Here is a 72,089-nt window from a genome sequence, read left to right as displayed (position 1 = left end):
GTAGTGTCTCATGTGATGTGCTCAATTGTTGGGAAGGCTTTAACCATTATGTACTGGGTTGAATTCAATACCTTTTGTAGGATTTTCCATTCAAAGACATTGGTGTTCTAATATAAGGCCATAATGCAACCAATCAATAAACTTCCCACTACACAGACACAAAAGTATTACACAAGTGTGCTGAAAGAATTCAAGCGTGGTTGATGTCCCAAAACCAAAGTATGTGTCACAGTTGTGGTCCTTTTCAGGATTTGTCAGTTATTATAACAGTTTCCTGTCAAACTTAGCCACTGTGTTCCAACCCTTGAACTCATTACTACAAATCAAGAAGAAATGGTAATGGACAAAGCAGTGTGATATGGCTTTCGAAATGGTGAAGTAAATAATGATGGCAGTCACTGTCCTCACTCATTATGATATCCACATCATTCAGTGAAGCTTGCCTTATGGTATAGGTGAAATTATGTCAAATGTTATGATTGATGGAAGTGAATGCCTCATTGTATTTGCATCACCTTCCCTCACGGATGCAGAGAAAATCATGCACACATTAAAGGCTGATTTATACTTGTGCGTCAACTCGTCGCTGTAACCCACACAAGTGGCCTACGCACGTTGTGAGCATTTATACTTGTCCGTTGGTGTGTCTGTGTCACCGTGCAATTTGGGCACATCGCGCATGCACACACACTTGCCCGTGCAAGGCTTCATGGTCACGGTAGTCTTTCTGGGGTAAACAAGTTTAAAGTGAGCGTCTTCTTCCGTAAAAGTGAAATGTGTCCTCCATAATTTCAGAGGTCTGTGAAACTTTATGGAAAGCATTGCAGCCAGAGTTCCTTCCCTGTCCTTCAGTCGGCCAATGGGAAGCTATTGCAGTTTAGGGGGAAATGCGATGCTACCAAGCGGACCAATCACAGTTGTCGCGGTCTGTGTTGCGGTGAGGTGCAGTTACATTTTGGGAGAGGTGCGCGTCAGGCTACGGCATAGGGATCCGCATAGGGTCTGCATAGGGTTCGTGGCGACGCCGTACCTACGGCGTCGATTTGATGCACAATTATAAATCAGCATTAACAGAGAGGCCTTGAGTCTGGTTTGGGGTATAAAACATTTCAACCAGTACTTGTATGGAAGAGAGTTTATCCTCATTACTAATCATAACATACATACTCATTACATACTAAACAACTCCTTCATTTCTTCCACCAAAGTGCATGGCCATACACAGCCCAACACTACATTTCACCTGTTATTTCTTTGGCCATTCTCCAAATCTGTCTAAGTCCTTCTGTAGCTTCCCTACTTCCTCAACACTATCCACCCCTCCACCTATCTTAGTATGGTCTGCAAACTTTCCAACAAAGCCATGAATTCCAACATGCAAATCATTATCACATAATGTAAAAAGTATCGGTTCCAACACAGACCTTAGTCACTGGAACACCTCTAGTCACTGGAAGCCAACAAGAAAAGGCTCCCTTTATTCCCACTCTTTGCCTCCTGCCATACAACCACTGCTTTATCCATGCTAGAATCTTTCCTGTAATACTATGGGTTCATAGCTTGTTAAGCAGCCTTTAAGAGTGGCAACTTGTCAAAGGTCTTCTGAAATTCCAAGTACTTGACATCAACCGATTGTCCTTTGTCTATCCTGCTGGTTATTTCTTCAAAGATTTCCAACAGATTTGTCAGGCAAGGATTTCCCTCGAGGAAACTATGCTGACCACGGCCTATTTTAGCACATGCCTCCAAGTACCCTGGGACCTCATCCATAATAATCGAATCCAACATCTTCCCAACTACTGAGGTCAGACTAACTGGTCTATAGTTTCCTTTATCCTGCCTCTCTCTCTTCTTGAAGAGTGGAGTGACATTTGCAATTTTCCAGTCTTCCAGAACCATTTCAGAATATAGTGATTCTTGAAAGATCATTACTAATGCCTCTATGATCTCTTCAGCCACCTCTTTCAGAACCCTGAGTGTTCATCAGTTGGTCCAAGTGACTTATCTACCTTCTGACTTTCAGTTTCCCAAGAACCTTTGCTCTAGTTAAGGTAACTTCACACACTTCATGACTCCCAACACCTGGAACTTCCACCATACTGCTGGTGTCTTCCAAAGTGAAGACTGATGCAAAGTACTTTTTCAGTTCCCCTTGTCCCCCATACTATCTCTCCAGCATCATTTTCCAGTGGTCCGATTTCCACTCTTGCCTCTCTATTACACTTTATGTATCTGTACAAACTTCTGGTATCTTCTTTAATATTATTGGCTAGCTTACTTTCATATTCCTTCTTTACCCTCTTAATGACTTTTTTAGTTGCCTTTTGTTGGTTTTTAATACCTTCCCAATCCTTTAAGCTCCCACTACTTTTTCCTCTATTATATGTCCTCCCTTTGGCTTTTATGCTGGCTTTGACTTCTCTTGTTAGCCATGGTTGTGACATCTTTCATTTAGAATACTTCTTCCCCTCGGAGATGTATAGATCCTGAACCATCTAAATTGCTTCCAGAAAATCCAGCCATTGTTGCTCTGTCATCATCCCTGCCAGTGTTCTTTTCCAAATAATTCTGGCCAATTCCTGTCTCATGCCCCTGTAATTCCCTTTACTCTACTGTAATACTGATAGATCTGACTTTAGCATCGCCTTCTCAAATTTCAGGGTGAATACCATCTTAATCTTATTTTGATCTCTCTCTCCTAGAGGTTATTTTACCTTAAGCTTTCTATTCAGTTCTGGTTCATTGCACAACAGCGATCGAGAATAGATGATCCCCTAGTGGGCTCCACCACAAGCTTCTCTAAAAAGCCATGTTGTAGGCACTATAGAAATTCCCCTGCTAGGCCTGAATGGGACAATGTAAAATTTAACAATCACTATTCTGTAGATATATGAATATGTATTTGTGTGTGTGTGTGTGTGTGTGTGTGTGTGTGTGTGTGTGTGTGTGTGTCTGTGTGTGTTTGTTTGTCTGAGTCTCTATATAGTTGAGATGCATTCTACATTGAGTTGAAGTTTATAGCTAAGCAGATAGGAGTATTGTGTCAAGCAATACACATAAAAGTTGCTGGTGAACGCAGCAGGCCAGGCAGCACCTCTAGGAAGATGTGCAGTCGATGTTTCAGGCTGAGACACTTCGTCAGGACTAACTGACTCACTCTTCCTTCAGTTAGTCCTGACGAAGGGTCTCGGCCTGAAACGTCGACTGCACCTCTTCCTAGAGATGCTGCCTGGCCTGCTGCGTTCACCAGCAACTCTTATGTGTATTGCTTGAATTTCCAGCATCTGCAGAATTCATGTTGTTTCGGAGTGTTGTGTATTTAATATGCCAGTTGTTATTAGATTAAGCATTCTTTTGTTGCTCACATATTTTGTTATGGGTTATTTGTAAAAGTATGTGAATGGCATACATCATTATGCCACCACATCATGTGTGCACGCCTCACTAATGTAGAAATAAAACTAAGAAACACATATCCCCAGCTTCACCTCCACCTGCTATTACTAATCGTCAATATAGACTAGCTTACTAATGAATGAATAAACAAAGCACAAAATAATGTGCCAATCACCTTGATGAAAGTGCAAAGTGATATCAGCATAGAGAAGAAAGCAGGGTGCCTTGAAACTAACTGAACACATTCATCAGCTGGGTATTGTCTCTGCAAAGACACTGAGAGACGACAACAACACATTTAAAGTATTTATAAGTTGGGATTTTAAAATGACTGAGACAAATTGAATATTTGTAACATTGTTGCATTATTGAGAAGGCAAACTGTGTGGTTTTCCTCTCTAATCAGGATCACAGGATGAACATACAAACAGTTGCAGAGAGATCTGAAAGTCCATGGTTAAAAGACACTAAAGTGTTTCCTTTGATTACTTAATACTGCAGCAGGATAGACATAAATTATATATGTAGACATTTAATTAGCAACAATCATAAAATAATATAAATAATTATAATCAGAATCAGGTTGAATATCACTGGTATATGGCATGAAATTTGTTGTTATGCAGCAGCAGTAGAGGAAAATACATAAAATAATAAAATAGATGAGAAATTACATTAAATATACATAGAAAACCCTAAATTAAATAAGTAATGCGAAAAGGGAGGAAAATCGTAGTGTTCATGTATTCATTGTCCATTCAGAAATCACCTTTTGAATGTGTCCTCATTGCTGGGCAGGCTAGTGTCCATGACAGAGTCTCCTCAAACTCCGAATGAAATATAACCGCTGTTGTACTTTCTTTGCAATTGCATCAATATGTTAGGCCCTGGGGTAGATCTTCCCAGATTTTGACAGCCAGGAACTTGAAACAGTTCACCTTTTCCACTGCTTATCCCTCAGTAAAGACTGGTGTGTGTTTCTCTGTCTTCCCATTCCTGAATTCCACAATCAATTCCTTGGTCTGATTGATATTAAGTGTAAGGTTGTCGTTGCGACACTACTCACTCAGCTGATCTATCTCACTCCTGCATGCCTCCTTGTCACCATCTAAAATTCTGCCAACTATAGCAGTATTGTCGGCAAATTTTTAGTTGGTGTTTGAGTTGTGCCTCACCACACAATCATGAGCATAGACAGAATTGAGCTGCGAGCTAAGCACGTATCCTTGAGGTGCACCAGTGTTGATTCTCATTGAGGAGGAGATGTTAATTCTGATCCATACAGACTGTGATCACCTGGTGAGGATGTCATGGATTGAATTGCAGAGGGAGTTACAGAGACCTAGGATTTGGAGTTTGTAGATTCGAACTGAGGGTATGATTTTGTTGACTGCCAAGCTGTAATCAATAAACAGTAGCCTGACTAAGGTATTATTACAGTCCAGGTGAACCGACTCTGAGTGAGGAGCCAATGAGTTTGCATCCACTTTTGACCTATTGTGGCGATAGGTAAATTGTGGTGCATCTAAGCCCTTACTTAGGCAGGAGTTGATGCTGGCCTTGATCATCAGAGCTGCACGCAAAGTGTTGCCACTTATTGGCGTCATCTTGCAAGTTAAAAAGATCTAGTCATCCTTTGGCGCTTCTTTTCCTATAACTGCAATAAAAATTCATGTGTTTAACAACTTTTGGAAACCACTATCCAAGGAAGGACAATAAACAAAATCATTTGAAATTGTTTTCTTACGTAAGTGACTACTTGTGTATGTTCAGAGCAATGGTGGGGGCAGAGGATGCTAAAATTCTTTATTTCGCAATAGTAACATTTCCTCTCAATAGAACCATATCATGCGCTCATATGAAAACTGACTGCAATGTCTGCTGAAATCTTTCAGTTCATTAACTGTATGCTGATGGAATTCTGCTCCTCCTTTCAATGGAGTCTCTTCAACTTTCCTCTGCAAGTTCAGATGCCATTACCGGAATATTCTCATTCACCACAAGTAGCACAAAAATGCCATTTTGATTTTTAACTTTAGAGATCTCATTAAAACCTTGACAGAGCATCTGTAATGTCATACTTTGATGACTTATTGTATTTAATTGTGCTGGCATATTTTCATGGAAGGATTGCCCTCTTCGCATCTTTGATGATAAATTAATCAATATCTTTGATAAGAGAAGTAATACTGAAACAGAAAAATCACATGACTCTCCTGTTTATTCTGAGTTGACATACAAACACCACATGGATATACAGTTCCTTGTTCAAAATTTAATTTGTAAAAGCATTTAATAACTGATGGATAAATACAAAACTTACCAACAAGGAAGGTAAAGTCAGCATTCTGGGATTAGGTTCTTCCCTGGCTCTAGCTCATCTCGATAGACTTCCACTTATCTGATACAAAATAAGTTTCAAAACTTGTTTCCTATCTATTTTAGGAAAGTAAGTAGAAAGCAGATATCATTTGAGGTGCTTTTCTTCTTTTCGTAAATCAATAGTTCTTAGATTTAATTGTACATTAGTGAACTTATCACAGGATACAATCTGTAATTGTAAGAAGTGATATGTTATAAAAATAAAGCTGCTAGCCACTATTAGCACAAACTTACTTGGATCAATCACACTGGGATCTAATAAATTAGATTTCAATAACTTCAGTTACACTATTGATTTTGAGTTCATGTTTTTGAAGGGAGGAGGCATTTCAAATTAGGATCTTTTAAAGAGTATTTGCAAAACTATGTTCGTTAGGAGCAGTTTTATAAATCTATACTGATGATACTAAATCTATACTGCTGAAAGTGAAGCAATGTGAGCTCATAAAGCAACATCCTCTGTGCATTTTTGATTGATGGATTAAACAGAGTGAAGAGCAAAAGTGCAAGTCTGTGCACCTGATTTGAAATGCTCCGAAGTCTGGCAATAAAAATGAATTACCAGAAAACCACTGGTTCTGGTGTTACATTGGATTTAACTTTTTATCCATTTTTTATCTGCATACCAGCTGGATGTAGTTTCCCTCTGCAAGTAGTACCATTGGACAATAAAGATTTTACTTTCTGACAACACACATCAAAGCTGCTGGTGAACACAGCAGGCCAGGCAGCATCTGTAGTAAGAGGTGCAGTCGACGTTTCAGGCCAAGACCCTTCGTCAGGACTAACTGAAGGAATACTTTCTGAGTATTTTTGGGTGTGTCTTATGAATTTTGGGCTGCTGATTATAAAAATCATCATGAAATTTCCCCATCATGCACCATTTGTTTAAATCCCCATATATTTGATACTTCAACTCATAACTCAAATTAGAATAACTGATGCCAAGATTTAAAAAAAAAGGATTTTTGTTGGTCCACAAATCAAGCAGGTCATCAATGATAGGCAATTCGAAGAACTTCTACTGGGACTGGAGAAAATCACACTGAAGGCATTCAGGTTGTTGTTGAAAATTTGCTTGGCAACTACAGAGCACCAAACTACATGCAGCTGGTTAACAACATGTTTCAAGCATATGAAACCATGAAGTGTAACAAGTCAGTAAAGATCCATTTTCTGCATTCCCATTTAGACTTCTTCCCTGCAAATCTTGGCACTGTCAAGTAACGAGCATGGTGAAAGGTTTCACCAGGACATTGTGGTCATGGAGAAACAGTATCAGGGCAACTGGAATCCATCATTGCTGACTGAAGCTTCAGATACTGAGTACAAATGAAAATCAATAACAAAACTTTTTTTTAGCTTAGTTGAACTGTTGCAAAGTGTCAGCATCATTATGCAATTAAATGCATCATATTAAATTAGTTAATTTCTTGTTTCTCCAAATTCCTATGTAATAAAACTAGTCTGAAATTGTAGTTTTGTTCCACTTCAAGTGGTCTAATATGAACAAAAAAACATTTTTGAGGAAGTAGCACTTCTGAGAAAAATTGTTGTCCAAGGTAATTAGTTCATGATAAGAATTGGAATTCATTTCTAAAAGATCAGTTTTCTGGAAGTTCTTATTCACTCAAGCTTCTTTGAGCTTTGAATGCATGTCTGAAGCACATTTAGCAGAGTGATACCATTGCTTTCTATTCAGATTGGACAGAATAAAAAGGGATAAGTGAAAGAAATAGTTAAGATGTTGGAAATTCAAAAACACCAAATTTTCAAGATCACTTTTTCCAAAGTCAGCCCATGGAAGAAAATGTATATCATTCTCATGTCTCATCTGCCTTTGGCTAGTTTGATTGCTCTTCTGCAGTGTAACTCTTGACACCATATTTCACTGGATATTTCAGTCAATGCACTACGCAAAATTTCTATCTTGTCAACATTAGTGCTTCATGTGACACTATACATCTCACCGCTTGCATCTCAACAAGAGGGGTGAGACCTGAAAACATAAATAGATTTCAATGTACTCCATCAGCCTGACAATGATGCAGCTTGCTGCTAATATCAGGCTTTCAAATCTGCCTTCCTGCTGGACTTCTGCTTTTACTAAGTTTGAAAAATGCATGACTGACCTGAATTGTAAGAACTAGGGCAAATATACCAATTCTATCAACTCACTACATTATTAATAATTAGACATAAAATCATAACTGACAGCTTTACTATTTTCAGTTTTCTAATAATGCTTGATATTTTAAAATATCTGACATTTACTCATTCAGTACTGATCCTTCATTTCCTCCTTTCCTTTGTTTGTTTCCATTGTCATAAAATCGTACATTCTCATTAACACTTCATCAGCCAGCAGACATAAACTACTGCTCTGAGCTTATGAATGACTATATTTTTTTTCCTTCAATATTTTCTTATTCTACATTTTTATCTTCAATATTTTATCCTTCAAGGTCTGCAGAGCCTCCAACTACTTAAACAAATGTTCACAAGTAGAAATGCTGAGTGTGACATGAAATAAACAACTCTGATTATTTAGTTAAGTAACAGGACTAAACATATTTATATGGAATTGCATTATTTCCTAAACAAATGAACAGGGCTAAATTGATTTGCTCTTTTGATCATATTTGAAATGTATTTATGCCAATTAAGAATATGTTTGCTTCTTTGAGGAGTAGATGTTGAAGTGCTCAGTCATGATATCATCATTTTTGGCATACAGATACATAAAAGTGGAACACATGCAGGGCTTCTGCTGCTCATTCAGCATAACAACAGTGGAATAGTCTCAAAAACCCAGGAGAAAGGATATGAATAGATCATCTTAACATTTTCCATCATCCTCTGGTGGAGCTGCACCAGATGGTCAGAAGAACACCTGTGGAATCTCAGCCATGGTGTGCAAGTAAACATAAGCAATTTGGACAACACAAAGCAGATTAGTGCATTAGTTTATTGAAATGAACCACTTGCTCACATATTGGTGTAAAAGTGTAAACTTTAATACTTATAGTGCTGCTTTAATATTCTCAGGACATTTAAAATTGCATTGCATTCTAACATAAGAATTTGAATCAAGAGAAGTCCATTCAGCCCGTCTAATGTCTGGATCACCATTTCATAAATAATAGTTGATCTTCTAGCTCGGTATCATTATCCTGCATTGACTTCATATCTTTGGCATTTCAGTCTCTTAAAACCTATCAATATATCTCTTGAATATACATTCTTGAATACTGATGATAAAGTGTGTTGTTGTTGTTCAGTCATTTAGTCAAGTCCAACCCTTTGTGACCCCATGGACGATAGGGTCTTCATGGCAAGACACGGAAGTAGATTGCCAGGCCTTTCTTCTGCACAGATTTTGCTGCTGCCAGGTTGGACCCAGCTGGGTTTGAAGTCCAGTGCTGATGCCACTACACCACTGGCCTAATCTTGAAGTGGCTGATTTTCTTAAATGATGAATCTGTATGCATATGAGGATTTGACACATCGAAGGAATGGCACACATTTTAACCCCAGACAGTCTGTTTTAGCATAAAATAGAACATATCAGCTGGAGGTGAAACTTCCTATTTTTTCAGAGTAAATGTGTTAGTTGTTATCTTATAGAGTATTCTCTGTTAAATTTGTTAGAATTGTTTTACATAATTCTCCTACAGCACTTCCACGAATTGTCTGAAATAAAAAAAAATAATAGTGTAATTGTGCTAAGATACTGAAAATTTAGATTGCTACCTAATAGCTTTAAAGGCTACTGTACTTCCTAAGTTCAAAGTTCAAAGTACATTTATTATTAAAGTATTATACAACTTTGAGATTTGTCTCCTCAAGGGCAACCACAAAACAAGGAAACTCCAAAAACAGCCGATTTAAAAAAAGACCATCCAACACCCAATATGCAGAAAGATAAAAATAACAATTTGTGCAAACAATAAAAGTAAGCAAATAGCATTCAGAACTGAAGTTTTATGAAGCCAGGCATCACTGCAGCTGGAGCAGATCACAGCTTCAGCTCATCACAGAGCCATACACTCACCAGAATAAAAGGCGTACAGATCTATAAGGTTCTAAAGGAAAAACTATAATCTTTAAGCTGTGTCTATTATACAAATGTTTCGTTAATTTTCTGTTCCTTGGCTATCAGATATATTTAATGCTAGCAATTTTGCATTTGAGTTGCAACAATGTGAACTTAAACCATATTTCACTGACAGTGCAATATTTTAGTCTGACAGTTACTGATGTACTATTGGCGCTAGTCTCAACACAATCATCATTAGTCACAAAGTTACTAATGGTGTCGAGGTCTTCATGGATGACGATGAACAAACCTATTGGAGATATCATCTTTCAGACAAGATGGCAACTTCTCTCAGATTGATGTAAGGATTTTGTTACCTTAATTTTGTGAGGAACTGAGACTTCTCGCCAGTATATCTCGCAGTGAAAATAACCAATAGCAAAATGCTTAATGATTAAGTTGTTGTCATTTATCAGACCTTGCTGTGTACAAATTGTCTGCTACACTTCTTACTGGACAAAAGTGATTACAAAGCAAATGTATTTCACTGGCTGGGAAGCATTTTAAGATGTGCTCATGCTATAAATTTCTGTTCATTCATTCTGTTTTCTCTCAGTTAATGGGAATTTTGGCACAGCAGTGATGTTACTTGATTCATGATCCCAGAGGTTTGGACAAGTGATCTGGAGATATTAGTTCAAATTTACTACAGTGGTTCAGTTAATTAAAGCAATTGGGAATAACATCATTAATGGTATCTACTCACTTAACATACTGTAACAAAATATTTTAATTTTCAAAGATGTCCTTCATGGAAGGAGACCTGTTATCCCCATTTAGTTTGGCTTATATGCAACTTCAAAAAGGAGGCAATGAGTTTGACTCTTAATGAAACCTTTCATTCCTCTTAATTGCACAAATTAAAGACCAAACCACAGTAAAGTAAAATAATAATTTTAAAAAATCACCAAAGAACTGACTTGACATACCTTAGGCATTGGATTGTAGATTGTAAATAGTAAATAAATTTATTTGCTATTTATTTATTTACTATTTAATATTCACGTGTGCTGAGTTGCAGTGAAAAACATTAATTTGCATATCATCTCTCAAAGCATTGCATCACATTCATGCATTGAGGTCGTGAAAAACTGAGGTCGCTAGAAGCGTTGGAGACCATCTGAGTGAGCTAGTTTCTCTGAGCAAAGGTATCTGGAAAACATCACATGCAGATGATGTTATTGAATAGAAAATAGTACAGGTATTGGAAAGGCAGTGGAATGATAACCAGAATCACAGAATGATGGGTTTATAGAAAGAAGAACTAGAATTGATTTCTCAACCTTCAATTTTTTTGTGATGGATGACTCATTTTTCTGCAACTCGTTGTTATGTTCTTCTAGATTGTAAGAATTGTACCCCTGTTTGGAAATTCTTTGTTGTTTGCAAATCTTTCATAAATTAGAAATCCTCTGAGAGTGTTAAATGTAGAGAGAAGGTTACACCACTCAGGCAGTAGCTATTGGCAGCTAAACCTCACTGCAGAGGCTTGATAGGGAAGTAATCCAGTCCTTGAAGAGCAGGTGGATACAGTAGAACCTCCCTATAGTAAGAGTACCAGTAGATACCTATATCAGATAGGGCTTAAATTCTCCTTTTGAGCTGAGAGAATTATGGATAGGGAACACAATACTGTTACAGATTCAAATGTTTATTTAGGTAATCAGTGTATTACTGTAACTGGCTATAAAATTCAAAATTGTAATGTTGTTCCACTAATGCATTTGGTAATGGCCTACGAAACGAGATACACAAAATCTTACTTTTCAGACATCATCCTCTGTTAGTATGTCCAGTCTCATTAATAGGGCAAATGATATTGTTCAGTTAACAGTGTTGTATAAGAGGGAGTGTGTGGCCCCCTAAGATTCTCAACATCAGAATTGAATCTTATTATCTCCCAGATCAAACTTAGATGAGTAAAACTACATCACTCAAAACTGCATTCACTCAGCTGACTCATATCCCTCACATCTCCTTATTGACCCATTATGTGAGACTGATTTTGCTCTGAGATGGGTGATGAGGGGTCAATTGATGAGATTTAAGTGCATCAACAGGATTGTCTTAGAAGGACGACAACAAGTAGGGTTCATTAAACTTTAAATTCTTACCTTCCATACCGGGATTGTAGAAGGCAATGACAGAACCAGCAAAAGGGAAAAATTTACTTGACTGTCCCATCACCAAGTTACTTCTTGTAGATACGTCCATTAGTATGTTGGTTGGTAAGATTGATAGCATCACAGTGCTTGAGCAAATTATTTTTGCTGAGGGAGCAGGCCAAGTGAGACAGATTAAAATCAGCTTTACACCGATGGTCTAAGTGATATGAAGAGAGGATAATTGAATGGTAAAGAGGATGCACAGCTTTTCTGGATCTACACTCACCAATGCTCGGCTGATATTGAGATACATCCAAGGATGTGCTGGGTCACATCTCCAGTGAAGTAACGTGGGGTCATCAGGTGCTTTGGGTCTTTCAACATCAGACACTCTCACCCACTTGACTGGAACTGTTCAAACACATTGTATATAAGCACATTATAAAAGCTGAGAGAGATTGCTTTCACATAGCAGTTCAGACTGGAATCACATCCAGGCCAAACCAGTGTAAGATCACTGAACTTAACCACTCACATAATATAATAAAGAGGATTTATTAATTAGAAAAAATGCATAATGGCTGGCTTTCCAATCAAAATTCATATCTATTTGTCCTGATTCCAAATTTAAGTATTAAAACCAATTGTTTCTTTGCATTTCTGTTCCCTGTGCACCTGCTGTCTCAGTGTGGCTAACAATTACAGAGAGAAAACATGAATCAGTACTTCAGTACAATATGTGTCATCTAAATTAAGCAGTGATTGAAAGGATCTATCAAAAGCCGGTTTTTAATTTTAATACACAGCAAGACCATGCATTACATATTTAATTAGGATGTCTAACAGAAATCCTGTCAATAGATTTTGATGTTATAAATGAAATCTACAAAGACTGGAACTACAGTATGTAAGTGCAATGAGAGCAGGTATTGATGTAGAAAAATTAGCTTATTAATACTGTGCACAAGAGCACAGTATCTGACATATTGCTGAATCACATTCCAAAGTTACATGACTTGGTTATCATCCAACTTTGTGTGCAGAAATGGTTGATTCAAGGCAAACTTTTGTCTCAGGGTAATGCCAGAATTCTGTTGTCCCACTTTCTGGTGATGACATTACCAGTTCATAAAAATATAAGCTGACCTATAAAACTCTAAAGTACCAGAAAAAAAGCTTCAAAATCTGGAACAAGACCATGAGAACTGACAACTTAAGAACACTGAGTGATATCATAAAACTGCCCTCAGTAAAGGTCCATCACCAAGGTTACTATTTCAAGGTGACCAAGTAGAGTTCGGGAAGACATTGTAAGTCTCCTTCTTTCCTGTGAACAATCGGATCTAATAACTAACATTGTATATAACACATGAATATAGGATGTATGCATCTAAGAGGAAGTCCATGACCTACTCTTGTGTCAAAATGAGGCCACCTTTAGGGTGGAGGAGGAACGACTTATATCTTGTCTGGGTAGCCTCCAACCTGATGGCATGAATATTGATGTCTCCTTCTGGTAACAAAGAGAAATTCCCTCCCCCTCCCTTCTTCATCTATTCCCCAACCTGAGCTTGTCACCTGCCTATTAATTCCCCCTGGATCCCCTCCTCCTTTCCCTTCTCCTATGGTTCACTCTCCTTTCCTATCAGATTCCTTCTTCTCCAGCCCTTTACTTTTCACAGCCACCTGGCTTCCCCATTACCTTACAGCTAACCTGCTTCCAATCCCTCCATCTTTCTATTCTGCATCTTCCCCCTTCCCTTTCAGTCTTGAAGAAGGACCTCGGCCTGAAACGTCAACTGTTTATTAATTTTCATGGATGCTTCCTGACCAGCCGAGTCCCTCCAGCATTGTGTATGTGTTGCTTTGGATTTCCAGCATCTGCAGACATTTTTGTGTTTATATATTGCACGTAGATTTAAATGCATGCAATTATCTGAACTTATCTGGACCAAAGTTACATCATAAATTTTTGAGGGTAACTTCTGAGTTTTTGTAACTTTTCCCCAAGGCATCAAAAGCCAATATCAGAGGACTTCTATTGAAGATGAGTGGAGACAATTTAGGGCAGATATCAGAGTTTTTTTTCACACGGAGACTGGTAAGTGCCTGGAATACACTTCCAGGGGTGTAGGTAGAGGCTAATACAATAGAGAATTTTAAGAAACATTTAAATAGGCACATAGGTATAACAAAATTAAAGATTATGAATTGTGTAAGAGGGAAGGGTTAGATTGATCATTGAGTAGGTTTATACATATATGTCAGTACAACATTGTGGTTGAAAGGACCTGAATTATGTTGTACTGCTCTATACTGTACTTTATGATGTTCTAAAACTCCTCTGGCTAATCACACACCAACAGTATCACTGTCCTTATCTAAGTATGCATTAGGAGTTTTGATGTGACACAGTAACATAGCGATTAGCGTAACACTTTACAATGACAGCAACTGGGATCCAATTCCTGATCCTGTCTGTAATAAGTTTGTACATTCTCCAGTGACCATATGGGTTTCCTCTGGGTGCTCCGGATTCCTCTCCCATTCCAAAGAAGTAATGTTATTAGGGAGAACAGAGGAGATCTTGCAGCACTTTGGCTAGACCTAACCAACGCTAGTGAATCCATCCCACACAAGCTCGTTGAAATAGCACTGACAAGACACCGTGTTCCAGAGATGATCCGAAACCTCATTTTGGGCTATTACTGCAACTTCAGGTTGAGAGTCTCCTCAGGGTCACTAACATCTGCCTGGCATCAGCTGGAGAAGGGCATAATCACTGGCTGCACATCTCAGGTCACTCTTCTCGTTGACCATGAACATGATTGTCAAGTCAGCGGAGGTGGAATGTAGAGGCCCCATATCTAGATCTGGTACTTGGCAGCCCCCCATAAGAGCATTCATGGACGACCTGAGGGTGATGGCAACATTCGTCCCTGTGTGCAGATGGCTCCTTCAAGGGCTGGAGTGGCTCATCCCATGGACAAGGATGAGCTTTAAACCAGCCAAGTCCAGGTCTCTGGTCCTGAAGAAGGGGGGAGTGGCTGACCGGTTCCGTTTTACCCTGGGAGGGATCCAGTTTCCAATGGTGACAGAAAAACCAGTCAAGAGCCTGGGCAAGATCTTTGACAGTTCACAGAAGGACACAGCCGCACTTCAACAAACCAGGAGCGACTTGATAACCACGACAAACCGGGGCTTCCAGGAAAATTCAAAGCCTGGATGTACCAACACAGAGTCCTGCCAAGGCTACTCTTGCCCCTCCTGGTCTATGAGGTGCCAATGCCAACAGTGGAGGCTCTCGAGAAGACCATCAGTCAGTTTCTCCGGAGGTGGTGGGGTCTCCCCTTCCCCAGACCTTAAGCAGCATTGCCCTGTATGAGCATTCCGCCAAGCTGCAGCTCCCCATCAGCGGCCTATCAGAGGAATTCAAAGTCATTCGAGCCAGGGAGGTTATGACGTACCGAGACTCCTCTGATGTTAAAGTCCTTTCGGCAGGAATCCGCATAAAGACTGGAAGGAAGTGGCAGGCACAGGAAGCTGTCGACAGAGCGGAGGCACGGCTATGGCACAACGTTTTGGTGGGCACTGTGGCGGTGGAGCGGGCAGGACTGGGCTGTTTTCCCAAACCACGCTACGACAAAACTCATGGAAGGGGAAGCGTCAACTAGTTCAGAACGAGATATGAGCAGAAGTGGAGGAAAAACGATACAGTGAGATGGTCGGCATGTACAAGCAAGGCGTCTGGCCTAGATGGAGCATGCGGAACCTTACAAGTTCACCTCGACAGGGATCTGGAGTCCGAACCATTGCGCATCAAGTTTCTCATCCAATCAGTCTATGACATTCTCCCAAGACCGAGCAACCTGCACAGGTGGGGCATGGCAAACACTCCAGCATGCCAACTGTGCCAGAAGAGGGGCACCTTGGAGAATATCCTAAGTTGCTGCCCGAAGGCGTTGGGGGAAGGGCGATACCGCTGGCACCATGACCAAGTCCTAAGGTCTATGGCTGACACAATCTGCACAGTAATTCAAGACAGCAAAAATCGGCACACTCTCAAACAATCCATCACCGTTATTAGAGAGGGGGAAGAAGGCTCAAGATCACCCTAGCTTCTCAGGAGTGCTTCTTGCCACTGCACGAGACTGGCAGCTCCAAGTTGACCTAGGGAGGCAGCCCAAGTTCCCAGGGAACATCGCAGCCACTCCGCTCCACCCGGACATGGTGTTAATATCGGAGTCTACAAAGCAAGTGATCCTCATGGAACTCACTGTCCCCTGGGAAGGCTGGATTGAAAAGGCTAATGAGCACAAGAGGGCTAGATACACAGATCTTGTTGCAGAATGCTGGAGCAATGACTGGAGAGCTCGCTGTGAGCCAGTCGAAGTTGGGTGCCGGGGCTTTGCTGCCATTCATTACAGCAGACTCTAAAACCCCTTGGAGTTAAAGGACTGCAGTGCAGAAGAGCCAGCAAGAACATTCTGGAGCCTGCTGAAAAGGCCTCGCGGTGGCTGTGGATCCGGAGGTGAGATCTGTGTATTAGTCTGCCACTTGGATACAAGTCAGGGGCTGATCACCCCCGGTTGGGTCGCCCGGTCGAGGTTGTCTGATGATTAAAGTCCTGAAACACCCTGTGACCCTGGGTTCATCACTGAAGATGTGTCCATGTAGCACAAGAAGGTGTCTACAACTACGGTTAATTGGTCGTATGGGTGTAATTGGACACTGTGGGCTCGATGGTTCAGAAGGGCCTGTTTACAGTCCTGAATCTCTAAATAAAATAAAATAAAATCAACCATTTGACAGCCCTTGGGATGTGGAAAGAAATATACCTGAATGCTGACAAAGGCCGATGATAGGTCCTTAAGATGGGATCTTGAGGTTGTGGAACAATTAATTCTAAGTTTGGATGAGAGTAGAGGAACTACAGATGGCAATATTTTGTTTAAGTCAAGGAAAATCCCACAGTCCAGTCCTCTTCAAGCTCCATGACATATCATGTGCAGTCTAGGGTTAGTGAACTCTTTGCTCATAAAGCCTTAAAAATACAAGTTAGGTTTCCATGCAGGTTTACTTAGCGAATATATCATCAACGCTAGAAATTCTGTGATGCTGGAAATCCAAAGCAACACGTACAAATGCTGGAGGAACTCAGGTGTTGCTGTTTTACCCTGAGGGTGGCTTCATCTGACATACGAGGGGGCCATGGAATGACATGTCAAAATGGGAATAATCAGGTTGGAGGAGCAGCACCTTATATTCTGTCTGGGTAGCTGGCAACTTGATGGCATGGCTATCCATTTCTTCTTCCGATAAAAAAAAATCCCTTCCTGTCCCCATTTCTTCTATTCCCCACTCTGGCCTTTTACCTCTTCTCACCTGCCTACCATTCCCCCACTTGTTTCCCTCCTCCATCCTTTTCTCCTATGGTCCACACTCCTCTCCTATCAGATTCCTTTGTCTCCAGCCTTTTACCTTTCCCACCCACCGGGCTTCACCTATCACATCCTAGTTAGCCTCCTTCCTCTCTCCCAACCTTTGTTATTCTGGCATCTTCCCCTCGTATGTCTCAGTCCTGAAGTAGGGTCTCAGCCCGAAATGTTCACTGTTTATTAATTTCCAAAGGTGCAGCCTGACCTGCTGAGTTCCTCCAGCATTTTGTTGGTGAATAAACCTGTCAGTTGATACTAGCTCATAGCTTAACCACAATCTAATGACCTTTTTAAAAGTTACAGTAGCCCAATCATTGAAGAAAATCATAAAATAACTGGAACCACTTCTAAAATTATTTGTTATTAATGTTGGTTTTCCCAAGGAAATTCAGTGTCAACATTTCAACAACCACTTGAGGAGAAATAAAAGAATAAACATGATTTTTTCTTCCATGGTGGAATTAGATGCTTTCAAGGGCGACTCTGTTTAATGATTCATATGAATTGGCTTCCTTTGCAAATGAAGGCTTTTTAATATCTCTTTTAGTGAATTTTCCACTGGACTAAATAATGAAAAAAAAATGTAATGTGGTATTTTCTGCTTTCTGTATTTGCTGCCTCAAGATCATCCTTAATATACACAAATTGTTGGAGGAACTCAGCAGAACAGGAAGCATCTATGGAGAATAGTAAACAACTGATGTTTCAGGCCAAGACCCTTCATCAGGAAAAAAAGAGAAGTTAGAGCAAGAAGGTCGGGGGAAGGAAAGAAACTTCTCATCTTTTTTTGAGGGAACAATCTCAATGGCTGAATAGCCTAATTCTACTCCAATGCCTTATAGTCCTATGCATTTGTCTTCATGTGTTGAAGACTCAGAGAACAGATTTCCCAGCCTGAAGGGGGATAGTCTGGGGAAGTTGACACCTCACTGATGGACAACATATGGAGTTGTCCAGCACAACCTGGTTGTCATGTATGCTATCTTCCACTGAGCAGAACTCTGTGTTAATATCTAACCTTAAGAAGAAGACTATTGCAGATTTAATTGCTGTTAGATACCAGAACGTTTCAATGGAAATCTGTCCCATGTTTTCTTTAAAGTTAGATATAGCTAACATTCATACATAAGAATGTAATCCTGGCACCCAAAACCTATTCTTTTGTGAACATATTTTTGCCCTGCATCTTAGTCAAAGTTTTTTTTCATTGTAATGATAAATGTATGTTTGTATTTATAATAAGATGACTCCCATAAATGGCATTATCTAATACATCCTCCTTCCAATTCTGGCACTAGAGTTACAGTTTTATATCTAATTCTTCAGAGATTCAGATCATTAATGTAATTTCCTTTTGTTTTAACCATGACTTTCAATGACATTAGCATATTGCTTCTCTATTCCTCCTTTAACTGTAATAGATTCTGGGTTATCCATTCTTACTGGTGATGCTGAGAAAATAGGAAGGAATACCAGCATGATGTTATTCCATTTGTCTCATTAAAGGAAGTGCTTTTCATTTTAGGATCTGAACCCAATATTAGCCATTATTCAGCAGTCTTGACCATTAATGTTGAGCAATTCGTGAAGTGGTTGGAATGTAATCTGTAGTTAATATTGTAGGAGTTATAGATAGGTCATTATATTGGTCTCCACCCTACCATTGTTCTGTTAAAAATTCCAGTGGTGCAACATTGCTGATTTGAAGTGTGGAAGTTTCCTGTTCAGAATTTCATTAAATGTAGGGTATCTATTGCAAATTACCTGCCATGATAATTTGGCAGAGTGATGTTTTGACCCACTGACGAGCAGATCAAAGATAGTATCTGCATAGATATTAACATTCCTGCCTTCTCTCCATAACCTTTCATGCCCTGACTAATCAAGAAACTATCAACCTCTGCCTTAAATATATCCAATGATCTGGCCTCCACAGCTGCCTGTGGCATTGAACTCCACAGATTCACCACCCTGTGGTTAAAGAAATTCTTCCTCATCTCTATTCAAAATGAACAGGCTTCTATCCTGAGGCTGTGCCCTCTAGTCTCAGGCTCCTCCACTATAGGAAGCATCCTTTCCACATCTATCTAGGCCTTTCAACATTCGCAAAGTTTCAATGAGATTTTCCCTCATTCTTCTAAATTCCAGTGAGTAAAGGCCCAGAGCCATCAATAGCTCCTTTCAAAGAACTTCAGCTGTTAAAATATTTGCTTAAGAGTTAAAGAAAGTGCTCTCTTTCTAAGAAGCTTACTCTTGATGCATTGCAGTGTACTGAGCACATTGTGGGAGAAGGTAATTGCTGCAACAAGGACTACACTAGTCAACAGCTTACCGCTGCAGTGAGCTGACCTGAGCTTGCATGTGTCTAATTTTTCTTCACTCTATTTAAATCGTCGACCATAATTCTCAATGAATCTTTGAATCAGATAAATACATTGAAACCATGTTCCAAAACCATTGGTTACTACTTTACATCTCAGTGACCATCTGACCAGAGAGCATGTTGAGTGAAGATTTGGGAGTTGTGTTTATTTGACTTTGTTCAAGACAGAAACTTTTCTCAAACTGAACAATCAACAAACACTGATAAGGAAAATGGACAGTTCTCTTTCAGTACTTATTTTTAAAGAAAGAGTAACTCAGTTAACACGATGATCATCATTATTATTATGTGCAGTGTTGTGTGATGTGAGCGATCATGGTCTTTGGACTGTGATTATTTTTGGAAGTTTATCTACAGAAGTGGTTTGCCAATGTCTTGTTCTGGGCAGTATCTTTCCAAGACCGGTGACCCTAGCTATTATCAATGCTCATCAGAGATTGGCTGCTTGGCTTCAGTGGTCACATAACCAGGATTTATGATATGCACCGTACGACCATCCACCACCTGCTCGCATGGCTTCAAGTGACCCTGTTCAGGGGGGCCAAGCATGTGCTACACCTTGCTCAAGAGTGACCTGCAGGATGGCTGAGCGAAGGAATGCCTCACGCCTCCTTTGATAGAGATGTATCTCCACCCTGCCACCCATATCATGACAATAAGAAAATATATTTAAACATTTAAAAATATTATAATTTGGGCAGCTTTAAGTTTGTGAATAGATGTGAAAACCAATTGTATTCTGTAATAGACTGGAACATCAGGTGACTGCAGTTCTTCTCTATCGTAGTGAAATAGTTAGAACCTGTTTTCTACTTAGCCCTTCTTAAATAATGGTTCAAAGTGCTTGTGAATAACAGATTCATGTTGCTCAGATCAAAGAGAAGCCTGGTCTTAAATTTGTTTTCATGTCCTTTTCCACAATTTGTAAATTCCAGTGAGAATCTCCAATGAATAAGAATAAAGTCATTACTGCTTCACTTTCTGATCTCTTTTCTTTTGCATTCCATTCAGAACTATACTTCTGTGGAGTGCAGTTACAGTGCTGTGATTCTGAATTTCACAAGCTGGCAGTTTAAGGAGTACATACACAGCCAAAGACCAGCAGTGAAGGATTATTCTTCAGAGTGTAGAGGAAGTCTGCAAATATATATTTGAGATGAATGGCAGATGGAGCCAGATGGGGTGATGGGAGGAGGAAAATAGAGACAGAAGCTGGGAGGTGATCAGTGTAAATAGATAAAGGTGCAATGATCGGCTGATGAAAGGGGACAGCAAGGGTGAGCCAGAGAGAAAGCTCAGGTATGTAGCTGATGGACAGATAGAACTAAGTCGGCAAAGGTAACAAATCTCGGTGACAGTTGTTAGGTGTATGGAAAGGTGAACAATGGTGTAAGACGCACTATCCACCCACCCTATGTGGATTCATTATCCCCCCCAACTTGGTTCTATCTGTCCATCATTCACACATCTACCCACATATATCTAGTATGGGGGACTACTGCACAGGATCGAAGTAAACTGCAGAGAGTTGTAAACTTAGTCAGCACCATCACAAACACTAGCCTCCACAGTACCCAGGACATCTTCAAGGAGTGATGCCTCAAAAAGGCAGTGTCCATTATTAAGGACCTTCATCGCCCAGGTCATGATCTATTATCATTGCTAGCATCAGCAAGGAGGTATAAAAGCATGAAGACATACACTTGATAACTCTAAAACAGCTTCCTCCCATCTGCCATCCAATTTCTGCATGGACATTGAACCCATGAACACTATCTTACTACTTTTTAATTTCTATTTTTGTACTACTTAGAATATATATATACACACTTAGAGGAATTCAGATTTGTTCTTTTCTATTATTATTATTATTTATTATATTGTTCTGTTGCAACAGTTAACAGATTTCATGCCATATGCGGAGGATATTAAACCTGATTCTGATTCTGATATCTTCTCCCCCTCCTGTTCTCTTCCCCATGTGCCTCTATTTGCCCATCCCTCCATTATCTGCTCCAATTTATCGCCTTCCATCCTTTATCTCTACCTTCCTCCGCATCTCCTTCCACTGGGCTTCATCTGCCTTCATTTTTTTCCTTACCTATCATCACCCTCCAGTTTCAAGCTTTAAATTTCCCCATTCTCTCCTGCTCCCCTGCCTGCCTCCATGTGCCCATTATCCACAGCTGGCTCCACCTATCACATACCACCTCCTGTCTTCACCCCTCCATTCTCAGTCCTAACACACAGTGTCAACCCAAAATGTCGACAATCCCTTTGCTTCCACAAATGCTGCTTGATCCTCTGAGTTCCTCAAGCTGTTGTTTGATGCTCAAATTCTTCCTTGCTGCCTTGGCTCAATGCAGTGAAAATCATAGCTTGATAATGTTATTTTTCTGTCTGATATTTGACATAGCACGAACACACTTGGCCAGTGGTCTAGTGGCATCCACACCAGAGTTAGCGGCAAGTGTTCCCGGCTCCAAATCTGGCCGGCTCATTGCACGCTTTCCATCCATTCTTGATTGAGTGTGGAGTTAGCAGCTCGACCTCATAAAAAAAGCAGACAGAAGTGCTGAAGAAATGGTAAGGATGTGGCCCGACATACCACAAGGTGAAGAAAGGAACAACAGCAATGAACACTCCAGAACAGATCTGGAATAATTCCAGAATAGGTCTGCAATAACTCCAGAACAGATCCGCAATAATTGGGGTAGAAGTAAAGTTATGGGAGTATTCGAAGAGCTCTCCCATTCAACACTCTAGATTGGGAATAATTGCAGGAATCTATCAGGAACATTTTAAAGTCTCATGTTGACACTTCAGAAAAGATCCCTTCCATTGTAAGATCACTATATCAAACTGCCCAGTGTCTGACTCGCCAAGTGAAAATCTCGCCTGGTCTATTATCAGCAATCGGACTTTGCAACAGAAATACTCACTGGGCTCATCCACCATTCTCAGAATGTTTGCCTGCATATCCTTTCTGCCTGTAGTAAACGATAAATGCAATTTAGCCCGTTTAGTTTGCTTGTTAAAACTTACTTCTTATATGCAAACAGTCATTGATGGTGCAGATTTTATCTGCTGTAACAACTGTTTTATTGCAGTTCTGGTAGAACTTTGGACCGGGTTGAGAATAGAAGTTACCAAGACAAGAGTGAAGAGAAGGATTTGGAATGAGGAAGAAGAAGAGAAGGAGGATCCTGGGTTGTGTCACCATCACCCAGAACATGCCCCATTCTCATTGCTACCTTTGGGGAGGAGGTACAGGAGCCTAAAAGTACACACTGAAAGATTTAGGAAGAGCTTCTTTCCCTCTGCCATGAGATTTTTGAATGGACATTGAACTCTTGAATGCTACCTCACTACTTTTTTAAAATTTTTATTTTGCACTTCTTACTTAATTTATGTTTTAGATATTATATATATATTCTACTGCTATTCACAGTTTTTCTCTCTATTTTTATGTATTGCATTCTACTGCTGCCATAAAGACAACAAATTTCATGACATGTGCTGGTGATATTAAACCTGATTCGGATTCTGATTCTGATGGATGGGAACGGTAATGCACTGTACAATAGACAATGACTACAATGGCTCTCCAGAGTACACTTCTCATACCTTAGTTACATTAAGAACCAAAATGTATTAGTTATGTCTTCATAAAACAGGCAATCGCCGTCATGTTCACCTATCACAGTCAAATATCAAGGTTCAAAGCAACACTGACTATGGTTGTGAAGTTCACCATGTATTTTGAATAGTGTACCAGCTGGCATCTGTGTTTATCCCTTGGGCTGATATTCATTGTTACATCAAAAAATGATCCTGAGGCTATGTGACTTCATGATAAAGAAATGCTGTTTTCCGGAGAAGATCCACTGCGTGAAGGTGCCATAGATTGTCACATGCTCCTTCTGAAACATAAAGAAATTGACCCTGAATATCTTGCTTAAGCAACCTGTAATGCAGACCTGTATCTCTTTTTCCTGGCACCTTCCTATTGTGTGAAATCAGGTTTGTGGGTTCAATGAGAGGGGGACAGAAGACACTAACTACCAATTATTTACATGACAAAACAGAGAAGAAAAATTTAGTAAACGCTTCAATTTACACTTGGTTACTGATACTTGTCTAGACAGAGTGCCTGAGAGGCAGAACAAAACCACCACTAAACATACACACAGTGGCAAATATGAATCTAACATGTGCACCCGGGCCCATTTTAGCAAACACACCTCCATTGTTTACTGTTGCCACAGTGCCAGCCATCTGTGGGGACCTAGAAAGCAAAAAGGGAGTGTGTGGTTGGTGCACATTGTATATAAACTGTATATAAACTTGGTCTCAAAACCTTGGTGAGATAGGGAGTTGTCTATCCCAGCATGTGAAGACAGACTCTGGCGGATTGAGCGGATGAGACCAATGGAAGGTCCAATGGTCAAAAAGGCGGTCTCTGCAAGCGTCGTGGAACGTGTAGAGCAGGACCAGATGCAGAAGACGTCTTGGTCATCCATTGCGCCTAGTCCCATCTCGAGCCGTCTCGACTCTGTCTTGCCACTGGATCCAGATGGGAATTGGAAAGAGAGAGTGAGGCTGATGCTGCTCAACTCTCCCTCAGTCAAATCACGCGCTATTCTCGACACCATCAAATGGTGTCGAGGTCCTCATCGACATCGACTATGGACGAACACATATAAACTCCACCGACACCGTTATGTTATCAGCTAAATGGCAGCTAGTGGGAGAGTCTGAAATGCTCATTGCATGGACCAATCCCGACCTCCTACAGGGGAGTCGCTTTTGATGAGCAAGTAAGTTAGACACTTACTGCAACTTTCCACCCCTCAGAAGACACAGTACCTTGACACTCGACCTGCAGGCCATTATAATCCCTGCGGATGCCCCACTGTACTAAGCAGAATACTTAACACTATAATATCCAGAATCATCAGCCCACTAGTTACCACTGTAGTCCACCAGCCTCCCAACACTTCAAAAGACCACCAACTTCCTCCTGGAGTATAGAAATCATGGAGTTGGATCCCGCTTTCCTAATCTCATTTACTGACTACAGGTTATGATCTGGCAGAGGAGTAACATTCCCAGACTTGTCAGGGAAGTAGGTGCGGCACTCCTGAGCAATCAAAGAACAGGTGCCACCTTTATCCATGAGCAGGTAGTCCAAGACCCTCTGATTTTTCCAGGCCACCATCCGAATAGCCATCATTTCGGCTGCCACTCTGGTCAGTGCACCCTCAGTATGCTTGAGTGCTGTGACTGTCTTGTTGGCCAGTGTCTCCATCACAGAGGCCAAACGTATAAATTCCTGGGACAGCCTAGCCATTTCATACAGGGGAAAATTTATCATCCGGAACCTTCCGGCCTTTGTGATATGCCTCTTACTGCTCTGACCCTGATGGGTATGGTGCTCAGGCTATTAAGGTGGAGTAAGGGTCGCAGAGTGGAGATACGCCTCTATCAAAGGAGGTATAAGACGTTCCTTCCCTCCACTAGCCTGGAGACCATGATCTCCCACATCATACAACATGGCACTTAATGATGATGATGAGGTACGCTACCATGTACCCCGGATAGCTGTACCATCCTATAATAAGCCACAGGTAGCCTGGGCACTACATATCCAGTACGTATTGTTTAGAGTCCAGGGAATGCCCACTGCACGGCATGATTCAGTGAGAATATCATTGTCCCAAGATACTGCTCCTGCTCACACACTCTATGCCCCACTGATTGGTTGGACCTGTGCTCATACGAACATAAGAAATGGGAGCAGGAGTAGTCTATCTGGCCCGTCAAGCCTGCTCCGCCATTCAATAAGATCATGGCTGATCTGACCATGGACTCATCTCCACCTACCTGGCTTTTCCCCATAACCCTTAATTCCCCTACAATGCAAAAATCTATCCAACCTTATTGAACCATTTGCACCAGCATTCCTTCCCCTTCCCTGTTGGCAAAGGGATTCCTCTCCGAGTCGGGACCTTGGGATTAGATAAATCATATGGAGAGAAATACAAGCTCTTAAAACACTTACTCCACCAGAGATACCAAGTCTCCAGTTCTTTATGGTCATTCCCATTCTATGGGGTGAGGTTAATTGGAAAAGACTACTCCTTCCCGACTTCCCCCAAAACAGAATGCCAGAACCAGAGAAGATGAACAAGTTCCTCCAACAGTCCTGTACTTTGTTAAAGGGAAATGATATCGGCGACATCCCTTCTGCAGCATGGGATGACACCCTCATGCAGACCCAACAGTCTAAAGCATTGGTGTAGTTCATATACTCACACACCATACTCTGGAATGTGTAGTCAGGTCTCACACCAACCACTATCATTGCCACTGCTGTCAGCACCAATCACTTTGCCATTCTGTAATGTAGGGAGACATAAATTCACTCCTTCCTGGTTAGTCAATGGGTATTTCAACAGACTATCCCCATTACTCAGTAACACCACCTATCACGTATTCCCAGGTCTGTGCGCCACGATCTCCCTCACTCTCTGGTGGCCCCCGCTTCCCCTCTATCTCCATCTCTTCCATCTTTGGAGGATCCGTCACTATCAGGTGTTGGAACATTGGGAACCCTCCCGGCTGGGAGTTCAGGTTGTCCACCACCTGCTGCAGCTCACTCAGCCTCCCCTGAAAGCTGTGTCTGGGAGTCAGTAACTTAATCTGCTGATTCAGCAACATTTTCATGCACTCGATCAGCCCTGCCGCCTGTGGGTAGGAGGAGATGTGGAGCACCCACAGAATGCTGGACTACGCAGCCCACTCCCGGACTTTGGCCCTTGCAAAATGTGAACTGCTGTCCGATTAGATCTTCTAAGGGATCCCATACATAGGGATCTAAACCTTTCACTGTGCTTTCCTGGTCAACACAGCTACACGACACTGCCACTGGCACCCCTGAATACGTATCCACCATTGTGAGCACATATCGTTTCTTATTCCGTGGAGGCAGAGGCCACACATAATATACTTGCCATACCTGACTAGCCCCTGTCCCCGAGGTCTCTCTGGCCACCCCACTGGGTTTAACTGCTGGCGGGTAGGACAGCTCCCAGCCACCGTCCCGATCCCATCAAACATCAATGCCACCTCTTGAGCCTCTGCCCATTTTCTTGTTCCTTCTCCCCTTAGTTTCCCGTTCTTCGGCTGTACCCATAAAGCTAGGCACCCGTGGTCCATCTTCTTGGAAAACACTGTGGCTGTGCTAATTTGCACTACTCAGTCGTCAGCAGCATTATGGAAAAGAGCATTATAAAGAGCAGTGTTCTGAGAGGAGTGGGCATCCACGTGGTAGACAGTGATTGGGCGTCAATGTGCATTCCCAATAGAGGCGCTCCCAGACGGGTCAGCCATGCTTGGCCTGAGCCACCCTGAAGGTAAAACAACCCTTACCTGTCTGCAGGGATCTTGCCCTTAGCACGCCCATGCCCAGACTGCACTCAGAGGAGGCTGCCACCAAGAGAGACCTGGGTCCGGGCTGTCCTGAACCAATGGCTACCTGCAAGGGAAGCTCTGGGGAGGAGAGAAGTGAGCCCTCAAACCCCTAACAGTAGCCCGGGGACACAGCCAGCTCTCGGGGTTACTTGGAATGATAGTGTGCCTAGCACTGGTGGACACCAGTGCTGTCCATTACTACACATACCCTTCCCCCAAAGCACCATAATGCCTACACAAAGTCTCGAATCCCCTGACTGGAAAAGAACTGCTAAGCATATCCACCAGGAGCCCTGACCCCATCCCGTGAGTGGGGTGGAAGAGATGTCACCCACCGCCTGCCACCTGCTGCTGCTGAAATTCCACCAGAGTCTTTTGCAGAGCCTCCCACGAGGAGTTTAAGGAACCCTGAGGGGAACATAAAGGATCCTGCAGAAAGAGTTCTCAGAGGGGGATTGGGCTAGTAGAGTGAACCTTCTCCCTTCAGGGTCGTATTGTCTCTCTTCTCCTGGCAGTGATATTGTGGGGATGGAACTGGACTCTCTGACGGTGGTGTCTGAAAAGAGGATGCTGTCTAAGTTGCATGCCATCTTGGTCAATGTCTCCCATCCACTACATAATGTACTGGGTGGACACAGGAGTACATTCAGCCAGAGACTCATTCCACCGAGATACAACACAGAGCGTCATAGGAAGTCATTCCTGCCTGTGGCCATGAAACTTTACAACTCCTCCCTTGGAGGGTCAGACAGCCTGAGCCAATAGGCTGGTCCTGAACGTATTTCCTGGCATAATTTACATATTACTATTTAACTATTTATGGTTTTATTACTATTTAATTATTTATGATGCAACTGTAACGAAAACCAATTTCCCCTGGGATCAATAAAGTATGACTATGACTATGACTATGAATTCTTCCTCCCCAGGGTACAGAGGGTGGGAGTGGGAACTCCCATCTACCTGTTCCTTTGCTTTTCTTTACGGGACAAGTGGGGGCCTCCACCCTGAGGCTGCTTGTCTAAATGGTGCACCTGACCACCTGGACTTTCTTCCACTTGCTCTAACCCTTCCAATAATGTTACTGTGGCATCTATGGTGCCGCCTATTGTTGGTCCCAGTGAGGACAGCCCCTCTCCCTTTAAACTGGGAGCTGCTGTTTTAAATACCCCACCACAGTCGAGGCTAGGGAATGATCCTCTAATGGGTTGTCACTGTAGTAATAGATCCCTCTGACCAGACCCCGTCAGGGAGGAGCCTTGGTCTCTTCCTCCACTGTGTCCCAATCCTGCAGGGGCTGAAAATCTCATCCAAAGAGTGAAAGATATCTAATCTTTATCTCCACTGTCATTTTGCCCCAATGTGATTTGTCACTCCATAGAAAGCGGGTGGAACTCTCAGGTCATTGTTAATCATGTATTGGAATGATAGCTCCCCCCACCCCAAGGACACCCATATTCTTGTTGGGTAAACTCACTCCAACACTATACCCACCCCACATCCCAGATCCCCAACAACTTCGTGGTCAGAGGCTCCCCTGGCTTCTGCCTATACCTGACTCCCAACTTTGCCAGTTTGTTCGTGGAGAACTCTCTGATGGTCGTCTTCTCAGTGAGGTCCACTGTGTTGTCCTCACAAGTCCCTCTCCCTCACAATATTCCACTCCCACAACCTGCAGCTCTCCCTCACTCTGTTCCATGTAGGATGGAGGGGCTATGTGTCGGCGGCCCCCTAGGTGGTTCTCAGACCGCTTGCCCTCTGGCTCAGCTGCATGGGGTAGGGCGCTCACTTAGTGGGGTATTCCACCAAGTTTGTTCTCTAACTTCTCATCCTCATTCACTCTATCTAACCAAGTTTCACCATCCCCCATCCAATTGTCGGGGTCACCTCCCCTCAATATTAGAGCTCAGACCTTAATGGGGTCTGGTCACCACTTAGCACTGCAGAGAGCCTCTAACTGCTCACATTTATTAACTGGCAAGCTTTCTCTGTACCTATCCTCTAACTCCTTAGCTCGAATCTGTGCTGACCACACAGCCTCCCCCATAGTAACACATTACTGGCTTAGCACTTCCACTTCATTTCTCAAACTGCATATCTCTTTTCCCTTCTGTGAGGTTGTCTCGTAATGCTGCTGTACTATGGCTGCCAGCAGACAGAAAGCACAACCCTGGCTTCCCTTGTTCCTGGGGAATCCTACCTCATTAACTAAGAACACAATATAGTCTCCCTCGGGAGTACAACTTACCTAACTGTGGGCTTCCTGTAGTCCACCAAAATGGTGGCGAGACTCCCAAATTCCATATCGCTGTCAGTTTACCCCGATACTCAGCGCTCCACACATGAGAATTTTCCTCTCCTATTTTTCCTTCTCAAAGATATTCATGTTCTGTTCAATCTTTGAACCCTGCCAATTACTGTGTAAAATTAGGCTCATGGGTTCAGTTAGTGGGAACAGAAGACACTCACTACTGGTAAGTAGGCTAACTATTTATTTATAGGACAAGACAGGCACTAAACATTCAGTAAACCCTTCAAGTTGCATTGAGTTTTAAATACTTATTTAAACTGAGTGCCCGAGGTGGCAAAACAAAACAGGCACTAAACATACATGCGGTGTCAAATGCTTATTTAAAGTGGGAGCCTGGGCGCTGTTTAGTTTCCACAGCGTCAGCTGCTTGTGGGGGTGGGAAGTAAATGAGAATGTGTGGTTGTCACACATTGGGTTTAAACTCCACTGGCACTGTGATGCCATGAGCTAAACAGTAACTAGTGAGAGGGGCTGTAATGCTCCTTACATTAGCCATTCTCTACCTCTCATGGGAGAGTGGCTTTGGATGACCAAGTAAGTTAGACACTGATTGCAACACTCCCATGGAGTGTAAAGTTGTACAGCAGTGAGCTGTGTATCATCTCTCCGACTGATCTGTCAAATCAGAATGATAGTCATCTGAGCTCTCTCAGCAGCATTGTTGACTTCTTTATCCATCTCAATGTTCCTGAAAGATTTACCTCAGGTGGCTGCAGAACAGTATTCACCATCATCATTCAACTTTGCATGAAGTGTGTGTTTTTTTTATCTTCATCTGCAGCTTTGTTTTGCTCTTACTGATGTGAAGATGAGAAATCCTCTCAAAACTAATCAATAAGATCCAAGGGCAAAACACACAGGAACTCATCAGGTCAGGCAGCACCTGTGGAGATGAATAAACAGTCAACGTTTTGGGTCGAGATCCTTCTTCAGGACTGAAAAGGAAGGGCGAAGATGGCAGCATAAAATAAAGTGGAGGGAGCGGAGAGGTCTTACTGGAAGATGATAGGTGAAGCCAGGCGGGTGGGAACATTCAAGCTGAAGAAGAAGGAATCTGATAGCTCTCCTCCTGTGCCAAGATAAGGCTTTCTTCAAGGTGAAGGAGCAACACTTTATATTCCATCTGGGTAGCCTCCAACCTGATGGCATGGATATCAATTTTCCCTTCCAAAAAAATAATTCCCTCCCCCCAACTTCCTCTATTCCCCACATTGACTTTTTATCTCTCTCACCTGCCTATGACTTTCCCTGGCTTCCCTCCTCCTTCCATTTCTCCTGTTCCCACTCTCCTCCAACACCTTGGCCTCAATACCTCTTTGTATATTTAGATCCTCGATTTCCTCACTTGAAGACCCCAGTCAGATTGGATTGGCAACAACATTTCCTCCACGATCCCCATCAGCACAGGTACACTGCTAGTCTGTGAGCTTAGTCGCCTGCTCGACTCACTTTACACTTATGACTCTGTGGCTAAGCACAGCTCCAATGCCATTTTCAAGTTTGCTGATAACATCACTTTTGAATCAAAGCTGATGATGAATCAGCATATAGCAGGGAGATTGAAAATCTGGCTAAAGCGGTGCCATAACAACAACCTCTTACTCAGTGTCAGCAAGACCAAGCAGCTGTTCATTGACTTCAGATGAAGGAAACCAGTAGTCAATAAGCCAGTCCTCATCAGAGGTGAAGAGGGTCAGCAACTTAGAATTCCTTGGGGATATTATATCAGCTGACCTGTTCTGGGCCTACACATACATGCAATTACAATAAAGCACAGCTGCACCTCTACTTCCTTAGAAGTTTGAAGAAATCTGGCATGACATCCAATACTTTGACAAACTTCGACAGATGTGTAGTGGGGAGTATATTGACTAGCTGCATCACTGCCCGGTATGGACACACCAAAATGCTTGAATGGAAAATGCTACAAATAATAGTAGTTACGGCCCAGTCCTTAGAAGGAAAAGCCCTCTTTACCACCGAGCACAACTACACGCTGTTGCTGGGAAGTAGCATCCATCATCAGGGACCTGCATCACCCAGGACATGCTCTCTTTTCACTGTTGCCATCAGGAAGAAGGTACAGGAGCCTCAGAACTTACACTAACAGGTCCAGGAACAGTTATTACAACTCAGCCATCTGGGTCTTGAATAAAAGGGAATAACTACACTCACTTGCCCCATCATTGAAATGTTCCCACAACAATTGATCTCACTTTAAGGAATATTTATCTCATTATCTCATGTTCCTGTTGTGTATTGCTATATATTTATATTTGCATTTGCACAGTTTGTTGTCTTCTGCACTCTGGTCGATCTTTCATTGATCCTGTTGTAGTTACTATTTTGTAGATGCTCTGAGTATGTCTGCAATGGAATCAATCTCAAGGTTGTATCTCGTGACATATATGTACTTTGATAATAAAATTTACTTTGAACTTTGAACTTTGAGTGTGCCCACAAGAAAATAAATCTCAGGATTGTATATGGTGACATATACCTATTTTGATAATACTTTTATTTTAAACTTTGAACTTTGGAAGCTGCCACCTGTGGTGAGATACAAGGCACAATTTGGATGATTGGGAGATGAGACAGAGAGAAGTATGTGCATTTAATGTGGGGAAGAGAAAAATAGCAGAGAGAAGGTAGGATGGAGTATAATGAGTAGTGAAGTTGTAACTGCTGCGATTGTGACCAGAGGTTAAAAGAACTATTTTTTTTCTTACCTAGACACCTCCAGTGAGTTCATTAGTCATGCTCTACTGAACATAAGCTCCTACAATTAACCCCAGAGGCCTCTTTACAAAGACAGTGAGATTATTGATTGCAAAGAGCATTTCTATATCCAGGAGGTATCAATTTTCTCATCTTTTCTTCAGAATTACTATCTATATTTCTAATTCTTTTCAGTAACTGAGCAGCATTTCTCTATTTCCACTTTGAAGTTCCTCTGGTGTGGGTGATCTACCCCCTTTATTATTTAAGCAGTGCCTTTAGGTGATTTCAGAAAAGCACATTCCCACCTTTTCACCTCAGAAAAAAAAAGGTGAACCACAGTATAATGAAGGCACCCTGCGCTTTCGGTTATGATTGCAGCTCCAATTAGCAACTCCAGTTTGATGTGACCCCTGTGACTGCACTGATCATGGTCTCACACAAATACTCAGCTGTTGTGGTTGTAACTGTACAGGCTGCTTATATTCATTCAAGCTGATTAATGCTGATCATTTTGGCACAGAACGTCTTAACTCTCAAGCTCCAAAGCTCTTAAGCTCAAATGTGCAGAGGCGTCAATCCATCCTGTGCATGATACCTTTAATTTGGTAGTTGCCCTAGTCAGCTCTGTCTCTGGCATCAGAATGCACAGAAAAAATAAGAACTGAATCTGTTAAGTTCATATTACATTTGGTAAATATGTGCAGTATAATTCTTCCTATCACAATTCATAGAAATGTCTTGTAGAAATCTAACTTATATGAACAAATAAAAATGTGTTTCAAATTACCCTTCTCTGTATATTTAAGTAAGGGTAAAATTAAAAGAAAATTAATTCAAGAGCTGTTTTTAAAATCAGTTACATTACCTTAGAAAATACAAATTAGTTTTCATTACCAATTGCTCCATATTTGGCTATTTGCTTTCTACTTGACTAAATTTAGGCTCATTTTTCTCTGAGCTTATTATCTTTAGCCAGATTAAGAGAGAGATGAACTTAAGCTTTCTTGTGAAGAGCTTTTGTGCTATTTTTAAAATGTTGTTACATTCTTGACTTTCAAATACTGAAAATCAATTAGGTGAAGAACTGGATTTCTGACAAGTGGCTCTTAATCTAGTAAATATTGCTGGAATATCTGTACAATGTGACTTAACTGGATTTTATTTGTTAACTAATAACCCTGCTAACTTTTATTTTGGAATTCAGTTAGACCATGTAAGGTGAAGAGTGACTTGCTGGACAAGAGTCATTTCCCCTGTGCCGGTAATTGATTGGCTCATTCGAGGGATGCAGCAGCGCTTTTCCATTGGTTACATTGTGCACCACGACACTGACTTCTGGTTCCGGCTCCTCAAGGTACAAGAGTAGCACATGTGAGAGATTTGTTCTGTTTCCTTTGCCTCCAGGGGCCCATCCTCACAATGAGGTCATGACCAGTGCGCTGATAAAGGAGGGCCCACGCACACGCTTACCTAAGTATTAGTTTGTTCAAGTTTAGTTTTGTAGTTATATAAATTGGAAAGATTTGACAAATTACCTGTTGCTGAATGTTTAGTGTCATTACTTTTGTAGGGTGCCTTTGATAAGAACTTATTTGAGTGTAATATTTACTCGGGTGCCTTATCGTTCGTCTGTAAATAAATGATTAAAGTACTTACTCATAATCACTGTCTTCTGTTCCACTCACTGGATCCTGAAGCCTGCTTCCCTGTAACAGACCACAACAAGAAGGCAGCAATTTTTGTTTTCTGCAGAGTTTTTCAGTCAGACTGAAGCAAATGTACACAAACTGTGCCATCTTTCTTTTGTTTGTGCTTTGGAAATCATCGTCCGTAAGTGTTGTTTTAGTTGGAACACAGAAGTATATAAAAGGTAAAAGAGAGTCGAGGATAGCTATAGGACCAATACAAAATGGTGCTGGAGATATTGTAATGAGAGATGCAGAGATGGCAAAGGAACTGAATGCGTATTTTGCGTCAGTCTTCACAGTGGAAGACATCTGCAGTATACCGGACATTCAAGAGTGTCAGGGAAGTGAAGTTTATGCAGTGAAAATTACGACTGAGAAGCTGCTCAGGAAGCTTAATGGTCTGAGGGTGGATAAATCTCCTATAACTGATGGAATGCACCCTCAGGTTTTGAAGGAAGTGGTTGGAGAGATTGCAGAGGCATTAACGATGATCTTCCAGGAATTGATAGATTCTGGCATGGTAGTGGATGACTGGAAAATTGCAAATGTTACTCTGCTATTTAAGAAGGGTGAGAGGCAGCAGAAAGGAAACTATAGATCTGTTAGTCTGACATCAGTGGTTGGGAAGTTGTTGGAATCGATTGTTAGGGATGAGATTACAGTGTACCTGGAGGCACATGACAAGATAGGCCAAAGCCAGCATGGTTTCCTGAAAAGAAAATCCTGCCTGACAAACATACCACAATTGTTTGAGGAAATTATAAGCGCGGTAGACAAAGGAGATGCAGTAGACATGGTGTACTTGGATTTTCAGAAGGTGTTTGACAAGGTGCCGCACATGAGGCTGCTTAGCAAGATAAGAGCCCATAGGATTACAGGGAAGGTACCAGCATGGGTGGAGCATTGGCTGGTCGGCAGCAAACAGAGAGTGGGAATAAAGGGATCCTATTCTGGCTGACTGCCAGTTACCAGTGGAGTTCCACAGGGACTGCTGCTTTTTACAATATATGTCAATGATTTGGACTATGGTATTAATGGATTTGTGGCTAAATTTGGCGATGGTACAAAGATAGGTGGAGGAGTGGGTAGTGTTGAGGAAACAGAGAGCCTGCAGAGAGACTTAAGTAGTTTTGGGGAATGGGCAAAGAAGTGGCAAATGAAATACGATGTAGGAAAGCGTATGGTCATGCACTTTGGTGGAAGTAATAAACGGACAGACTATTATTTAGATGGGGAGAAAATTCAAAATGCAGAGATGCAAAGGAACCTGGGAGTCCTTGTGCAAGATACCCTAAAGGTTAACCTCCAGGTTGAGTGAGTTGTGAAGAAGGTGAATGCAATGTTGGCATTCATTTCTATAAGTATAGAATATTAGAGCAGGGATGTCATGTTGAGGCTCTATAAGGCACTTGTGAGACCACACTTGGAGTATTGTGTGCAGTTTTGAGCTTCTTATTTTAGAAAGGGTATATTGCCATTGGAGAGGGTTCAGAGAAGATTCACAAGAATGATTCCAGGAATGAAAGTGTTACCGTATGAAGAACGTCTGGCAGCTCCTGGGCTGTATTCCCTGGAGTTCAGGAGAATGAGGGGGGATCTCGTAGGAACTTTTGGAATGTTAAAAGGCTTGAACAGATTAGATATGGCAAAGTTATTTCCCATGGTAGGGGATTCTAGGACAAGAGGGCATGACTTCAGGATTGAAGGACGTCCTTTTGGAAATGAGATGCGGACAAATTACTTTAGTCAAAGGGTGGTAAATCTGTGGAATTTATTGCCATGAGCGGCTGTGGATACCAAGACATTGGGTGCATTTAAGGCAGAGATAGATAGGTTCTTGATTAGCCAGGGCATCAGAGGGTATGGGGTGAAATCAGGGAAGTAGGGATGTCTGGAAGAATTGGATCAGCCCATGATTGAACGGCGGAGCAAACTCGATGGGCTGAATGGTCTACTTCTGCTCCTATATCTTATGATCTTATGGTCTTTTCAGTACAACAAAGGAGATGGTAATGGACTTTAGGACGACTATGCCTGCACTACTCCCTGTTACTACTGATGGTGTGGATGTGGATATAGTAAGGACCTACAAGTACCTTGGGGTGGACCTGGATGACAGACTTGAGTGGAGCACTGGCGCAGAAGCTGTGTACAAGAAGGACTAGAGTCATCTCTACTTCCTGAAGAGACTTAGGACTCTTGGAGGATGCGGGCCTCTCCTTCACATGTTCTACCAGTCTGTTGTCACCAGTACAATTATCTATGTGGTGGTGTGCTGGGGCAATGGTATCAATACCGGTGATGCCAACAGGCTCAATAAACTGATTAGAAACACTGGCTCTGTGAAAGGAGTCAAACTGGACATACTGGAGGATGTAGTAAAACAAAAGACCCATGGAATACCCTGGAAATTCTGGACAATATTTCTCACCCTCTGCATAACACCTTGGCTGAACAGAGGAGCACTTTTAGTAATAGACTAAGACAACGGCGCTGTTCCAAAGAGAACTATATCAGGTCATTCTTACCCTCAGCCATTAGATTCTATAATGAGTCAACCTATAACTTGGGAAGTGATGACCCCCTCTGTTTGAAGTAACTAATTTTTTATTCTTTCTTTCTTTCTTTCTTTCTTTCTTACTTCTGTTATAATATTTGTATATCTGTGCACATTAAATGCTACTGTGACACTGTAATTTCCTTCAGGATCAATAAAGTATCGATCTATCTATTCATACCCAGTTCATAAAAGAGAACACTTCTGAGAAATATGTTTTGTTAATATGTAAAAGTTTATTCCTGAGTATCAGTATGGTGTTTGATCTTACATGTGTAGAGCATAATATATTCCAGATTTCCTATGAACGTATGACTTAATCATCAAAAGAAGGAAGAGCTTAGGAGGAGATAATGGCACCTAACAGCGACTCCTTTGCTTACATCTTCGGAAGCAGCTCTATTGCATCTTTTATATCTCTATTTTTCCCTTTCAGACCCTGACCTGGAATTACATGCTGACTTTGCGAGAATGGGACCCACTCTAGGCGTTTCACGACTGGCCATTATTTGACATGCCAAGGGCATGGCCTAAGCTCAGCTTGCCTTCAGAGGGCTGAGATCTCGTGGCTCTGGAGATGGTGGATTGCAGGTCGGTGTGTCATGGGAGTCGGAAGATCTCTGGCTCTGTGCACAAAGACCAGAAATTTTTGGGCACAGAGCTCGGAAAAAGCAACACAACGGACTTTTAACATCATAAACCAGCAAGCTGTTTGTTAAGTATCCCCTCTTGTGGTGAAACAGAGACACCCCTTTCTCCGTTATTAGGAAGAGAGAGAGCCTGTGGTATGTCGAATACCGGGTGAACAAGTAGTCTTTGGGGTACTGCAAGTCTGTGTCTTTGCTGTTGCTTTGCTGCACACTTGAGTGCTCTGTGGTGGGTGCTGATGCTTTTTTTTACTGGTGGGGGGAGCAGGGATCATTGCTTGCTACCACTTACGCGTGGGAGGGAGGGAAGCTGGAGGTGTTTTGGGTTCTAACATTTAACTGTCATTCATTCTTTGGGGGCACTCCTCTGTTTTTGTGGATGGTTGCGAAGTAAAATCATTTCAGGATGTATATTGTATACATTTCTCTGACATTAAAGGTACCTTTGAAACTTTTGAAACAAGCTTACTGCATTAATTACATATAGTATTTTTCTGTTTTCTCTCATTTTTACTCTTATTCATTTGTATATATGAGGGCTGACCAAAAATGCACCTGGAGCTATATGGTATCTTGACTTTGATGTTCATTTGAGTGGAGTTTGGCTTACTGTTGAATTGTGCACTTCCTACTTCAAACACAAGGGGAGCAGTAGAGTAAAAAGATGGGAATGCAGCTAGCCAAATAACATGCAAATAGTTTAACAGCAGTAAATACAAGGGATGAGATGTATTCAAAACACACAATGCCACAGGAAAGACAAAGTTCACAAAACAGAGCATCTTACAACAGTTTCCATCGCAGTTCAACAATGTGATCATCCAAATCATCAGTTAGTATTGCAGCAGCATGAGCCAGAGCACAGGCAGAGGCTGTATGAGCAGGCGTTACATTTGCAGAGAAGGAGTTTTCCATTAGAAAAGAGAAAGCTCAGTTAGACACTCATTTAGAAGCCTTGCATCTTGAAAATGAAGCTGCAGCTGCCATCACACAGGAAGATATATTGGAAGCAGCAGCAGAGAAAGAGCGTGAGAAGCTGTACAATAGAAAAACAGCAACCCAGCGCCAATACAGGGCACACATGAGTGTGTGAGTGAATATGTCACAGACCATGCCAAACAGCTTAGCCAGCAGTCTGAACCTGCCTGTGACACAACACAGGATCAAAGTCTCAACACCCCATTCAAATTACCTGTCACACTTCGCATCACCCTTTGAAAAAGGCAGCAATCAGCAAATGGTAACCAATAGTCACCCCCAGTAAGTTGCTTGCAGCAAATTTTAGAAATATCTAATACTTCATACATGTTACACAACTCCTACATATCTATCAAGCAGCATATAAGGAAACCCCCACAATGAAATGGAGGAAATGATGCCAAGAGTTGACAGTAACAATCTATATTGACAACCAAGGGCGAATGCGTCTTAGTACACAGGTACTTTACCAGTAGGCCATCCAGTGTCTTCATTCATGATGGATATAGCAAACTATCTGGCATTCAAAGAGCTTATAAACACTGGCCTATCACACTTTGATGATCATCCAGAAAGTTTTAGAGCATGGAAGTCATCTTTTAAATGGAATCAAAGAACTGGATCTCACTGCTGATGAGGAACTGGACCTGCTGTCAAAATGGATTGGTAAAGAATCCTCAGAATATGCCAGGTACTTTAGAGCAGTTCATATGGCAACCTAGCTGCAGCTTTAAGAATGACCTGGGACATGTTTGATGAATGTTATAATGCACCAGAGGTAATAGAAAGAGCAATTTTCAAGAAGCTGGACAACGTTCTAAAGATTGCAAGTTGGGCTAACTATAAGTTAAGAGAACTTGAGAATCTGTTAATTCAACTGCTTTCGGAAAAGCAAGATGGTTATCTGCCTGGCTTAGCTTATTTAGATACAGCCTGTGGCATCAGTCCTATTGTTGAAAAGATGCCCCATCCACCGCAAGAGAAATTAATTTCTCAAAGTTCAAAGTATAAAGATGAGCATAGAGTCACTTCTTCTGCTTTTTCGTTCTTCAGTTATTTCATCTGCCATCAAGATAAAACAGGAAATGACCCCAGCTTTGCTCTTCTCAGCCACAACTTAACTTGTTGTGAGAAACCTCCTCTAAAGCACTCAAACATGAGGACTCCAGTGTCAGTCCATAAAATGAAAGTCTCCTAACCTACAGCTCAGAATGAAACTGTACTTAAAGATGACCCAGCAAAACATTGCCCCAACCATATCAAGCTTTACCTGTTGTGTAAATTTTGTGGCTTTAGGTTAAAAACCACCAAGGAATGAAAGTCTTACCTAAAAGAGCAACGGACTTGCTTCAGATGTTGTTCTTCATCATTCCATCTTGCACATACTGTTAATCCAAGGCCATATTAATGTGAGATGAATTCAACAATAGTCATGTATCATCACTACAGCCTGATCTTCCTCTATGGGCATCTAAAGTTTTAGATCACACTTCAGAGAATGACAGGGATGAAGAGAAGAAAGCTCTCATCTGTGAACTGTTTATGCACAAAGGTTTATAACAGCAGTCTAGCCACTAAATCTTGTTCCAAGGTATAGTATGCTTAGTTAAAATGTATCCTCAAAGGCAACGAGAGAATCTTTTCAAGATGTATGCTATGCTTGATGACCAGAACAACATATCCTTAGCCTGGTCAGAGTTCTTTGATTCTCTTTTGGCATCCATAACGATGCATCATCCTACATCTTGAAGACCTTTTCTAGTTAATGGAGATGTCAGATAGAAGAGCGACAGGTTATCAGATTGAAGCATGGAATGGTGGCATTAGTTCTACACTTCCATCACTAATTGACTGTAATGACATTCCAGATGATCGTGAAGAAATATCAGCTTCTGAGGCTGCTGTCTATCACGCCCACCCTGAAGTGTCTTGCTGAACAGATCCAACATCTACACGAAAAAGCCCAAATCCTACTTTTGCTTGGGAGAGATATCCTCATAGCACATAAGGTCAGGAAGCATATCTATGGTCCTGGTAATGTACCCTACGCACTGAAACTAGACCTAGGATGGATCCTTGATGGTGATATGTATTTAGGGAATGTCCACAGGGCTGCTGTTCACTGCTTTAAGACAAATATTCTGGGAAACAGGAGGCTTTCACTGCTTAACCCTCACACAAGACATGTTAATTTTAGAGAAAAGTTCACAGTCTCAACATGGTCTCTCACAAAGCATCAGATAATGCCACAAAGAACAGATGAAGACCACTTTGGGTTCACAGTCTTCAAAAGTACTGAGGAAGATCATAAGAATGCATCATCTTTCAAGGATTAACTCTTCCTTAAGACTATGGACAAACAGGTCTTCCAAGGTGAGTCCAACAGCTGACACTTCTTCCATTTAAGTCTCCCAGACCATTTCTGCCCATCAGTAGAGAACAAGCCTTGACCTATCTCTCTTCTCTTTCGTACATGCTTCATTGAAAGGCTGAGATGAAAGAGCAATTTATTGCTTTCATGCAGAAGGACTTTGACAATGACCATGCAGAGCTAACTTCTTCACTAAGAGAAAATAAAGCTGGTATCTACCCATATTTGGTGCCTACCATCCCAGAAAGATAAACCAGGTCAGGGTTTCAATTCTAGTTCTCTATGATGGTATCAGTCTGAATAACATCCTGCTCCCCAGACCAGACTTAAATAATAGCCTTTTGGGAGTCCTGATCTACTTGGGAAAATATGTGTGGAAGTTACTGCTGATACTCAGCAGATGGTTCTTTTTTTTTCACTGCGAGAATAGATCACCGTGAGTTCTTATACTTTCTTTGGTATCAAGACAATGACCATGAAAAAGATGTGGTCAACTACAGGTTGAAGATTCATATATCTGCCAATAGTCCTTCCCTTGCAGTGGTCACCTACTCTCTCAGAAGGGCTGCAATGACATGGGAACAACAAATTTCAGGCACTAGGTGCTTTGTTAAATGTGAATAATGGGCTCATTTCTCTGTCATCTAAGGAAGAAGCAATTAGTCTTCTGAAGAGAACACAAACTTCATTCTCTCAGTATAACTTGAAAGATCATGTCGAATGGTGTTGATGTTTTGAGAGAATTTTCATAATTAGACCATGCAAAGACACAAACACTTTTACCTGAGTGGGGAAGCTCTTCCCATTCAATGCAGCCTCAAGCTGGAAAGTTGCAAATGAGACATTTACCTTCCAGGTGTCTATCAGTAACAAGTCACTAACATGATGCTGAATTCGATCAATCATAGACAACCTCTTCAACCCTTTTGAGTTCATTGGTCCTGTCTTGGTACAGGGAAAGCTCCTACTCATGAGATGAACCTCTCCCATAAGTGAACTGTAGGATGTGGACTAACAGCCCAATAATACACTCTAAAATTAGGCAAAGCAAGACCTCCATCCTTTTTCGATTTTTGTAAATGACATTTACTAACTCTTGGTCTTTTATTATTCCAAATAAAAGATAAAATAATAGAATCAATCCGATCAAAAAACTTCCTAGTCAAAAAAAACAGGAATATTCTGAAATAAATATAAAAATTTCAGTAAATTCATCATTTTAACTATATGAATATGACCAACAAGTGAAAATGTAAGTGGACTCCATCTACTAAATAAATACTTCATAGAGTCTACTAAGGGAACAAAATTAGCTTTGTAAAGATCCTTATACTTTTTAGTAATTATAATACCTAAATATCTAAAAGAGTCTGAAACTTTAAAAGGAGTATTATCATATATAGAGACAGAATCATTTAAAGGAAACAATTCACTTTTACTAAAATTTATTTTATATCCTGAAAAACCTCTGAATTCATTAAATAATTTTAGCAAGGCAGGAATGGATTCGTCAGCGTTAGACATATAAGCCAATAAATCATCAGCATAAAGAGAGACCTTATGCATGGTCTCATTCACAAAGATCCCATGGATATTTTTAGCCTCACGAAGAGCAATAGCAAGGGGTTCTAATATTAAATTAAACAACAAAGGACTTAAAGGACAGCCTTGCCTTGTCCCCCGTGAAAGCTGAAAAAAAGGAGACCTACGATTGTTAGTGACAGCGGTAGCAATAGGGTCTTTATATATCATTTTAATCCAATTATTAAAATTAACACCAAAGCCAAATTTCTCTAAAACATTGAATAAATATTTCCATTCGACTCGGTCGAACGCTTTTTCAGCATCCAAAGATACAACACATTGTGGAATTTTAGAAGAGGATGAATATATAATGTTAATCTGCGATATATGTCTTTTTGGTTATATTGGGTTGATAAGAGTGATCAGCCAATTTGGGTAGATCTGGAACTAAAAGTTGTAAAACAGTTTTATTTAACCTCGTTATTGGGAGTTAATTTAAACCTATATCCTGTGATTAAGTATTCTTTACAAATTTTGCTCCAGTTCCGCAATTTTTTTAATCTTAAAAAATTTAAACTTTGTAGTTTAATTTACCGAAATTACTTTTTTCAGCCTTCTTTGAGTGATCCAATTTTTTTACTTTGGAAAAATAAAGGTATTGATTCTTTTTTGGATTTATTTAAAGAAGATAGATTGATGTCCTTTGAACAATTAATTGCTAAATATTCTCTTTCATACTCACACTTTCTGCAATACCTTCAAGTTAGATAATTTTTACAAAAATATTTAAGTAATTTCCCTTACATATTGGAGGCTGACCTGCTAGATACTATTATGAGTATGAACCCTTTGATTAAGGGTTCTATTGGAAGAATTTATAATTTATTATTACAAAGGGATAAGCGTCCTTTATCTAAGATTAAACAGGATTGGGAAAAGGAACTTAATTTGACTTTTATGACGGAGGATTGGATGCGGATATTGAAGTTGGTTAACTTTTCTTCAATTTGTGCTAGCCATTCATTGATCCAATTTAAAATTGTACATCATTATCATTTGACAGAGGAGAGACTTTCTAAAATCTTTCCGAATGTTGATAGTCATTGTGATAGATGTAAAACTGAGGTAGCTACACTGACACATATGTTTTGGTCTTGTTCTATATTGGAACTGTCTGGAAGTTGGCTTTCTCAATAATTTCTAAAGCACTTAAAATTAATTTACAACCTAATAAATTAACTGTGCTTTTTGGAATAGTTCCTCAAAATATTCATGGTATTTCTGTGTCTGACCAACATGTTATTGCATTTGTTACATTGATAGCTAGGAGGGTCATTTTGTTGAAGTGGAAGGATACATCAGCTCCCACTTTGTCACAATGGTTCTCTCAAGTGATGCTATGTCCTAGTTTGGAGAAAATTAGAAGTCGAATCTTTGAACCTTTATTTGATTTTGAGAAAAGATGGGGCTCATTTGTTCATTATTATCATTTGAGTTAATTGATATAATTTTTCCACGATCTAATTGTAAATTCTTTTAGTATATTTTCTTTTCTTGCTGGCAGTTTGATGTTTATTTTTAGAAGCTTATTGTATGACGCATGGCTCCGGGGTTGTACACCTAATGGGTTCTCTTTTTTTTTCTCACTTTTCTGCTTGGTAGGTTTTTTTTGTTATCACAAAATTTTGTTTTCAATCTTTAAGATGATGGTTTTGTTTTGAGGCATTGTAAGTGCTGTTACTTCGATGTACTCGTTATTTTTCCTATATATACAATAAAAAGATTTGAAAAGAAATGTAGGATGTGGGAGGAATGGAGAGACTCACTACAATATCTGCAGAAACTTCATAATCTAATCTAATATAATATAATCAAATATTCCATGCTTACCCAGTCAGCTATCTCTCAACCACCAAACAAAAGGAGATCTGCATCTTTTTCAGATGCAACCAAAGCTATTTCATACTTGAAGACAATTAACAAGGATGGCCAGATTTCTCTTGGCTTCATCTCAAGAAAAACAAAGCTAGCTCCACAAACTGAGCCTACCATACCGTGTCCAGAGTTGTGTGCCCTAGTATTAGTAGCTGAAATGGCAGAACTTATTGTTTGAAAGTTGAACTTTGAACCTGACACTGTAACATTCTACTGTGACAGTAGGGCTGTACTTGGATACATATACAATGAATTTGAAAGGTTTAATACAAACGTATATATGTCCATAACAGGACATATTTGACGGTCTATGTAGCCAAAGTACAGTATGTGCCAACAGAGCGTAATCCCACAGGTCACTCCAAACCTCCGAGCTCACCAACACCAACTGATTCACAGTACCAGCATTTCTGTACAAAGATTCTGTACAATTTTTGTGCAGTCCATTCACTGCACAAAACCAGACTGAGGATTGCAGGATGGCTAATGTAACCCTGCTTTTTAAAAAAGGAGGGACAGAGAAACCAGGAATTATAGACTGGTTAGCCTGACATTGGTGGTGGGGAAAATGCTAGAATTGGTCATCAAAGATGTGATAACAGCACATTTGGAAAGCTGTGAAATCATCGGACAAAGTCAGCATGGATTTGTGAAAGGAAAGTCACGTCTGACAAACCTTACAGAATTTTTTGAGGATGTAGCTAGTAGAGTGGATAGGGGAGAACCAGTGGATGTGGTATATTTGGATTTTCAGAAGGCTTTTGACAAGGTCCCACATAAGAGATTAGTGTGCAAACTTAAAGCATACGGTAAGGTATGGTATTGATGTGGATAGAGAATTGGTTGGCAGACAGGAAGCAAAGAGTGGGAATAAACGGGACCTTTTCAGAATGGCAGGCAGTGACTAGTAGGGTACCACAAGGCTCAGTGTTAGGATCTCAGTTGTTTACAATATATATTAATGATCTTGACGAGGGAATTAAATGCATCATCTCCAAGTTTGCGGATGACACGAAGCTGGGCAGCAGTATTAGCTGTGAGGAGGATGCTAAGAGGATGCAAGGTGACTTGGATAGGTTAGGTGAATGGGCAAATTCATGGCAGATGCAATTTAATGTGGATAAATGTGAGGTTATCCACTTTGGTGGCAAGAACAGGAAAACAGATTATTATCTGAATGGTGGCCGATTAGGAAAAGGGGAGGTGCAACGAGACCTGGGTGTCATTGTACACCAGTCATTGAAAGTGGGCATGCAGGTTCAGCAGGCGGTGAAAAAGGCGAATGGTATGCTGGCATTCATAGCAAGAGGATTCGAGTACAGGAGCAGGGAGGTTCTACTGCAGTTGTACAAGGCCTTGGTGAGAGCACACCTGGAGTATTGTGTACAGTTTTGGTCCCCTAATCTGAGGAAAGACCTTCTTGCCATATAGGGAGTACAAAGAAGGTTCACCAGATTGATTCCTTGGATGGCAGGACTTTCATATGAAGAAATATTGGATTGACTAGGCTTATACTCACTGGAATTTAGAAGATTGAGCGGGGATCTGATTGAAACGTATAAAATTCTAAAGGGATTGGAAAGGCTAGATGCAGGAAGATTGTTCCCGATGTTGGGGAAGTCCAGAATGATGGGTCACTGTTTAAGAATAAAGGGGAAGCCTTTTAGGACCGAGATGAGGAAAAACTTCTTCACACAGAGAGTGGTGAATCTGTGGAATTCTCTGCCACAGGAAACAGTTGAGGTCAGTTCTTTGGCTATATTTAAGAGGGAGTTAGATATGGCCCTTGTGGCTAAAGGGATCAGGGTGTATGGAGAGAAAGCAGGTAGAGGGTTCTGAGTTGGAGGATCAGCCATGATCATACTGAATGGCGGTGCAGTCTCGAAGGGCCGAATGGACTACTCCTGCACCTATTTTCTATGTTTCTATGTTTCTATGTTTATATTAGCTAATTGATCTTGATGCTGATATACAGATTCTAGCATAAGCGACAAGCTGAGCCACTAGCAAAACAAATGGGCCACTTATCCCAGGTTGGTTTGAAAATTTCTCTTCCTGGAACACCTTTCAAAGAACACTTGAAGCTCTGATTTACATTGTGAATTCTTTCATGCATACTGCACAGCTCCCTACCGAGTGATGAGGTTGGCATAGATGTTTGAGATCATACGCCGCCAGCATACTGTCCAAGCCAAAGAACAAAATAATCCACTCTGTGCAGATGGCCACATTCACTGATGAAGCAGACATTCTTTCTAAGGAAGGAAACCTCAACAAGGTTAACCCACACTAGATTAAATCCAGTTATAGGCAAAGACAGCATTGTCAGAGTTGTGTGAAGATTAAAGCATGTAGATTTCAGCAGCTCAGAGAGGAACGCCATTAATTTGCCTGGCAAGCATCGTGTCTCCACATTGCCCATGCATCACTATCATGATCAGCATCAAGAATGTACATTCATGACGAAGCCATTTGAGCTGCCTGTATATGGCTGATCGATGGCAAGAGATGCTTAACTGTGTCACTTGTCACAAGTTGTAGGGTAAAATGGAAGGGCAGATGATGTCAGACTTGCCGGAGGTGCGACTAGTTGTCTCTCCACCCTTCACATACTGTACACTGGTCTGGATTACCTTGGTCCTTGGACTGTGGTTAGTAGACGTACAAGAGAAAGTCTAGCTCACAGCAAGTGATGGCTGGTGCTCTTTACCTGCCTGAGCACCTTAAGCTGGTCACATAACAGTGAGGGATCCACTGATACATCAAGCTGCACTAATGCACTGAGACAGTTCTTTGCTGTCTGTCGTCTCTCTAAAAGACTGCACCCTGACAGCAATATGAATTTTCTTGGTGCTTGCCATGAATTTGAGTTCCCGAAAAGGACGAAGGACTCTAAGGTGCCAAGGTATATCAAAAGCCAAGGCTGCACTTGGGACTTTAATCTCCTTCAATATGGGCAGTGCATGATCGGAGTGTCACAGAGAATCTTGGACTCCATGCTGAATTGCACAGGATCTTCCAGCTTCGGTCATGAAGGTCTGTGCACTCTCATGGCAGATGTAATTGCAATTATCAACTCAAGGCTATTGGTTCTGGCCTCTGTAGATGGAGACTCACCTTTCATTCCCACTCCTGCAATGTTCTCACTTCTACAATGCTTCTCACTCCTGCAATGCTTCTCAACAGAAACACAGTACACCATCCCCAACCGGAAACTTTTCAGAAATAGAGCTCTCAAAACAGCAAAGGTGTGAAGTACAGAATTTGGTTGAATAAGTCTGGAGGCAATGGAATGAAGAATATCTGCAGAAACTGCAAATTCACCACAAATATCATGAGTCATGCTCTAAAATTGAAGAAGATATTATGCTTTTGAAGTACAGCAGAGTAGCCTAAAATGACTGGCCCATGGCATGAGTAACATGCACCGTTAAAACTGAAGGTGGAATTGTTCGTAAAATAGAGCTTAACATGACAAAGCAAGAGTTAAGTAAGGAGTTCTTCAGGATTTCGGTCGGCTGGTGGCGTGATGAGATCAGCGCTGGGCTCGAGAACTGAGGTTCCTGAGTTCGATCCAGTGATAGACCGCGCCCCCCTGCATTTTCTCCATCCGTGTCCGGTTGATGACGAGCTCGCAACTCGGCCTCATAAAGTAATATTGCAAAATGTCTGTGTGAGGAGTGGCACCCCACACAGCCTTTCAAACTGCACCTTGTAAGGCATGAAAATGCCCAATGTCTGAGTTGACATCATCATCATCATCATCATCATCATCATCATCTTCAGGCCTGTGTTGAAAATGATCTCCTTCTGAAAATATAGGGTTCTACTATCCTGGGACCAGTATCCTGGCAGGGAGGTTTGCTAAGGCTTTGGGGAGAGTTTAAACTAGAATTGTTAGGAGGTGGGAAACAAACTGAAGAGACGGAGGAAGGGACGGTTGGCTCACAAATCGAGAAAAACCTGTAAGGGGAAAGATAACTGGTTTTTCATCTGGAACCTACCAGCCTTCTCCTTCCCATCCTCCTCCCACCTTCTTTATAGGGCCTCTGCCCCTTCCCCCTACAGTCTTGACGAAGGGTTCCGGCCCGAAGCGTCGACTCATCGTTTCCACGGATGGTACCCAACCTGCTGAGTTCCTCCAGCTTGTTGTGAGTGTTGCTTTGAGCCCAGCATCTGCAGATTATTTTGTGTTAATGAGAGGCATTGATCATGTGGATAGTCAGAGGTTTTTTTCCCAGGGCTGAAATGACTAACATGAGAGGGCACAGTTTTAAGGTACTTGGACGTAGGTACAGAGGAGGTGTCAGGGGCAAGTTTTTTTATGCAGAGGGTGGTGAGTGCGTGGAATGGGCTGCCGGCGACGGTGGTGGAGGGGGATATGATAGGGTGTTTTAAGAGACTTTTGGATAGGTATATGGAGCTCAGAAAAATGGAGGGCTATGGGTAAACCTAGGTCATTTCTAAAATAAGAACATGCTTGGCACAGCATTGTGTGATAGGTTTTCTATGTTTCTATGTTTCTATTGTTTTAGGTACAATAGCACTGGAGGATTTAAAGGGGAAGGGGAGGCATTATCAGTCAGGGAAAATGTGATGGCTGTGCTCAGTCATGGCAAACTGCAGAGTTTGTCTCGTGAAGCTTTATGAGTAGAACTAAGGAATAAGAAAGAAATGACCATGTTAATGGGATTGTATTTTAGACCACATGACAGTCCATGGGATTTTTAGGAGTAAATTTGTAGAGATTGTAGACTGTGGCAAGCAACGTAAGGTTGTACTAGTGGGTGCTTTTAACTTTTGGCATATTGACTGGAAGTACCATACTGTAAAAGGATTGGATGGAGTAGTTTGTCAAATATGCTCAAGCAAGTTTCCTTAATCAGTGTATAGACATCCCAATGAAAGAGTGTGCAATAGTTGATCTCCTTTTAGGGAATGAGACAGGGCAGGTGACAGAAGTTTGTGTAGGGGAACACTTTGCATCTAGTGAGCATAATGCTGTTAGTTTCAAGGTAATCATGGCAAGTAATTAATCTGGTCCTTGTGTTGAGATTCTCAATCAGAGAAAGGCTAATTTTGATGATATCAGAAAGGATCTGGCAAGTGTGGATTGGGATGTGCTGTTTTCTAGCAAAGGTGTACTTGGAAATTGGGAGGCCTACAAAAGTGAAATTTTGGCAGTACAGAGTTTGCATGTTCCTGTCACAATGGAAAGCAAAGATAACAGCTTTGAGGAATTCAGTTTTCAAGAGATACTGAAGCCCTGGAGGTGCATTGCAGGTATAGGCAGGTAGGAAAAAAATAAGGAATATAACAAATGTAAATTAGATTAGGTTACGAGAACACTCAATCCTCATTTGTGGTCATTTAGAAATGCATGCATTAAAAATGATACAACGTTCCTCCAGAAAGATATCACAGAAACACAGGACAAACCAAGACTAAAACTGACAAAACCACATAATTATAACATATAGTTACAACAGTGCAAAGCAATACCGTAATTTGATAAAGAGCAGACCAAGTCCCAATAGCCCCATCATCTCACGCAGACGGAAGAAGGGAGAAACTCTCCCTGCCATGAACTCCAAGCGCCGACAACTTGCCGATACATTGGAAGCACCCGACCGCAGCCAACTCTGAGTCCGTCCGAAAACTTTGAGCCTCCGACCAGCCCTCCGACACCGAGCACCGAGCACCATCTCTGCCAAGCGCTTTGACCCCACCCCGACCGCCGAGCAACAAGCAAAGCCGAGGACTCGGGGCCTTCTCCTCTGGAGATTCTGGACCACACAGTAGCAGCTGCAGCGAAACAGGCATTTCAGAAGTTTCACCAGATGTTCCCCCATGCTCTCATGTCTGTCTCCATCAAATCAGGATTGTGCACTAGCATGTGACATGAAATTTGTTAACTTAGCAGCTGCAGTTCAATGTAACACATATTCTAGCAGAGAGAGAGAGAGAGAAAAAAATAATAAAATAAAGCATAATAATAAATAAGCAGGTAAATCTACCACGTATATTGAATAGATTTTTTTTTAAATGTGTAAAAACAAAAATACTGTATATTAAAAGAAAGTGAGGTAGTTTACAAAGCTTCAATGTCCATTTAGGAATGAAAAGCTTTAAGAATAAGCCAAGAAGTTATAGACCTGTGAGCCTGACATCAGAAGTGGGGAAGTTATTAGACAGTATTTTTAGGGAAATGATATATAAGTATTTAGGTAGACAGGGACTGATTAGATACAGTCAACTTGCCTTTATGTATGGTAGGTCATGCCTAACTAATCTTATTGATGTCGTCGAGGAAGTTACCCAGAAAGTTGATGAAAGCAAGTGGATGTTGTCTGGATGGAGACTTTTGTAAGGTCTTTCCCAGGGTCCTGCATTGAAGGTTAGTCAAGAAGGTTCAATTCGTTGATACTCAAGGTGAGTTAATAAATTGGTTTAGACAGTGTCTTTGCAGCAGAGTCCAGAGTGGGGTAGTAGATGGTTGACTCTCTAACTGGCAGCTTGTGACTAGTTGTGTGCCGCAGGGACTGGTGCTGGATCTGTTGCTGTTTGTCTCCTATCTCAGTGATCTAGTTGATAATATGACAAACTGGATCAGTAAATTTGCAGATGGCTCCGATCAGGGACATAGTGAACATTGAGGAAGGCTATCAGAGCTTGCAGTGGGATCAGAACCCCCCCTGGAAAAATGGGTTAAAAACTAACAGATGGAAGTTAATGCAAGCAAGTGTGAGGTGCTGCACTTTGGGAGGACCAACCAGGGTAGGTCTTACACAGTGAGCGGCAGAGCACTTGGGAATAGAACAGCGGGGATCTGGGAATACAGATCCACTATTCATTTAAAGTGATGTGACGGTAAGAAGAGCTTGAAAAGAAATCTTTTGGGAAATTGGCTTTCATAAGTCAATGTATTGAGTACAGGAGTTGGGATTCGAGGACAATTTCAAAATTTAAGAGAAATGTGAACAGTTACCTCAAAGTGAGGGGTATGGGACTGGCCAGATTAATGATTTGGCACAACCTAGATGGGCCAAATGTCCTTTTTCTGTGTTTCAGTATTCTATGAGTCTACGACTCTAGGACTGAACATTTGCAACTTGTTCCATAAACTGTTTATGGCATCTTTATAGATGAAAGACAGTAAGTAAGAGGCAAAATATGATTAGGAATAGTCAACATGACTTTGTCAAAGGCAAGTTGTGCCTTATGAGCCTGACTGAATTTTTTGAGGATGTGACTAAACACATTGATGAAGGTAGAGCCGTAGATGTAGTGTATATGGATTTTTAGCAAGGCATTTGATAAGGTACCCCATGCAAGGCTTATTGAGAAAGTAAGGAGGCATGGGATCCAAGGGGATCTGACTTTGTGGATCTAGAACTGGCTTGCCACTGAAGGCAAAGAGTGGTTGTAGACAGGTCATGTTCTGCATGGAGGTCAGTGACCAGTGGTGTGCCTCAGGGATCTCTTCTGGGACCCCTACTCTTTGTGATTTTTATAAATGTACTGGAGGAGAAAGTGGAGGGATAGGTTAGTAAATTTGCTGATAACACAAAGGTTGGGAGTGTTGTGGATAGTGTGGAGGGCTGTCGGAGGTTACAATGGGACATTGATAGGATGCAAAACTGGGCTGAGAAGTGGCGGATAGAGTTCAATCCAAAAAAGTTTGAGGTGGTTTATTTTGGTAGGTCAAATACAATGATAGAATATAGCATTCATGGTAAGACTCTTGGCAGTATGGAGGATCGGAGGGATCTTGGGTCCGAGTCCATAGGACACTCAAAGCTGCGGCGCAGGTTGACTCTGTGGTTAAGAAGGCATACGGTGTATTGGCCTGCATCAATCATGGGATTGAGTTTAAGAACCAAGAGGTAATGCTGCAGCTATATAGGACCCTGGCCAGACCCCACTTGGAGTATTGTGTTCAGTTCTGGTCGCCTCACTATGGGAAGGATGTGGAAACCATAGAAATGGTGCAGAGGAGATTTACAAGGATGTTGCCTGGATTGGGGAGCATGTGTTAGGAGCATAGGTTGAGTGACTTGGCCTTTTCTCCTTGGAGTGACGGAGGATGAGCTGAGACCTGACAGAGTTGTACAAGATAATGGAGGTATTGATAGTGTGGATAGTCAGAGGCCTTTCCCCAGGGCTGAAATGGCTAGCACAAGTGGGCATAGTTTTAAGGTGCTTGAAAGTAGGTACAGAGGAGATGTCAGGGGTAAGTTTTTTATGCAGAGTGGTGAGTGTGTGGAATGGGCTGCTGGCGGCGGTGGTGGAGGCGGAAGTGATAGGGTCTTTTAAGAGACTCCTGGATGGCTACATGGAGCTTAGAAAAACGGAAGGCTATGAGTAAAGACTCGGTATTTCTGAGGTAGGGACATGTTCGGCACAGCTTTCTGGGCCGAAAAGCCTGTATTGTGCTGTAGGTTTTCTATGTTTCTTTTTTTCTAAGTATTCAGGGTTTTATTTGTTAACTAATAACCACACTGACTTTTATTTTGAAATTCAGCTGGGCCACAACAGGAAGGCCATCATTTTTGTTTTTTTGTAGAGTTTTTCAGTCAGACTGCAGTAAATATATACAATCCTATGCCATCTTTATTTCATTTGTACTGTCAAAATCAACATATGTAAGTGTTGATTTAGTTCATGTAGGAGAATACTAACTGAGCAATATGCTATGTTTATATTATGTAAACCTTGGTAATTCAAGGAATGCTTGAATGATCGCACACTTTAAAATTTTGTTTACTCATGTTGTGTAAAGTTTTAGTATTTTTACATGTAAGTCTAGCTTCATATATTCCTAATTTCTTATGAATGTGTGACTTAAACATTGTAAGTTGCTGCATTTGATACAGTATTTTTCTGTTTCTCTCTCATTTTTACTCTTATTCAATAGTATATGTCAATGCTGTTCAATAAATCAGCTCAAGCTTGGATGCTATATCCTGACTCCCTTGTTCAGTTGAGTAGAGTTTGGTTTACTGCTGAATTGTTTACTTCCAACTTTGAACACAAGGGGAGCATTAGAGCTGGAATGTCCATTCTGATTGAATACCTTGTAGTAATGTCTCGATTCAAGCAAAAACAAAAATCGTAGCTAACTGGAGCTGCTAATCCCAATGGCTGTATAACTCCAGGAAGGAAAACATAATTAGTCGCAAGTAATAATAAGAAAATATTTTTAAAATTGCAATGGAACTCCACTTCATTGAAAATACAAACTTTGATGTATTATGTTCTTAACCTCATTAATTCAGCTAATCTGAATGGAATTTTCGGACTATTCCAAAATTTAAGAATTTTAAGGTAATATTACACTTGAAGCATCTTAAATCCATGCATTTGTTGTATATTTCAGATGTTCACATCTTAATTCATTCAGATGAACTCTTCCAAAATTAACCAGACCCCAAGTAAAATAATGCAAATTTATTTCCAGCAGATTACTTGAATCACATCCATTATCTAAAACAAAGAGGTTGGCTTCAAATACAGTAAATGCTAGCAATAAGAATATTCTAAGACAATATAGTCTGATAAAACTATTAATTGGTTTATTGTATATTTTAATATTTTCCATGATTTTTAAAGCAGGTTATTTACAGGTGGAGGACTTTAAAGAAGAGTTTATGAACCTCATTTTTCATTGTAATAAAATTTAAATTTGATTACCATTCTTCCAGAAATTAATGAATGTTTTTCATTGGAAAACAATGAAATAATTATGATATAATATATAGCTTAACAGAGTATTTTCTATTCCGTTCTTGCTTTTGCATACCTGGCGCAGAAGGACAACTTGCTGCCGATTTCCCTGCCTCACTCTCCCAGGTGAAATTCCAGATGGCTTAAGAGCCAGTTAAGCATCCCTCAACAAGTTAGAAAGGATGACCTCTTCATTTGCTAGCTCCTTATGTGGATTAGAGCTTGTACAAACTACATAAGCTGCAAAGATGGAATACTGGAAGTGAAAGGCCAGAGTTATTGCCAGGATTTGATGCTCATCTACAGTTCTTTTCATTATCTCATTGGCCCATTTTAATAATTACCACATACGTGAGAAGTGTATTTTTACGATGTAATTTCAAATTAACATAGTGTAATGTGTGAGCTGCAGTGATGTGGCAATCTGAGAATATTATTCATGCATTTCAAGTAAAGGTAAGAGGAAAGTGAGCATTGCTAATTAGTTGAGCTGCTCGAAGAATTAGCAGAGGAAGCCACAGTAATGTAATTTTTATGGTTATTGTTGGCACTTAACTTTATGTATTCCCCATTGCAGATTCTTAATAAGAACCTCAATTAAAATAACTTCTCTCTGGGAAAGAGGTTTGCTGACATTTACCCTATTAAAGGTGAACCAAGGGATAATTAACATTATAAAGCGCAGAAGAAAACTGTTGCTTTGCAGATTGACAAAACCAAGGTCAAAGTTCAAGGATAGATCAACATCATCAACATTGAAAAGAACAGAAGCAAAATAGAAAAAACATCATACTTGATTGAGAAATAATCCAAATAGTTAAGGAAAGAATAAATGACAGATGGAAACAGAACATCACCAGTAATTTATGCTTTTATTTCACAAGGAAGATCAGAATCACTCTAGATTAAATGTGAAACTTAACCCCATTTACAAATGAACAACCATAAAACTATAAGACATTGGAGAAGAATTAGCCATTGGACCCGGTGGGTTTGCTCCTTCATTCAATTATGGCTGATTTATATTTCATCTTAACCCCATTCTCCTGCCTTTTCCCCATAACCTTCAACACCCTTATTAGTCAAGAAACTATCAAGCTCTGCTTCAAATATACCCGATGACTTGTCCTCCACACGCATATGCGGCAATGAATTCCACACATTCACCACCCTCTGGTTAAGGAAATTCCTCCTAATCTCTGTTCTAAACAGACATTCTTCTGTAGTGACGGTGTGCCCTCTGGTCCTAGACTCACCCACTTTAGGAAACATCCTCCCTACATCCACTGTCTGTTCAATAATTCATAGGTTTGAATAAGATTCCCCTCATTTTTATAAACTCCAGTAACTACAGATCCAGAGCCATCAAATTCTTCGCATACATTAACCATTTCAAGACCAGAATTTTCTCGTGAACCTTCTCTGGACCCTTTCTAATACCAGCAAATCTTTTCTTAGATAAGGGACCAAATACTGCTCACAATACTCCAACTGCAGTCTGACTGATGCATTACATCCTTGCTTTTATATTCTAGTCTTCTGGAAATGAATGCCTGCATTGCACTTGCCTACCAACTCAACCTCCACGTTAATCTTTAGGGAATCCTGCACTAGGATTCTGGAGCAATACACACAAAATGCTGGAGGAACTCAGTGGGCCAGGCAAGACTGAGATCTCAGCCCAAAACATCGACTGTTTATTCTTTTCCATAGATGCAGCCTGGCCTGCTGAGTTCCTCCAGCATTTTGTGTGTGTTGCTTTGATTTACAGCTTCTGCAGATCCTCTCCTGTTTGTTTTTGGGACTCCAAAGTCTCTTACTATACAATTCCCTACACTGTATATCATTTACAATTTTGTTACACATTCTCCTAATCTATTCAAGTCCTTCTGCAGACTCACTTTTCCACACACTACCTGCCCCTTTACTTACCTTTGTATCTCCTACAATCTTGATCACAAAGTCAATGATTCCATCATCCAGATCAGTGACATATAATGTGAAAATCAGTGGACCCAGCACTGATCCTTGCGGAACAACACTAGCCACTGAGAGCCAACCAAAAATTATCCCCTTTAATCCCCTTCTTTGCTTTTGCCAGTCACCAATCTTCTGTGTATGCTAGTTTAATTCCAGCAGCTTTTGTATAAGTTGAAGGAAGCTAGGATCATCACCTAGTCCCGAAGCCCCTATGCGTCCCCAATAGTAGTGGCCTGGAAGACGAATGGGAAGGTACGGATGTGTGTGGACTATAGGACTCTGAACAGGCGTACTATCCCTGATCAGTATATGGTCCCAAGGATCAAAGAGGTGCTGACCTGTCTGAGTGGAGCGAAGTGGTTCAGTGTGCTGGACTTGAGGAGTGGATATTACCAGCTCCCCATGAGTGAGACTGACAAAGAGAAGACGGCATTTATATGTCCCTTGGGATTCTTCCAGTTCAAAAGGATGCCTCAGGGCATATCGTGAGCCCCGACAACCTTCCAGCGTGTCATGGAGAAGACGGTGGGGGATATGAATTCCCTGAGGTATTGGTGTATCTGGATGACCTCATAGTGTTTGGGTCCACCTTGGAAGAACATGAAATGAGGCTACTGAAGGTGCTGAGCTGCCTGAGAGCTGAAGGTTTAAAACTTACCCTGGACAAGTGCCAGTTCTGCAAGACGTCTGTTAGCTATGATGGGCACATAGTCTCATGGGATGGAATAGCTAGAGATCCAGCTAAGGCCCCACACTGTAGGCACTCTACACTGGCTCCTCAGGTTCTGTGGTTACTATCAGAGGTTCATGAAGGGCTACACGAAAGTGAGTCACCCATTGCTTCTGTGTGTTTACTCTCCCTTGGGGAAGAAAGGGAGGGGGAGAAAAGGAGAGGACAGTAGAGAGTGTCTTAGCCTGTTAAGGTCCTTTGGACCCAAGTGGGATGCGAAATGTGAAGAGGCCTTTCAGTCACTGAAAGAGCTGCTGATCCAGGAGCTAGTGTTGGTTTTTGCAGACCCCCCCACTTGCCATATGTATTGCATACGGATGTCAGCCGGGAGGGCTTCGGAGTGCCCAGTATCAGGATCAGGGCACCGGCTTGAGACCCACTGCATTCGTCAGCTGGAGTCTGTCGCCCTCTGGGAAAAACTATCCCACACGCAAGTTGGAGTTCCTGGCGTTGAAATGGGCTGTGGTGGATAAGCTGAGTGACTACCTCTATGGGGCCAAGTTTGAGGTGAGAATGGACAACAATCCCCGAACGTTTATCCTGCCCTTGGCGAAATTGGATGCCACAGGCCGTTGGTGGTTGGCAGTGTTTTCTGCCAATGATTTCAGCCTGAAGCAGCAACCGGGAAGCAGGAACATTGATACTGATACTTTGTTCCGACATGCGCATGAAGGACTGGACAAGGACGAAGACTGGGAGAAAAAGCCATGTGTCAGTTTGCAATCACGGTGAAGGCAGAAGGAAAGCAGGGACAGCATCGAGCAGTAGATCAATTGAGAGCTTCTGATGACAACATTCCACAAGTTTCCTGTAACCTGACTGCCCTGAAGACAAACCAGTTACCAGAATTGAGTTCTGGGGAAGTGGCAGCTGCGCAGCGAGATGACCTAGGCATCGGTACGATTTGGTCAGTGGTCAAAAAGGGAGATATTGCTCAGGCAGAGAAGATGAAACATGCCACAGTGCCCGCATTACTGAGAGAGTGGCCCCGGTTGAAGTTGCGGAACCCGATTCTATACTGGGTCACGTCACCTCCCGACCAACCTCGACGTTCCCAGCTGGTTCTGCCGGAGAAGTATCGGAGGATTGTGTTGAAGTCACTTCATGATGATTCTGGACATTTGGGGGTTGAAAATCCCTATGGATTGCGCAGAGCCCCGGATGAAGTCAGAGGTCGAAGAATACTGCAAGTCGTGCATTCGATGCATACGGAGGAAGACGCTGCCTAAGTAGGCAGCTCCCTTGTCCCATTTGCAGAGTGCAGGGCCCCTAGACCTGGTGTGTATGGATCTTCCTGTCAATAGAACCTGATGCCAGCAACACGGAGAATATCTTAGTCATTACGGATCACTGTGCCAGATATGCGCAGGCTTTTCCTACCAAGGACCGGAGAGCGTCTATGGTGGCAAAAGTTTTATGGGAGAAGTATTTCATTTACGATAGCCTCCCCAGGCAGATATAGAATGATCAGGGATGGGATTTCGAGAGCAGACTTGTCCATGAGTTACTGGGCAAGCTTGGAGTCGAGAAGTCGAGGACCACACTCTATCATCTGTAGGGTGATCTTCAGCCAGAGAGGTTTAATTTCGATCTTGCTAGACATGCTCAAGTCCTTGGAGATCAGCAAGAAGAGCAGGTGGAGTCAACACATTGGGCATCTGGTTCACAGTTACAATTGTACCCGAAATGAAGTTACCTGGTACTCGCCATACTACCTGATGTTTAGGTGCGAGACGAGGTCGCTCATTGACCTTTCTTTTGGGACTGACGAGGGCAACTGGCCACCAAAGACTTACCTGAAGTATGTGTCTGATATGAGAAGGGAGCTGAAAAGGGCTTATGAATTAGCTGGTGTCGCGGTTGCCAAGCAGAATCAAGGAAATAAGAGAAGGTACGATCAAAAGGTGAGGTTTACCCAACTTCAGCCGGGAGATCAAGTCCTCATAAGGAATTTGGGGCTACCCGGGAAGCATAAGTTGGCTAATCACTGTGCGGCTACGCCCTATGTGGTGAAGAGCCAGAAGCCAAACCTACCAGTTTTCCAGGTGAAACGAAAGGATGGGAAGGGGCCTGTCAAGATTCTCCATTGGATCCACCTTATCCCTCTGGGACAAGAGGTGCAGGTAGACCCAGAGACCAACCTGGAGCCTACACCTGGTTAGTGGACACTGCAGAAATGAGGGGCGACTGCAGGGCTAACAGCCAGGAGAGGTTAAGCTGGCCCCCACCCCTGAGTGGGATACTGATTTGGAGGATGAGGAAATGGGGGTGTGGTATATGTGCCTTTTACTAACTCCCCACTGACTGAGGAAGAGACTCCCATCCCCTCTCCAGCTGGGTCAGGTGAAATTGGAGGGGCTATTTGTGGACAGCCTGGGTCTCAGCAGGACACTGCAAGGGATGAAGCGAGGCTTAGCTAAGGGACAGAGGGGTCCAAGTTACAGATGGCCACAAGCGAAAGGCCAGGGGAGGCCTCGCCCGGTAGACCAGAAGTATCCCCAGTAGTGTCGGAATATGAAAAGGTAGATGAGGGGCTCTGGAGGTCTCACAAATTCAGGAGACCAGCAGATAGGCCGGCCTATGTAGCACCGGGAGAACAAAGTGTGGCTCCTACCGTTTTAGGGAGCTATGTCACTGCCTTTTACACCTGGGTTGGACTTTCTGCTTTGCAGGAAGGGTTGGCAAATTATCTCAAAGTCATGAGGACAAGACTAAATTTAGTGGTGGGGGAAGAGTGTAATGACATGGGAAAGGTTTCCCTGCTAACGTAATGGTTTCTCTGTAGCGTAGAGTTTGGGTTATGACTAAAGATAACGGGGGCTTTGGAATGTGCGCAGGCCAACGAGGGGGGATGTTTTTCTTTCTTGTGTGCCTGAGAGAAGGTTTTGTGGGCTTTTGTTTGGTGGAAGATGGAGAGAGAAGATGCCAGAATGAGGAAGTTGTAGACTGCAGGACGGATTGAAATTGGAATGGGGTCAGGTGTCGACGCCTGGGGGGAAATCGATGGAGAACGAACAGACGGGAAAACAGTGAGCTTGAACGTTGCGCATTAGACTGTTTCATGAAGATGGGTCCTTTTCTTTTTTGTTTTCTTTACTAACCCTATAGTCAAATTAAGAATTATAAAACTCAATCAATTAATTGTGCATTGTGTACTGTTTGTTATTGCGGGGTACTAATTTGAAAAAGGGAACACATCACGCAGCATCCACCCAAACAAGATTCTTTACATTTGGCCGGGCCAGAGGCTGCCTTCCCCTAGATTAAGCCGCTAGTTGAACCTGAGGGTTACATTGTGATCATTGGCTCCTAAGGGTTCTTTTACCTGAAGCTCCCTAATCGCCTCTGGTTCATTACATAATACCCAATCCAGCGTTGCTGATCTAGTAGGCTCAATGACAAACTGCTCTAAAAAGCCATCTCTTAGGCATTTAACAAACTCACTCTCTTGAGTTCCATTACCAAACTGATTTTCCCAATTGACCTGCATACCTGCATGTTAAAATCTCCCATGACTACCATAACATTGCCCTTTTGACATGCCTTTTCTACTTCCTGTTTTAATCTGTGGTCCACCTTCCAGCCGCTGATGGGAGACCTGTATATAACTGCCATCAGCGTCCTTTTACGTTTGCAGTTTCTTAACTCAACCCGCAAGGATCCAACATCTTCCAGTCCTATGTCACACCCTTCTATTGATTTGATGCCATTCTTTACCAGTAGAGCTACCCCACCCCTTCTACCTACCTTTCTATCCTTCCGATATAACTTTTGACATTCAGCTCTCAACTACAACCATCCTTCAGCCATGATTCAGTGATGGCCACAACATCCTACCTGGCAATCTGTAATAGAGCAACAAGATCATCCACCTTATTTCTTACACTACGTGCATTTATATACAACACCTTGAGTACCGTACTTCCTATCCTTTCTGAGTCTACATCCCTAATGTTTTGATACTCAGCCTTTTGGCTCAACTAAATCCTATCACCTGCCTGCTCTTCCTGACAGTCTCACTGCACGCCATCTTTACCTTTTTCGTCCTATCCTGACTCCTTTCACTCCAGTTCCCACCCCCTGCCAAATTAATTTAAACCCTCCCCATCACCGCTAACAAACCTGTCTGGGAGAATATTGGTCCCCCTCAGATTCAGGTGCAAACATCACTTTTGAACAGGTCATACCTCCCCCAGAAGAGATCCCAATGATCCAAGAACCTGAAGCCTTACCCCCTGCGCCAGCTTCTCAGCCACGCATTTATCTGCAAAATCATCCTGTTTCTACCCTCACTGGTGTGTGGCACAGGCAGCAATACAGAAATTTCCACCCAGGAAGGCCTGTTTCTCAGCTTTCTACCTAGCTCTCTAAATTATCTTTTTAGGACCTCTTTGCTTTTCCTTCCTATGTCATGGGTACCAATATGTACCAAGACATCCAGCAGCTCCCCCTCACTCTCCAAAATGTTGTGGACACAATCTGAGACATCCTTGACCCTGGCAACTGGGAGGCAACATACCATTGGAGTGTCCCATTCATGTCCCCTATTTCTATCGCTCCCTTCTTCCTTCTCTTTCTCTTCTGCACCATGGATCCATGCTCAGTGCCTGTAACCTGGTCACCATGGCATTCTCCCAGGAGGTCATCCCCCACAAATCTATCCAAAGCGGTATAATTTTTTGGCGTGAATGGCTACAGGGGTGTTCTGCTCTAACTGCCTATTTCTATTTCTCCTAATAGTCTCCCAGCTACTCGCCTCCTGCATCTTCAGAACTTCCCTGTAACTTTGATCAGTTATTTCCTCACTCTCCTTTTCCTTCCTCCCGTACAAGCCGAAGTTCATCCATTTGCTGCATCAGATCCCAAACACGGTCTTCAAGGAGCTGCAGCCGGGTGCACTTCATGCAAGTGTAGTTCCCCAGGAGACTCTGGCTCTCCCAATTCTCCAACATCCAGCACAAAGAGTACACCACAGCCATTTAAATGGTACAGTAGGAGACGAAAAACAGAGGGGGCGGAGCTTAGCAGTAATGATGGCACCTAACAGCAACTCCTTTCCTTGTATCGTCGGAAACAGATCTATTTCTACCTTTAATATCTTTCTTTTTCCCTTTCAGGGTTCTTTTGAAGACCCTGACCTGGAGTTACATGCAGGCTTCGGTTCTTTATGGAAATGGGACCCGTTCTCGGGGTTCCACGACTGGCTGCTATTCAACGTGCCAAGGGTTTGGCCTGAGAATTTTGATTGTGTTCAGAAGCCTAAGATCTCAGGGCCCTGGAGACGGGCGGATCGAGGGTCAGTGTCACGGCAGGAGACTCGTCTGTTATCAGGGAGGCCGGAAAATCTTTTGCTGTTGGCCCAAAGACCCGAGGTCCTTGCGATCTTCAGACACAGAGCTCGAAAAAAGCAACGATATGGACTTTTATCATCGTAAACCAGTGGGTTGTTATTATGTCTCCCATTTGCTGTGAAAATGGGGGACACCTTCCTCTCCCTTGCCAGGGAGAGAGAGAGAGCCTGTGGGTTGTCAAACTTCAGATGAAATGTGAAGCCTCTGGGGTAACTTTGGTCTGTGTCTTTGTTATTGCTTAGCACATGCCTGGGCTCAGTGATGGTATCGATGCATGTTTATTTTTGCCAGTGGGGGGAGGGGAATTGTTGCTCGCTGCTGCTTATACGCGAGAGGGGGGAGCCGGAGGGGGACTTTGGCGTTCTCATGTTTAACTGTCGTTCATCCTTTAGGACACTTCTCTGTTTTCATGGATGTTTGCGAAGAAAAAGCATTTCAGTATGTATGTTGTATACATTTCTCGGACATTAAATTTGACCTTTGAACCTTTGAAAAACAAAAAAGGAAACCTTAACAGACACTTTACACAGAGCCGATGCCTCTTCTGAGCCGAAGCCTTTTTTGAGCCAAAGCCTGTTGGTTCTACTCTCGCCACTGGTCTATTCCCAACAATGGCCGCTCAGTTTATCCCTTCTGTACTTCTATTTAGTTCACAGAGCTCTGTTGATGCTGCTGATTACCTTTAATAACCTTTATTCAGAAAACCATGTAGCCAAAATCCACAGTGTAATGAGAGCATGACTATGTAAAGGTGACAAAGGACATTTGAGATGTGTCTGAAACAATGACCAATGAGAGAAAGTCAGATTGGGATTGGTTAACAGCTGACCAATAAACATTGGTTGCTTTCGTCTTGCTATAACACATTGATTAGGATTGGAGCAATTCGCTTCTGCTGGCGATGAATCCACCTTTGTAGTTGCAGGCTGTTACAGTCTTGTTATGATATTGCTTCCAGCTGTGCTGGCATTGGTGGTTGGTTTGGTTGAGATAAATTTAACACTTCCAGGAGGAGATAAAGGTCCAGCTCTGTGTTTGATAATCTACTCATAAAACCAGTTGTGCCTTTGGGAGCACATGGCCACAACATTTTGATATAGGGACACCAGGGAAGTCCATCTACGATGATTTTGTAGAGCATTTTCTCCATGCATTCTAACTAGTTGCCCAGGAGTTTATGACAATTATAATACTGTCTGACCCAGATTGCAGCTCTAGGTTTGAATGACTTCACTGTTGACCAAGGTCTGTGTGGGCTGTCTTTGAGCACCTGACCACCTGATGTTGGAAGTTGTGGCAGCATTGCATCCCGTGCTGTGCAACATTCCCTCCCCAAATCTGCTTCAGTTGGAGACTTCCCCTTGAGCCCTCGTTGTGGTGTCATTCAACGTCAACAGAAATGTTTTGAGGGCTTCTTGATTTCAGAAGCAACGGTACAGACCAACTTGTATAATTTTGCTGGATCTTTGGTGAAATACAAAATCTCCTTAACCTCCTAATTGTGTATAGCCACTAGTGTGCCACATTTTTGATTGCATCAATATGTTTAGCCCAGGATAGGTCATCTGACAGTGGACAATCAGGAATCTGAAACTGCTCATGCTTTCTACTGGTGATCCCTTGAGGAGGACAGGTGGGTGTTCCCTCAACTTTCCCTTCCTGAAGTCCACAATCAAATCAGCAGTACATTGCAATACATAATAATAAAAAAAACTCATATATTACAATAAGACTTAGCTATAAAAATAATTAATTAAATAAATAGTACCTAAAGAGGGGAAAATAGTGAGGTGGTGTTCATGGATTCATAGCCCATTCACAAATCTGATGACAGAGTGAAGAAGCTGTTCCTAAAATATTGAGTATGTGTCTTCCGGCTCCTATACTTCCTCTTTGATGGTTGAAATGAGAAGCGGGTATGTCCTGGGTGATGGGGATCCTTATTGATGCTTCTTTTTTGAGGCAGTGCCTTCTGAAGGTTTCCTCCATTTTGGGGAGGCTAGTAGCCATGATGGAGCTGGTTGGGTTTACAACTTTCCGCAAACTCTTCTGAATCTAGACAATGGCCCCACCATTCCAGACAGTGATGCAGCCAGCTAGACTGCTCTCCATGGTACGTCTGGAAGGCAGTGTCGATTATTAAGCACCTCCAACATCCAGGGCATGCCCTTTTCTCACTGTTACCATCAGGTAGGAGGTACAGAAGCTTGAAGGCACACACTCAGTGATTCAGGAACAGTTTCTTCTCCTCTGCCATCCAATTCCTAAATGGACATTGAAGCTTTGGACACTACCTCACTTTATTTTAATATATGGTATTTCTGTTTTTGCACATTTTTTAAAATCAATTCAATATACTTAATTAATTAACTTGTTTATTATTATTATGTTTTATTTTTTTTTCTCTGCTAGATTATGTATTGCATTGAACTGCTGCTGCTAAGTTAACAAATTTCACGTCACATGCCAGTGATAATAAACCTGATTCTGATTCTGATCTGTAGAAACTTGCGAATGTCTTTAGTGATGTAATATTAAATATAACCGCTGCTGTGCTTTCTTTGTAGTTGCATCAATATGTTGGGCTCAGGATAGATCTTCAGAGATGTTGACACTCAAGAACTTGAAACTGGTCACACATTTCACTGCTGATCCCTCAATGAGGACTGTCACGTGTCCTCTCAATTTCCCTTTTCTAAAGTCCACTATCTCGGTCTTACTGATGTTGAGGGTAAAGTTTTTGCTGTGACACAACATTCAACCAGCTGATCTATCTTGTTCCTGTATGCCTCCTTGTCACCATCTAAAATTCTATCAACAATAGCTGTGTCCTCATCAAATTTATAAATGACATTTGAGCTGTGTCTAGCCAGTCACGGATATAGGGAGAGTAAAGCAGTGCACACTGAATATATTGTGGCAATAGGAATACTCCAGAGGCTCCAGATCCTTGCTCATGCAGGAGGTAATTCTAGCAATGACCAACCTTTCATAGCACTTCATCAAAAATTTAATGGCCCTCGTGACCTTCTATGCAGAAGCCATTTGAAATTCTGTGGTTTGTCTTCTTCCTCTTATTCCTCCCAGTCTTAGAATCAAAAATAGCTGTAAACCGATAATATCATGCATTAAAGAAAATCATCCAACGGAAAAAAATACTGGACATTTTTAACCAAAAGCAAGAACTAACAGCATCAGTTATTTTGCCATTGTAAAAATTAAACTTTCGCAGTACATCTTATTCTACAACCTTAGCAAATTATCACAAACTAATCACACATCTCAAGCAGACACGATGAGGCAATCTAAAATTTATTGATTCAAGCATTCTTCATTAAAAACTAATGGAAGCACCAAACAAATATGATCTTCAGGACTGGTAGTTGATTTAATAATATATAAGGTGTCCTTCAACATACTGAGCAATCTAATGCTGGTATGAAACTCTTTCTGTTGCTGGATAGATGTTAACCCAAGTAAGAAACTTTGTACTTGGATGGTAAAACAGTTTGATCTAAATTGTGTAATGTTTGTGACTGATACTGGAATGAATAACCAGTATCACAATATTTGTAATTGTCAGTTTCATTAGTCAAAAGTAACAAGAAATTGTGTAACTGGAGGTGCAATTGTTTTTTTTCAGTTCTTACTTAATTTTGAGATAACGTATCATCATAACTCTTAAATATTTATTGATAGGTGACACAGTGCCACAGTTAGTAGAGTTGCTGCTTCACGTATGAAGTAACTAAGGTTCAATCCTGATCTCTGGATGGAAATTGCTCATTCTCCTGGTGACCATATGGGATCCCTTGGATAAGGCATGTAGATTAGCAGGTTGATTGGCTACTAGTGAATCAGTTCGGGGAGGACTTATGGAATTGTGGAGATTAATTTTAAAATTTAAAGTATATTTTACTATCAAATTACATTTATGTCACCACATACAACCCTGAGATTAATTTTCTTGTGGGCATACCCAGCAAATCTATAGAATAGTAACTGTAACAAAATCAGTGGAAAATCAAAACCAGTGTGCAGAAGACAACAAACTGTGCAAATGCAAGTATAAATAAATAGCAATAAATAATGAGGTAATGAGATAAAGAGTCCTTAAAGTGAGATCATTGCTTGTGGAATTATTTTAAAGATGGGGAAAGTAAGTGTAGTTATCCCCTTCTATTCATGAATCTGAGGGGTAATAACTGTTCTTGAACTGGGTAGTGCATGTGCTGAGGCTCCTGTACCTTTGTTTTGATGGCAGTAGTGAGAGGAGAGCATAACCTGGGTGGTGGAGTCCCTGATGATGGATGCTGCTTTGCTGTGACCATGTTCCATGTAAATGTGCTCAATGGGCTTTACCCGTGGTGTACTAGGAGGCAAGATGGAAATGATTGGCAACTTTCTGTGGGCTGCACAAATATAAGAATAGTGGAAATTAACGTTTGATTGTCAGAGCACATCAGTGAGCTGACAGAGCTGGTTCCATTGGCATGGTACTCTTAACAATAATCCACATTGGAATTGGAATCAGGTATAATATCACCGGCGTATGTCGTGAAATTTGTTAACTTTGTGGCAGCAGTACAAAGCAATACATGATAAGTAAACCAAAAAACTGAATTACATCTTGTGGAAGATGATATCAATTATTTATTTCATTTCATAGGTGGGTGGTCATACTGTGATGAGACTACTGAACCTTGCAGTAGATATACTGTAACTCAGTTGAAAAAGTGGATGAACAGTGGACAATATAAGGTGTGTAATGCCATGGAGTTATACAACTTCAGTCCAACTCATCCATGCCAACCAGAGTTCACTCTAAACTGGACACTTTTGTGTGTGTTTGGCCCATATCTCACTAAACGATCCCCGACCCCCGACCCCCCCCCTCCCGAGTCATGTAATTATTCAAATAACTTTTGAACATTGTTATTGTACCTGTATCAACCACTTCCTCGCATCACCCTCTGTGTGAAGTTGCCCCTTGGATCACTTTTAAAACTACTACCTTTCAACTTAAACTTATGCTCTCTAGCTTTAAGTTCTACTTTCCTAGGGAATAAAACTACATACATTCTCCTGATCCATGCCTTTCATGTCATACACCTCAATAATATCAACACACGATCTCCTACATTCCAAGAAATAAAGTCCTAGCCTGCACAACCTAAAACTCAGGAAATGCAAAGGGAATTGTGAAGAAGATCTTTATTACCTCGGAGTGAGATGAATATGGAACTTGCTACTCCAATAACTTGTTGAGGTGAACGATAATGTGAAGCTGGAAAGGCTCAACCTGGAGAAGATCATGCTGATTGATAAAGCACGTTATGATGCCCTGAAGAAGGGGTTCGGCCCTTGTTTATGCAGTTCCATAAATGCTGCCTGACTTGCTGAGTTCCTCCAGCATTTTTTGTCATGAGCCTTGTAGCCTCTGCAGCTTGCCATAGAGCATTGAGCTTCTAGGAGTCTTGCGTATCTGTATTTACTAATTGTTATCTTAACGAGAGCTGTTATGCCCTTGGGTTTTCGATTTAATCTGGTCAAGCTGTTGTGACTGGCATGAGTTTCCCCAATTATTTAAAGAGGACTCTCATTCAGTAACTTAGAGGAGTTGTTGTTTTGGAGAGAATGAACTCTCTTGTGGTGTCACTCAGTCGCTTCCCCGAGGCTCTGTTAGTATTCCTATGCTTAACCTTGTGTTTCCCTGTCCTCCTGGGGATCCTACAGCTCTGCCACTCCTGAGTTGAGGTGTGAGCCTGCTGTCCGCAGCTCCTGGGTTGAGTCATCCATAACAGAGGAAGCCTGCCGATCCTGCACACCTAGGTCCTATCCTCTAAGAGCGCAGTGTGACTTTCTGCATTTCCAGCATCTGCAGAATTTCTTGTGGTTGTGACGAAAGAGTTAGCTAGCGAACAATGGGAGCATGAATGGTTAAGCTGAGTGGGTTTGAGTGGGGAATATTCAGTGTAATTCTCTCTGCACATTTCTTTATATTAAAAAAAAGAGCTTGAACTAGTATTTTATTCTCTTTGATAAATATTACCCCTCAGGTAGGCATCATATGTGTTAATTAGTGTGTTCTTTAGCTGAAGGAGTGCAGAGTACATTACTTTTGAGGGGACTGTGGGTGAATCAATATAAGTAATTAGCTGCTGAATTTTATGCTAGTTTAAAGAATGTTCATTAAATAAATCTGGTACTCCAACAGAAGTTGGGGGTGTTTCCACTCCAACTAGAACTATAAAAAAGCACTTGCATTCATTTTACATTTTTCATGACTTTTTAAAACTACTCCTAAGAATATTAAACCTAATGAAAAAAGGCTCAAGTATAAACACCACTGGATGAAATGCACCAGCCAATAACTTGATAATGACCAAACAAGAATATAATCTGAGAAGTAACCATTAGCAGGACATTTCCCAAGCTCTTCTTTGAAAAAAAGCTGAAAGTCCTTTCACACCAAGTTTTGAGTGGACAGGATATTCAGTTTAATACCTTCATCACATGATGGTGGGAAGGTTGGTGCCGCTGATGCACTGGGCAGTTTTAACTATCTGTCATAGGTCCCTCCAGTCCACTGGAGTGCAATTTCTGTATCACACTGATGTCACTTGTTAGCATCTCTCCGGTCCACATCTATAGGTGTCTTGAGTATTGAAGTGAATAATCAACCTCTCTTCAGTCTCCTCAGAAAGTAGGTGCATTGGTGAGTGAGCTTGCTTGACAATGGAGGACAGTGATCCGGGAACATGTGAGGTTATGTGACAAGTACACTACCAGGAATTTGAAATCACTGGCAGTTTCCAATGCTGTTCTATCAATGTGAAGTGGGGTGTGAGATGTGCAAGTTTTCCTGAGTTCAATAGCCATCTCCTTTCTGCTGCCCACATTACTTGACTGGCTCCAGGTGTCGAGCCTTTCCAGCTCCTCTCCATAGGTCATCTAAACTTTGGGGTTATGAGCCCCACTGTTGTGTCATCAGTGAACTTGGCCATGTGATTGCTTGGGTATTTAGCATGTAGTCATGCTTGTCACCTAGGGTCACTTCATGTATATACAATGTGTGTGTGTATATGTATGTACAGTATATATTTGCTCATCTTATATACTGTACATACAATGAGACTCAGTTACCTGTACATTCTGTTTAATAGGATTGCTTATAAAAATTATGTTTATTGTGTTTTATGTTGCATCAGATCTAGAACAACAATCACATTGTTCTCCTCTGCACTTATGTACTGAAGAATGACAATAAATTATCTTGAATCTTGAACCTTGAATCAGAAAGTGAACCCTTCCTTGGTTATGTTTTGCCCAGATTTTTCTACTGAAAATTTTCAATTGGGTTTTGCACTCAGAAATTATAATGTTGAGTCCTATTAAATTTAGGTATTGCAAACAGTGAGCTACGACTGCCTTAATTCACCAAGTGAGTAGTTGGGAGATATTGCTCTGAACTGTTCATCCTGGTTCTGTTTTTGATGTGCGGGATGTTGTTAAATAGGCAGTATTAAACTGTTTTAACTGATTACAGAATAATGCACACAAATCTAAAGAGTCTTCTGGTATAATGGGTACAAATGTACGCATTCTTTGAAATCCAATATAATTTGTGTGTAAAGGCAGTCTGCACACAAAGTATTGTGTTCACTTAAAGCAGTGCTGTTTCCATGGAAACTAAATGGTCCTACAAAAACAGACACATAATATGAATGCCAAAGGTAAAAATGTATTTTTGGCACTCTGCGCATTGAAGTGTTTTTTTCAAGAAATGTATCTCTATTTATGCATTTGTAATATTCTGTGGTACTTCCCTAGAGAGTCTCAAAGTTACTTGTAAAGATTTTACTTAAACTGACATCCATAAACTGGGGTATATATATATATGGAGAAAAAAAAAGAGTATTATTGCTAGGATTTTGTGATGTATCTTATTTAGACAAAGAAAACATTGTAAATTTGTTGGATGAGATTAAATAATCAGAATTATTTAAAGTGTTTATCTGTGATATTTAATTTGTTGCAGTGTTAAATAACAAGCATACTTTGCCTGTTTCTTTTGGTGAATCCAAAATAATTTGAAATATTAAACTATCATTGATTACCTTCAACCGTAGCATTTATTTAAGAAAGCATTGAGTTATCTAAACAGCTTAGGCTTATTTTTTATATATTCCAAAGAATCAATTGTATAGATGAAGGCATTATATGAAGAAAAACAAATTTACACCAGTTTATTGATTGTCTAGGATTGCTTCTTTGTTTCAGCATTGGGACATGCTTAAAGTAAACACGTGGTGTTGACAACATGTGTGTAGGAGCATCCTGAGAAATCTTAGGAAATCTGGCTGTGCCATTCCTAAAACTTGACACACTCCCAAAGCACTGTGAGCACATGATAATGTGGGGTACATACTGAACAGTTTTTAAAAAAATTAGCATAAATGAGAAAGTCAGCGGATGCTGGAAATCCAAAGCAGCACACACAAAATACTTTAGGAACTCAGCAGCTCAGACAGCATGTTTGGAAATGAATAAACGGTTGAAGTTTCAGGCCAAGACCATTCTTCAGGACTGAGAAGGCAGGCAGGAGATGCCAGAATAAAAAGCTGGGGGAGGGGAAAGAGGCTAGCTGGAAGGTGATAGGTGAAACCAGCTGAGGGGGAAAGGTCAAGGGCTGGAGAAGAAAGAATCTGACAAGAGAGGAGAATGATTCACAGGAGAAAGGGAAGGAGGTTGGGGCACGGAGGAAGTAATTGGCAAGTAAGAAGAAGTAAATGATTCTTCGAGGAAATGGTGGGAGGAATTTGTTTACTGGGATGAGAAGTCAATATTCATACCATCAGGTTGAAGGGTAACCAGAAGGAATATAAGGTGTTGCTCCTCCACCCTGAGGCTGGTCTCTTCTTGCCACAATTGGCACATCGGAATGGGAAGGAAATTGGAATTAGTACATTTGGTCACAGTGAAGTGAAGCTTTTTGCGGATGGTGTGGAGGTGCTTGATGAAGCAGTCCCCTGATTAACGACGTGTCTCACCAATGTAGAGGAGGCCGCATTGGGAGCAGCAGGCACAATAGATAATCACAGTAGATTTGCATGTGAAGTGTTGCCTTTCCTGGAAGGACTGTTTTGGACCCTGAATGGAGGGGAAGGAGGAACTTTATGGGCAGATGCAGCAATTAGGCCATTTGCAGGTATAAATGCCTGGAGGGAGTTTAGTGTGGAGAACAAATGGACAAGGGAATCGTGGAGGGAGTGATCGCTGTGGAAAGAGAGGGTGGGAAATATTATTTAATTTTAAGGCAAAGTTCTTTTTAAATCTCTTTCAATGTCTGATTTCTTGAAGCAAGACTTGGGGGGGGGGGACTTTGGTTATTCAATAATAAACATGTACTAAGGAAGTCTGCCATTGGTTAAATTCCATCTTTGTATAATCAATGCTGATGAGGTAAATGAGTCCAAATGTGCAGATGCATCTGTAACCAGTGAGAAATTTTCTTGTATGTTGTTGAACAAAGAAAATGTTCTCATCCTGTGTTTACAGTTAGTAGAGATTTGGTATGCTATATAATGCTGTCCATTTATGCAAACATAATATATCACCGAGTAACACTGTTTCAGATGACAACTTTCAGATCGTCCATCAAACTGTTTCTTTCACTTCGCTTACATCTTTTATTTTAAATGTGTTTCTGGTACTGTTAGAGCCTGTGATCTAAGGGTTGAAAATTGAATGAGCCGTCAGGCACTTTGCTGTCTCTGAGAAGAATCCGGGAGGTGTGCGGCAATGAGACCGAGAAGCTTAGAGATGATTGACTCCATTTCTCAATGTTTAAAGTATCGAGGAAGGTTGAAACTTTGATGTGAATGCCGAAAGTGAGTGAGTAATCAGTGCCCTCTGCCAGTCCCTCGTTCCTGTTGCTGAAGACAGGTGTCTGCGTGTGACGGTCTCTCTCTCGCTGCTCCCGAAGGAGGGTGTCTGTGGATGATGGTCTCTGGCTCACTTTCCTGACGCTTTCGGAGGATGATACCTAAGTTCAGGGTTAGCAGTTTATGGACTGGACTGCAGTTCTCTTAGACTCTTTCAGTTTAATGCTTTATATTCTGTCTTTTCACCAGTTCTTTCTTGTTGCCCTTTGCACAATTTGTTTGTTTTTTTTGTGTGAGGCTGGGGTGTTGGTATTTGATGTTATTGTTGCCATTTGCATGAGTTGTTTGCTTTTTGTTTGCATGGGGGATTTGGGGCTTGGGGTATGATGTTCTTGTTGTCGTTT

The sequence above is a fragment of the Mobula hypostoma genome, chromosome 5 (assembly GCF_963921235.1).
Source record: "Mobula hypostoma chromosome 5, sMobHyp1.1, whole genome shotgun sequence".
Lineage (NCBI taxonomy): Eukaryota > Metazoa > Chordata > Chondrichthyes > Myliobatiformes > Myliobatidae > Mobula > Mobula hypostoma.
Note: the sequence above shows the minus strand (reverse complement) of the source record.